Raw genomic sequence first — 59,819 nt, forward strand, 5'->3', positions numbered from 1 at the left:
TATTGTGAGTTAATTCAAAGAGTATATCACAATCTTAACACAGCCACATTTCACAATCACATATTATTATTATTATTATTATTATTTTTATTATTATTATTATTATTATTATTATTATTATTATCTTTTATCAGTCATTTAGCACGTCATGCTTTCTATCTTATCACAACCATTTATTCACATCATAGTTACATACATTTCTCTGAATTGTATCACATACTTTTATTTTAGGTCGCCTTGCACTATATATCACTTCCATTATACTTATTTTCGCTTATTACCTTTTTTTTATCAAACCAACAAAGTTCAAATATCAAGTCAGTATTCATCAACAACCATATTTATTTTCAAATCCCATCATATATCGAGCATAAGCATTTTTGCATTCTAATTTCATTTTCAAATATATAATTCATATGAATCTCTTTCTCTCAATCATATCAGATTTCACCTCATATGACTTAGTTTCGAACACATTCATCTATCTCATGCAGCACACAAATTTTCCATCATATCACATTATATGCCTATAGCTCACTTTCTAGCACCGTATAGTCCATTTAGAGCACGCAGTCACATATATCACTTCATCCAAAACATTATATAGTTCCACACATTCACATCTCAATATTCATCATCACAACATTAAATCTCGAACTCTTAGTACTAGTATCAGAACCCAATAAAAACTCATATAACAAGATCTGAATACATGGACCATATATCCAGGCATATCAGACCATATATCGTCACATTTCAATTCCCAAGTCACACATATATTAAGACACATCAAATCACATGTCACATATCACGGTTATCATATACGTTTCATATGTCCACATATTATAACACATTTTATCACATGTGCTAGTTCGCACATAATCATATATAGACATACCGATCACCTCAAATATTTGCACTCATTTGTCTCAAGTGCTTAGTGATAACACACAGGTATATGGGTTAAGCGAAGTACACCCGCATGGGCTGATCGAATACTCCCGTCGCACCATATACCACATTTCATTTTCAAATTTCATCATATATCGGTCATCAATACATTTCACATTCTTTCAACACACATGATTCATTTGATTCCATACTTTCAAGCAAAGTACCCTTTTTCCTCATATCGCTCAATTTTCAAGTTCATATATTTATTTCATTTAAAACTCACATTTTTTGACATATCATTTCATATATATTATAGCTCACTTAGAGCACCCATTTTCATTTTCCATTTCATTTCTAAATCCTCATTTAAATTTCCATATTTGCTTAGCTCGTCTTCGAGCGCACACATAGTTCTTACGGAGTTCACATTCTAATCTGATCACATTTTGTATATCATGTACAATTACTTAGCTTATATCTTCATCGCATCACATCATATTTCCTATTGCTCAATTCCGAGCACACATATAATCTATACAGAATTCATACTTCCATTCAAATCACATAGCTCGATCTCGAGCGCACATATAACCCATTCAAGGGCACATAGATTCAGATCCCATCATTTATTTCTCATTTTCCCTATAACCAACAAGTGCCCATAATCCAATAGTAGGCAATATCAATCACAGAACATGTCAACACCATCAATATTCACACAATCATCAAGTATTCCACATGACATCCACACATCACATCAATATCACATATCACATCCATTTCTTCATTACGTGCTCAGCTATTTAATTTCAGCATTTATAAAACATCCCAACATCATTTACAATTACAACAGAAACTACTTATCGTATCGTACAACAAACCAATCATATCATAAAGCTACCAAATTGCATCATATAATACCATACAGAACTCAAGCATAACATATATCATCTCAACCACATCATATAGCCCCACTTGAGGTCCGATCGAATCCTCCTATCACACCGTATATCATATGTCAGTTCCTCCCAGCACACCATATATCGCGTATCATATCTCCGATCACATCATATTTCATATATTAACACTCATTTCCTACAATTCTCAACATAACATGCCAACATCTTATTTTGACATATTATCGAATAATATAATTGAAGCAAATCTCATTTCTTTCATTAGGACACACTTTTCATCACTATTTTCAGACACACCCTCCTTGCACTTTTTAAGTCTTTTACACAAAATAACGTTACCGAGAGTCGAGCTATATGAGGTGGCCAGTCTCATATAACATCTTTCTCGGTCACACGGGAAACTATGTCCCGTACTTTGTTAACTTCTTTCCACTTTATAAATAGGCAGCTGCATCGAGTCACTGGTACTAATAGACATTTAGTCCTATGTGGCATGTTTCTACACACTTTACTGAATCACTTCTTTCCAAAACCGCCTAAACCTTTGCTTTGATACCAACTTGTAACACCCCTTACCCGGTAGGTAAACCCACCGAATACATGATGACACGTTTTAGTATCGACAACCCGTACTGAAAATTTCATATTTTCTCTTTAGCTTAAAAAGCACAATTAAAATCTATTACATTTAAAAACTTAACATTTATCCAGCGGAAGATCAAAGATTGAACTATTAAAGAACATGCCTCGACTACTAAACCAAGGTGACCACCAGTGACCCACCAAAAATAGCAAAGCTGCACAACCACACTGACATACTATCCACTCTAACCTACAGGGGGGGTAAAAGAAGATAGGAGTTGGCTTTCCACAGCTCAGTAGATATATCCAAACTATAAAAATCATTTTTTTTAATCTAAACTATATTGAGACTTTTACATTATTTATCTTTTACTTAACCATTCATTCTTAGCACTTCTCACTTTCATAATTTACTATATTAATCTTTTACTCGTCAACACATTAATTTCCATATCACCTTCCAGATGTTGTCATTTCTTAAGACATCATATATCATCATTCTTTTCTTGTATTACCACGTATCACTTTATTACAACATCTATATGTTCACCGTGTTTTCCAAATAATATCTCATATCGATACTATCACATTGCACCATAATTCTTCATATACTTACTTACAAAATACATGTTTCCATATAATTCCTCAATTTATTCAATTAGCTAATTATTATTTATTCACACTTATTCTTATCTTATAAGCATATTACTTCCCATAATCTGTCATACGTCCTATTTCCATATCCAAGTCACTCAGTCATTTAATACATTATGTCACATTCTTATCCACTCACCAACGCATACAAATCGCAAACGTTAACCCATTTCAAACACATATAACGATCACCAAGGTACTCATATACCGAAATACATATAATCAGAAATAATATACAACATATATCATAAACAATCTCATATCCATATACATATGCCTCTCTATTCCTTTTTATTATTCTGTGACGGATCAGGCCTGGTATCTGCCCGGGATTTCCAATATGATTGACCCGAAGGTCCCAATATGATTGACCCGTAGGGGGCAATATGATTGACCCGTAGGTCCCACTGTGATTTGACCCGAGGTCCCAGTATGATTTGACCCGAAGGTCTCACTGTGATTTGACCCGAAGGTCTCACTGTGATTTGACCAGAAGGTCCCATTGTGATTTCAGATCCAGGGCAACACTGTCATAGATCCTCTTTAGTCGAATGATTCATATAATTCCAATATCATATGCAGAACATATCAATTTCATCAATCACATATCCATATCTTATCCTACCAAATAATTCGAATATAACATATAAAACATATCTGTTGCATCAATCACATATCCATATCTTATCCTACCAAATAATTCGAATATAACATATAAAACATATCAGTTGCATCAATCACATATCCATATCGTATTCCACCATCAATATCAAATAACGCATAACCATATTTAGTTCACACCATATAACCTAAATATTCACCACAATCAACATATAGCAATCAACCACATAATATATGTAAAATTAAAAGTGTGATTCATACACACTTCAACACATATTATCACATTTCACACCATATTATTTCTATCATCGTCATTTAGTTATATTTATACCATTTCTTTGTAGAACTTTCATATCATGTTTATAAATATCATAATAATTCCATTTGTGTCTTCTAATGACATATATATAATTATCACATAGTATAACATATTATTATACATTTAGTTCACATAGTTCAAAACAATTCGGAATATGGGGCTGAATAACAGAGGAGTAAATCTGACTCATACTTTTGTATCAGATTCTATTTCCATTTATGTTTAATCATTCCATTAACCATAAATCAACAACCATTTACTCTATATAATATCAAAACTATTTAGTTGTAGCCAACTATGTTCGGTTATTTCACGATTTCTACCAGAATTGGATTTCATTCCGATTATCGAATCAAACGACGTTTATTCACGACGTTAAACACTTTTCCCAACCAAATTCAAATCCACAACAGGCCAAACACCTCAATTATATCCTAGGGTTTCGATCATGATGGAAATTTGGGTTAGGGTTTGACACATTTAAATCCAAGGGTGTAACCCAACGTTATCGACGTCTACAAACTCGTATCTATCGAAAGAATTAAACAAACACCACACCTCCACTCACACCTATGAAGCATGAAAATCACAGCCCACACACCCTCCAAATCATCACTCAAATAGCAACAAAAGTGGTATAGAAAAGAAGGTTTACCTCAAGTCATCGGGGAATACGCGTCTAGAATTCGATTTCACCGAACGATTTGCGAAATAGAGGGAGATGAAAGCTTGAGGTCTACTTCTACTATGGGGGCTGATATGTACGGTTTTTTTTTTTTTGAAGAAAATGAGTGGAAGATGAAGTCTAGATTAAGAGTATATAATTGATTAGAATCTTCTAGATTTAGTTTATTATGTAAAATATTTTAAATTATTCTTTTAATCTTCCAATATTTTATTTTCCTACCATATGATATCACATTTAGGATTTCTTTATGCCCTCATTTAGCATTTAGATTCTAGTTTAAGGTAAAATTAGTCTCGTCTATATCTTCAAAATTTTCGCCTATAGTTTTCGCTAAAAACTAAAATAATCTGCGATAGAATTTTTTTTAATTACCTTCAAATGGCCCAAAACAATTCCTCACATTATCTACAATTTTGCTAGGCCATAATTTATAATTTATAAAATTATTAGCCCTTAGCTTCGATTTACGATTTTACGTGGATAAAAGAAATTGCCGAAAATCGGATAATCGACATTTCGTATTAACTTTCTACCTTGTAGTTTAACTTAACTACTATTCCTCATCACATATCCAAATCTTTCGTCAAGCCCTATAATTCGGGATGTTACAAAAAGTATATATAGCAAAACATAGTATTATTCTTAATTAAAATATAAAATTTATGGTGGAGATAAATAGGCCAAAACATAAGCAATTAGACCTTATATAAGTACCTTTTTGCCAGTGCGCACTCTCACTCTATGTTGGACAACTTTTAAGACATTTGGAAATCAAATTCTTAAACACAAAAACCAAAACAAATATATAAATTTTTGTTTAAAAAAATATTATTAAAAATAAATAAACTATACCAAATAAGTTGTTACTATGTACAAGGTATTACATTTTTAAATATTAGTAGTATAAAGTATGATACTATAGACTCCTTCAAAGCAATGAATCTTTATTGTAGTGTAAACAAAAGTAATTTAAAACTACAACATTATATCAATCGAATTTCTATTTTTTAAATTGAATCTCCAATATATTTTTCGGATTCAAATTTTGTTAAAGGGTCGGTGAAATAAGAAGGCAAAATTACAATATGACATAATGTGAAAATTAATATTTTATAGTTCAATTGTACACAAAAATATAATGATCATTTAGTATAATAATTTATATTCATAGCATAAGTTGTGTTATATACGAGTCTCAGTTGAAATTGAAATTTGAAGTAAAAAATTGAGAAAAGGGTAATTAAGTAAAATTATCTTAACACTAACTATTACTATTAATTTATTGCATTGACTTTTATAATTATTTATAAAAATGTCATTGTGTGGCTGACCACATTATGGCTGCATAGCATTATTTTTTAAAAAAGTGAATATGTGCGGACAAGTCTGGGAGAAAAAATATCTTGTGATTAAGTGTTTCATTAAAAGATCACTAATACTACATGAAATACTTTCGTGATTTGATTGCCGAAAACGCCATTTTTTGTCCATTTAGTGGAGTCCTTGTTTTACATGGGGTTTATTGGATCGGTTATTATTCAAGTGGAACTTTAATTTTGTTTTACTATATGCTAAATTATTATTTTACTGAATTTTATTCTAGTTACTGTTTGTAGTTTTTGGACCACCATTCACGTTCTTAATGTTTCTGTAGGATTGATTTTCTTATAGTCGTGGTCCAGCAGTATATTTCATATTGTAAGATTAATTTTATGTCATTTTGATGTTTAAATTATAGCTTTTAACATTATAAAATAAAAAATATCCCAAAAGAAAAACAGTATAACGGAGAAAAGTATGTGCTGTGGCTTGACAGACATTTATTTATTTTAATTTTTTTATTCCTTTAATGGAATATCTTTTATTTTTCGTATAATATAAGACTCTAAAATTTAATTATGAAAATGAGTTAAAATCAATAGCAAAAAATTTACTTCAAAATAAAATACATATCACTGAAACTTATGATCATAAAGTCAATAATACAAAATAATTATGAAATATGAAACACAAACAAAAAGATTGAAATGATTAAAAAGATTGAATTCAAAGTATTTTTAAGTATAATGAAAAATAAAATGATATCATTGTATAAATTCAATATGAAATATAACTAAATATGGAAGAGTATATACGAATTAAAACAAAGAAATAAAAGGAAATGAAACAACTAAAAGTTATGGAATATGGACGTATATATAAATGATATTCATCCCAATCTAAAATCTAAAATAATAGTATAAAAAAGATGAATGTATAAATATTGAGATTTATATCTATCCAATATAGCTTTGGGTGTAAAAGCATTATGCCAGAGAGATTAAAGACATTATGTTAGAAAAATCATTTTCCAAAATAAATATATTTCATTAAATTAAATTTAAATAAAAAAGGAATGGAGCCAATTATCACCTCATAATATGGCTATCCCAACCTTAATTGATGGAAATCAATCATGCATTAAAGATAAGATAAACCGATGGAATAGGTATGTGGTATATCAATATGTCTATATAAATAGGATAATTTGCATACATAGTTTAATCATAACAATGGTTTCATTAACTCGATTCTTGTGTATTGTTTTTCTCCTCATTTCCGCCTTAGGTCAACGAGTAATGGAATATTATAATCTGAATATTTTCATGTTTTAAATTCTTTTAATTTGTAGCTGTTGGTGAAAATGACAACTGTTATACAAAGATACACTAACCGGGCGTAATACAACCCAATGAAGAATGAAATAAACTGAATTGAAATTACAAAGAAGATTTCGAAACAATAAACTATAAAGATGTAAGCCGAGTCGAGGAGTCCTCTTTCCGCAAGACGAGATACTCCCCGGTAATGCTCTCGGATTGGCGTGTCGTCCCCAAAGATAAAACGGCTTCGTCTTGTTCGTTGCAGCACCGCAAACAGAACAAGCTCCGGCGAACTAGATGGTGGCGAGGGCAGAGCTTCGACGGAAGACTGTGCAAAGAGAGGGAGAGAGCTATGCAAATAATATGCTTGGTTTGCAATGTTGTGTGTGGAATGCAAGTGATGCATGCCTATTTATAGGCCAAGTCCACTCATTGAGCATTGATGGAGTCAATAGTCATAATGTGTGCCATGATGGCTTGACTGTAACTGCCGGGGGTTACAAGCAGTTACGAGAGCTAAAGGAGACTGATGCATCTGGACACGCTACACGACGGGATTCATCGTGGACCTTTTGGCACACGATGCGTCGTGTCCATCGGGGACCTTTTGTCATCCGCTATGCGTCGGGGTCCATCGTGGACCGTTTGTGACCCGCTATACGTCGGGGGTCCGTCGTGGACCTTTTAGCACCCGTTGTGTGTCGGGTCCATTGTGAACCTTTTGACACGTGGCACCCAGCGGATGGGGCGCAGAGCACGGGTCACGAGACACGGTGCACTAAGCACGGGTCACAAGACACGATGCACGGAGCGCGGCTCGCGACTCGTGACGAGGTAGCGTGAGAGTGTGGGCTCTACTGCCCATCTTAGTCCACTATAATTATTACACGTAATAATTCATCTTATTAAATACATGTTTAATAAGGTTCTCTCCACAAGTGTGGGATAATTAACTATTTTAATTAATCCATTGGTTTTATCTCATAGCTCCTTTTTATAGCTCACAATTGTGACAAACTTTAATTCATAATTTCTCACTCACCGGGAATCAGTTTGGAGAAAATGAATCTACCACGGCCATCTACTCTGAAAATAGATCGTCGCTATTGCATTTAATTTTACAAAATTTAATGTCTCATCATATTTATTATTGGTCAAAATCCATTGGCCAAACACGATTCCAACAATCCCCCACATGAGTGAAAATTGTCAAATGCATATGTATGCAGACACAAGATCAACCCTCAAAAGGTATATAAGCATAAGGATAGGTAGTTTTTGGATTTGAACCATCCATAGTCAACATCATCGGATACACAGGCGGACTAGTAGCACTATGCTTTGAACTATTCCTCCACGGCGTGCACCGAGACAATGATGTTAACATTTAAACACCTCAACCTCATCTGTTCTCACGTTTTATGTCCTTTGCGGCTGGGCACCACTTTAGATTCATAAGTGTATTATTTGAAGCGGTCCTACTTCACACTTACATAGGTGATTCCTCGTCGAGTATCTTGCCATACTCGGTCTCCTTTGAGAACTCAATCTCCTTGAGATCCTTTAGAAATCATTAAAATTCATAGACTTAACCTCACCACTTGGCAAGTTTTTCAACACTCTATTGCTCTCTAGGGAATAGATACAGATGAATGTTTCACATGAACTCTCATAACTTAGTTTTCCCATTGAACCAAGTTCTTGGGATCTCCAGTCATCATGGTTGGGTTACCACTATGACAATTCTTTAGTTTGTGGATTTCAAACTCATCCCCTCTAGCAATTTATTCATTTCACCATGATTTAACCATATGGTTAGCGGATCCACTAGATTACCCAATGACTTCACATAGTCAAATGTAATCACCTCTGTTGTGATCAAATGTCTCATGGTATTATGTCGTCGACGAATATGTCGAAACTTACCATTGTCAAAGCCATTATTTGCCCTTCCTTCAAGGAAGTTCATAAGCTACTCGGCTTCCTCACTAGCTTTATCTAAAGCTATGAATTCCGATTACATGGTTGATCGGGCTATACATGTCTGTTTCGTGGATTTCCACTAGACATCACCACCCCCAATAGTAAAGACATATCCACTTATTCAAAGTGAGTCTTTGTTATCTGATATCCAGTTCGCATCACAGTACCCTTCAAGTACCGAGGGTAACTCGAGAATTGTAGCCCGTGATTTTGAATATACTTTAAGTACCTCAAAACTCTTAAAAGAGCTTTCCAATGCTCTTTGTTTGGATTGCTCGTGTAACAACTCAACTTGTTCACAATGCAAACAATGTCATGTCTAGTGCAATTAATCAAATACATAATGCACCCAACGACTCGTGCATAATCTTTTTTGTTCAACTGGCTCACCCTTGTTCTTGCTCAAGTGAACATTGAGCTCTATAGAAGTCTTAGCCAACATGTCATTATAGGCGCTGAATCTCTTTAGTACTTTCTCAACATAATGAGATTGTGTCAAAATGATTCCTTCAAATTTTCTTAGAATTTTCATTAAAAAAAAACCACATCGGCTAGACCCATATCTTTCATGTCAAAGTTTCTCTTTAACATGATTTTCGTTTAGTTAATCATTTGGGTGTTATTACCCATAATTAACATATCATCAACGTAGAGACACACTATAACGTATCCATTATCAGTTTTCTTAATGTAGACACATTTGTCACATTCGTTGATTTTAAATTCATCTGATAACATCACACTATCAAATTTCAAGCAACGACGCTCGTTTCAATCCATAGAGGGACTTAACCAGTTTGCAAACCTTTCTCTTTTGTCTAGGTACTACAAAACCTTTAGGTTTTTCCATATAGATTTCATCTTAAATCACCATTTAGAAACACAGTTTTAACATCCACTTGATGAATCTCAAGATTGTGCACAACAGCAATCACGAGAAGCATTCAAATTGATGTAATCCTCGTTACAGGTGAATAGGTATCGAACAAATCGTACCATTCTTTTTCTTTAAAGCCTTTGACTATCAGTCAGACTCTATACTTATCAATTATTCCATTGTTCTTAAACTTCCTTTTAAGGACTCATTTGTATCCTAAAAGTTTAGCACTTTTAGGTAGATCAACCAACACCCAAGTGTGGTTTAGCAAAATTGAATTAATTTCACTTTGAACAGTTTTTCTCCAATGCAACCCGTCAGGGCCAACAAAGGCTACTATTATTGATGTTGATTTTTCATCCAATATAAAAGCAATGTAGTCAGGACCAAAGATAATTGGTGCTCTGACCCTGCTACCACATCTTAGTAGTTTATCGTTTGGATCAGGCCTTGTTCGCTTGCGCGATTCTAGCTTCTCATCAACTTATTTAGAACTAGTGGCTTCATCCTCAATTCTTGTCTCAGAATTGGGTGCAACATTTTCCTTGTCCTTGCGAGGAAATATATTTTTTCAAGAAATACTACATTTCTTGATGCGATTGTTGTTCCTACAGTCGCAGTCGGTATTTCAGACTTGTAGACAACAAATCGATATGCACTACTATTAAGTGCATACCCAATAAAGATGCAATCAACCATTTTAGGACCGATTGTAACTTCTTTCGGCGGAGGAACCATCTCCTTTGCCAAACACCCACACACTTTGAAGTATTTGTAGGATGACTTCCTTCCCTTCTACAACTCATAAGAAGTGACAACATTACTTTTGAGTGGGATTTTGTTTAGAATGTAGTTGGCTGTCAAAACAGCTTCCCGCCCACATGTTCTGGGGCATCCCTAAACTAATCAGTAACGCATTCATCATCTCTTTAAGAGTTCATTTTTTTTGTGTTCTGTAACACGATTAGTTGTGGTGAATATGGAGCAGTCGTTTAATGAATTATACCACTTGCGTTGCATAATTTCTCAAACGGGGCTACGTATTCACCTCCTCTATCACTTTGAATCATTTTGATTTCCATCCAAGTTGATTCTCGACTTCGTTCTTATAATTTTTGTGCAATCTTCTATGAACGTGATAAAGTACTTTGTACCCCTTCTAATTTGCACAAATTTTAAATCACATATATCAATCTGGATTTTTAAGGGGTTCATGCTTCGTTCAATAGAATGAAACGATAGTCTAGTCATTTTCGTCTCAAGACAAATCTCACATTTGTTTTGGGTATTGACTTATTTTGTCTTTAGTAAATCCAAGTTTACTAAAAGTTTCATATCATTAGGATTTACATGTCCTAATTTATAATGCCACCAATTTGAACACTCAGTCAAATAGGAGAAAGTAGTACCATTTCCATTATTAGCCAATGGCTTTTCAATGCGGCGAATAGCCGATACAATTAGTTTAAAGAGAACCCTCGGTTACATAACATTTTCCGATGATTTTTTCAAACTTATACACAAAGAACTTATTGGACTCAAATACAAGTTTAAACCCTTATTTACACTTATTGATCCATAAACTATGTTCTTACGTATGTCCGGGACATGTAGCACTTTCTTAGAGTGATTGTTACGTCGGACGTCATCTTGAAGACCACATCTCCAAAGTCGACACATTTGGACGAGGCTTGGTTTCTCATGTTGAGCTTCCTTCCCTCAACAGTCTTGTAAGTGTAGAACTTATTTCTATCGGCACACACGTGGGCAGTGACGCTCGTGTCGATATACCAACTACATTTGTTCTCGACGTGGTTGACTTCTTCAGTTAACATGGCGGCTATGTTGCCTTTGGCATGTTTGATATAGTTGGCTCTACCAAGCTTTTTGTTTGGTGGTTTCATCTTTCTCCCGACATCTGGACGAGTGCCAAATGTCTCCCGACATCTCCCATGGAATGGGCGGGTGCCAAATGTCTCCCGACGGGTGTAAAATTTGCTCCCGACATCTCCTAAGGCACGGATGGGGGCAAAATTTCTCCCGACATCTCACATGGGATGTAAGGGTGGAAAACGTCGACTGACATTTCCTAAGTCACGGATGGGAGCCATGTCTCGCGACGAACGGGAGACCAACGGGTGTAAAATTTGCTCCCGATATTTCCCACGGCACGGATGTGTGTCATACGTCTCTCGACATTTCCTTAGGGACGGGCGTGTGCCAAATGTCTCCCGACATATTCTAAGCCACTAACGGGAGTGAAATGTCTGCCCATGTCTCCCGACGTTTTGAAGACACAGACAAGTGAGTAATGTCTCATGACATTTCCCATGCCACGAACGGGAGTCGAATGTCCCTCATGTCTCCCGACGAACAAGAGGCGTCCTTTGGGACCAACGTGTGCCAAATGTCTTCCAACATTTTCTAAGGCACGGACGGGAGTAAAATGTCTCTCATGTCTCCCGACGAACGGGAGAAGTCCCTTGAGACCAATGGGACACACCCAACGACCCTATCCATGGGGACGACGGGAGACGTCCCATAGGACTTCCCTGTCATTGACCATTCACGAGGTCTCTCCCCCACATTGGAGTCAGTCGTGTTGATCCCAAATGCATCAACTCTCGTGTTGGACCTGACGGTCCCAACACTCAATCCGTTAGAGGATTCTATGGAGCCACTTAACGTGGAACCACTAGTTCTTGTGTTGGCCCCTAAGGCCCCAACACACGTGTTGATCCTGAAGGCCTCAACACTTGATCCATTGGAGGATCTCACGAAACCACTAACAGTGGAAACGTCATTTAGCGTGTTGGTCCGAAGGCCCCAACACCCGTGTTAACCCCGAAGGGCCCAACACTTTATCTAATCAAGGATCCTTCGGAACCACTTAGTGTGGAACCATCGGTGCCACTCAAGGTGGATGCACCAGTCGACCCAAATGGGTTAGTAAGCGCTCAAGGCGCTTGGGTAATCAAGGGTAATGATGTGGACTTGACGGGAGTCGTGGTCACGGCGGGGACCCAGGGGGAATAGTGGGCACGCTGGTATTGGAGTCGGGGAAAGCGGCAACGGGGAACACAGCGACGAGATCCATCTCCACGCTAAGGTATTAGTTTCAAAAGTTTTAGATTCAATTTAAAGTCCAAACTCCTTCTTCAACGGCAAGTATATCTCATCTTGCGATTGTTGGTGAAAATGACTACTGTGATACAAAGATACACTAACCGGGCGTAATACAACCCAATGAAGAATGGAGAAATTAAACGGAAATAAACTGAATTGAAATTACAAAGAAGAATTCAAAACAATAAACTGTAAAGATGTAAGCCGAATCGAGGAGTCCTCTTTCCGCAAGACGAGATACGCCCCGGTAATGTTCTCGGATTGGCGTGTCGTCCCCAAAGATAAAATGGCTTCATGCAAACAGAACAAGTTCCGGCAAACTAGATGGTGGCGAGGGCAGAGCTTCGACGGAAGACTATGCAAAGAGAGGGAGGGAGCTATGAAAATGATATGCTTGGTTTGCAATGTTGTGTGTGGAATGCAAGGGATGCATGCATATTTATAGGCCAAGTCCACTCATTGGGCATTGATGGAGTCAATAGTCATTATGTGTGCCATGATAGCTTGACTGTAACTGCCGGGGGTTACAAGCCGTTACGAGAGCTAAAGGAGACTGATGCATCTGGACACGCTACACGACGGGATTCATCGTAGACCTTTTGGCACACGATGCGTCGAGTCCATCGGGGACCTTTTGTCACCCGTTATGTGTCGGTGTTCATCGTGGACCGTTTGGGACCTGCTATAAGTCGGGGTCCGTCGGTACCTTTTAGCACCCGTTGTGCGTCGGGTCCATTGTGAACCTTTTGACATGTGGCACCCGGCGGGCGGGGCGCAGAGCATGGGTCATGAGGCACGGTGCACTGAGCACGGGTCACAAGACACGATGCACGGAGAGCGGCTCGTGATGAGGCAGCGTGCACGCGTGGGCTCTACTGCCCATCTTAGTCCACTATAATTATTACACGTAATAATTCATCTTATTAAATACATGTTTAATAAGGCTCTCTCCACCAATATGAGATAATTAACTCTTTTAATTAATCCATTGGTTTTATCTCATAGCTCATTTATAGCTCACAATTGTGACAAACTTTAATTCATAATTTCTCATTCACCGGGAATCGGTTTGGAGAAAATGAATATACCACGGTCATCTACTCTGAAAGTAGATCGTCGCTATTATATTTAATTTTACAAAATTAAATGGCTCGTCACATTTATTATTGGTCAAAGTCCATTGACCAAACACGAGTCCAATAGTAGTTTTATCAAAAAAAATGTATTATTGTGTTTTCTCATTATATTTCTTGAGTTTGAGTTAGATCTAGATTTTTCCGTTCTTTCTATTTTCTTCTCGCGAGCTTCGAACTGAATTGACATTCTAACTCATATCTTAACACACTTACGGATATATAGAGAATAAAACGTGACTTTCGAGTTTATAAATTTAATATTTGCAGATTTATATTTGGTGTTTGGTAATTAATTAAATGTGTATTCTTGTGCTCTTTGTAGGTGTGGGGGAGACTCTTGGAGCTAAAGATGGATGTAGAATACAATATGGGGGATGTGGAAACTGCGACTTTAGATGCTGCCAACTCCATTGCCCGTTACAATTTCCAGTTCAAAATGCCGATGCATATTGTGCAAACGGTTGCTTTTGCACTTATGATTGCGGAGAGGGTGACGTTCCTATTCAAAATTAATCTGATTTGCGGTTGTAATTTTTAAATTCCTCAAATAATAATAAAGTAATTCAATTCCTCAAATTAAAGAAATTATGGTAAATTTCAGGATTCTTATTCCCTATCCCTTGTCCATATTACAAGAGTTCTTCAATTCCACAATTTTTTCGGCCTATGTACACTACTCACACATACAAAGAAAAAAACCATACAAAGAAAAAAAAAAGCGTAGATACATCATTTATATTTTAACTGTATTTGAGTATATCATTATCATTGATAAATTGTTACTCATCCTTTAATTATAACTACAACTAATTTAAGACTTTGAGATTTTAGAGATCTAAAAATCTATAACTAATTTAAGACTTTAAGATTTTAGAGATCTAAAAATCTATAAATTGCCATGTGTATTTTCATTTTTTATTTTTAATATTAAAATGATAATAACAATTAGAGTAGGGTTTTAGGAACTCAATGTCAATATAATGCATAAAATATATCAATACGAAGATATAATAATGTCAACACAATTTCACGACATTGTGCGATCATTATATTGACATACTATGTAAGTTGTATTGATATTACTTGCTTCTTGAAAAATATGAAAATTCATAGATTTTTTTTCTAATTTTGACATCGAAACATATGCATGTAGGATCCCGTTGGAATCCTTATAAAATTATCTTTAATTTGATATATATTATGTGGAAAAATAATTTAAATTGAGATAGTTATATACATTTAAAGTTTTGAGATATTTTTCAAAAATTAGTTATGACTAATTTGTTGTTAATTGACATTAATACCCTTATTGATGTTTTTTTATATTGTATTGATACTCGGAACTAAATGATCTTGGCCCTTGATTTGAAGATCTAAGAGCATCCACATTGGCGAGCAGGGTCGCGTCCGTCCGTCCGTCCGTGCCAGCGGCACGGAGACAGTGTCCGCCGCTGCGCTCGCGCCGCTGGCACGGCGTTGCTCGATGCATCGAGCACGTCCGTGCCAGCGAGCAGGCGACGTGACACGTTCTGATTGGCCAACGACATATCCGTTGGAATTTTTTTTTTTTTTTTTTTTTAAAAATCGAAAATAATACAAAAAAATATTTTCACAATCCCTAAAAAATGGTCGTTTTTTTGCCCTTTTTCTGTAATTTTTTTATTTTTTAATATTTTTCCCCCCAAAATCATTTATAAATACACACATTCATCATCCATTTTTCACATCAAATCATCTCTCATTCATATTTTTCATACAACTTATCTACACCTTCATCTCTCACTCAAAACCTCAAATGGATTTCACCCATCTCATTGCGGAAGCGGAGCGCGAAGAACATGAATACTACGAACAACATCGTGCAGCTTATGAAGCATATGTCGCAGCGAATACCCCCGCCCCTCCTCCTCAACCAACTAGATCAACTCAACGCTACATTCATCGTGACAGGGAGGGAGCCCACGAAAGGCTCGTTGCCGACTATTTTTCCGACCAGCCGCGGTTTCCGGAAGATTACTTTAGGCGCCGTTTTCGCATGTCAAAGCGCTTGTTTATGCGTATTGTCAACACATTGTCCGCCCGTGTTGAATACTTCCAAGCAGGTCCAGATGCAGCCAGTCGACAAAGTCTCTCGGCGTTGCAGAAGTATACGTGTGCCATCCGACAACTCGCTACTGGGCAAACGACCGACCTCTTCGACGAGTATTTGCATGTCGGTGAGTCCACTGGAATCCTTTGTCTTAAAAAGTTTTGCGAGGACGTTCGTTCAACTTTCGGTGATGAATTCCTTCGGGCACCCACCACCGATGATTGCCAACGGTTGCTTCGTCTTCACGAAACAGTCCATGGCTTTCCCGGTATGCTTGGCAGCATTGACTGCATGCATTGGAGGTGGAAGAATTTTCCGACTGCTTGGAGGGGGTAACACTTAAGCGGCCACAAAGGCGGCGGCCCAACACTTATCCTTGAAGCGGTCGCCGACTACCGCCTATGGATTTGGCATGCATATTTCGGTGTTGCCGGATCCAACAACGACTTGAACGTGCTCTATTTTTCACCCCTCTTCAATGATGTGTTGAACGGTGTAGCACCGGCGATCGACTTCACCGTCAACGGAAATATATACCACATGGGTTACTATCTCGCCGATGGTATCTATCCAAGGTGGTCGACTTTCGTGAAGACGCTCAGCAACCCGCAAGACCCGAGACGGGTTCTTTTTGCGCAGCGTCAAGAGTCCGTGCGGAAAGACGTCGAAAGAGCCTTTGGGGTCCTTCAAGCCCGATTCAACATTGTGAAGGCCCCGTCTCGGCTATGGTACGTGAAAAATATCGCCGACATCATGTACACGTGTATTATCTTACACAGCATGGTTATAGCCGACGAAGGACCGAGGGCGGCTAGCTTTTACGACGAGGATGAAGCCGGAAGCTCAAGCGCGAGGTTTCCCCCATGCCGAGGTGTGCATACGACGGTGGTGAGAGGATTGAAACAAGGCACACAATGCGCGATACCCGAACCCACGTTGAGCTACAAGAAGACCTAATCAAACACATTTGGGCGAAATTCGGCCACGAGTAGTGGTTTTTTTATTTTAGGAGTTGAATTATGTATTTTTTATTAATTAGGAGTTTAATTATGTAATTTTTATTTTTTATGATTTTAATTATGTAATTTTTATTTTTTAGGATTTTAATTATGTAATTTTTAATTTTTAATGTATTTTGTAATATTATTCCGAGTATTTTTAATGTATTTTAATTTTGTGGAAATGTTTTTATCTAAATTGAATAATGGAATGGTGAGACCCTTGTGCTCGTCCTTGAAGAAGAGCACAGATGTGGGTGTTGTGCTCTTGCCTAAGAGCAGGCAGAAAAAGTGGGTCCGGGCACTCATCCGTGCTCTTGTTGTGTTTTAATTATAAAATTATTTAATGCTATGTTTTAGTTGTTTGAAAAATATATTATATACTATCTATTTTTTACTCCCTACGTCCATGAAAGATATAACACATTGTTAACGACACGGGTTTTAATATGGAATTGATAAAGTAAGAGAAAAGAAAAAAAAAAGTAAGAGAGAAGTAGTGTTAGTGGAATGTGGAATCCATATTATTAGTAAGAGAGAAGGAAAAAAGTAAGAGAGAAGTTGTGTCAGTGGAATGTGGAGTCCATATTATTAGTAAGAGAGAGGAGAAAAAATAAGAGAAAAGTTGTTGAAAATTTTTCTTTTTTATATGTGATCTATTTTTCGTGGACAATAAAAAATGATAAATATGCTGTATTTTCATGGACGGAGAAAGTATTTAAAATACGTTATAATATCATTTTTTATATTAATTTACTAGTAATTGATTGAGCCGTGCTATCGCATGGGGATGGATACTTGTTCAACTAAATAATAGTCCGTAGGTAAAAAAATGAAAAATGAAAAATGAAAAATGAAAAATGAAAAATGAAAAATGAAAAATGAAAAATGAAAAACGAAAATGTAGGAGAAGAAAAGTGAACCAGTGGACCCATCAGTTTCAACCTCAGTGCACTGCACGTCTTACCAATTGAGACGCATGTAAACGATCTGTATGTGATTATAGGACTTATAAGTTGCAACAAAACCCAATTATATATTAAGGTGGCACATCTTAGATCAAATCCCAAATGAAGTTCCACCAACGAAAAAAGAGCAGCAACAGTATTTATGTTTATCATGGCTAATCACATCGCAGCAGAATACACGGACTCTTAGAACAACTAGAAGGGTGTGAGTCTGCAAACCTTCATTTGCAAGTCAAATGTACAATAACAGAGGATAGCATGATATTTTCAATAACGATATTTGGTGGAATAATCCTTAGGGGCGATGACCAGACCACGCCCCTTCCTGGCGCCACGGTAGACAGTCTCAACGATGTCAATGAACTCTTGCTTATCCTTCATGGCCCAGTTGATCTTGTTGTTGTTTCCAGTGCCAAGATCAATCATAATGTGCTTGTTCCTGAAGAAGAACATGATGGTGGAGGGGTCATACAGCTCGTACATTGTGTTGAAATCAGGGACCTCTGTGATATCCACCAGGTATATGACAGCAAAATTCTTTAGTGTTTCGGCAACTGACGCCAGCACCTCATCCATCTGAAGATTAGGGACAACATAAACAACCCTCCATTATCACATTGCTGGCAAATGGAAAAAAGCGATTTACAATTACAAGGCAAGTTATCACGGGAGAAAGAAATTGACAATAACGGATTCTTGATACCTACACAGCAAGACCTAAGAAAAGGATGAGCCAAATTATAAAGATGCAGGACACTGTGAATAAGGGATGGGAAGCTGTTAAACACAGAAATAGCTAATGCAAACCTTCATTCAGCAGTCAAATAAAGCCAATTAGCTCATGTCTCTGTGCGTATGTGTGAGACGATGGGACTTCATATAAGATACTAGGAATATCTGGGTCATATAAGTTACAGTAATATTCCCTCCGTCCCACAAGAATATGCATTCTTTCCTTTTTAGTCCGTCCCACAAGAATATGCACTTTCTAATTTTGGAAACTCTTTTCTCTCTATTGAGGTGAGACTCATTCTCCACTAACAATACTTTAATTACTTTTTCTCTCTAACTCTCTCTTACTTATCAATTTTGCATTAAAACCCATGCCGGACCCAAAGTGCATATTCTTTGGGGACGGAGGGAGTATTTTGTAAGAGGGGAGAATACTAGCTCATAAACAAGACTAGAAAATGGCAATATCCAAATGCTAGGCCAATGGCAAGCATAAACGGATGGTAGGCCATCGAGAACTTGGATAAAGAAGGTTTAAGAATACATTCTAGATCTTTGGTGATAGTATGTAGAAGATCAAGTAACTTGGAGCAAATATATCATGTAGCTGATCTCCCAAGTAGGATTAATGGTTGATAATGATAATGATTAAAAAGTGATCCACAATTCCATAGTAACTCTAATCCTCATACGCAGAATATTTTGGAAATTAAAGCTATGTAATATATTCAAGTAATTCAAAAACAACACATACCATGGATAACAGACCAAGTGCTAATTTAAATTACCTACCCAACTTCACTTGTAAGATAAAGGTCTATGGTTATCGGTCAGACAAACGAAGATCATACTAGGGAATTTAAACGATAGGCCATTCATCTGGTCAATAGCTACAAACCTCCATAAATTATAAATATAAGAGCATCTGCAACGGTGAGCACAAGCTCTCCGTCTGTCCTTGGAGCTGGCAAGGACACGCTTGTCCGCCGCTGCGCTCTTGCTGCTGGCACGGACGTGCTCTTAGTGCCAGCGAGCAGGGCGACGTGGCGTGTTTCTATTGGCCGTAAGCATTTTCTTTTTTTCTTTTTTTAAAAAAAATAAAAAATAATACCAAAAAATTTATAAAATATATTTTCGGATTCTCAAAAATATAGCTGTTTTATTACCATTTTTTTTGAAATTTTTTTTTAAAAATTTTATCCCAAAACCATCTTTAAATACACACATTCATCATCCATTTGGAAGAAATTCGGTCACTAATGAATTTAATTATGTAATTTTTAATTTTTTGAATTTTAATTACGTACTTTTTAAATTTTAGGATTTTAATTATGTAATTTTTATTTTTTAGGATTTTAATTATGTAATTTTTATCTTATTTATAATATTATTCCGGATATTTTTAATGCATTTTAATTTTGTGGAAATGTTTTTATTCAAATTGAATAATAGAATGGTGGGCTCTTGTGCTCGTCCTTGCGGAAGAGCACGGCGGTGGGTGTTGTGCTCTTGCCTAAGAGCAGGCAGAAAAAGTGGGGTCGGGTCCACAACCGTGCTAGTTGGCAAGAGCACGGTTGTGGATGCTCTAATCCACATGGTACCCGTATTGATTATTGAGGGTGTGTAGGAGTACTTAATAATCAAATCCAACACCCCATATTTACAACAAATCAATCCGTGCAGCCAATAACATACCCTTAGGCCAGTGTTGTTAGGGTCGCGGGTCGGTCCGGGGCGCTGAGGCTGGACCTCGGGTCGCGGGGCGATGGGGCGCTGGGGCGAGGGACCCACGAATCGGGGCGCAAAATTATTTATTATTTATATATTAGTAATAATAATGATTAAATATAATTCACTAATATATAAATAATTATACTTACATAATAGGAAGAAAAAAATTAAATTTCAATGTTTATATTGGCTAAAAAATAATTATTAAAGGAATTATAGTCTATTTAGTTGTTTTGATAATTAAAATGAATTTTATAATTAATTTATTTTGAGGAAAGTTGAAAAGTTGGTAGTAATAATAAATTAATATTATAGAATAGTGGAAAAGTAAAAGCTGAACGAGTGGTGGTAAAAAGAGGCGATGGCGTGTGACTAGGTTTTATCAAATGAAGTTTCATTGTATTAAAATATTAATAAAAAGAAAGGATCAACTTCCTCTCTCTTCCTCTCTCTTTACACAGAAATTTCGTCGCTCCACCGTCGCTCCACCGTCGCCTCAGCCGCCCCAACCGCCCCGGCTCGCCCCAGCCCGCCCCAGTCGCGCCCCAGCCCGCCCCATGAATATCGTTCGGCCCAGGGTGGCTGGGGCGACTACAGCCGCGCCCTGACCGCCCCACGCCCCAAGCGTGCCCCAAGCGCGATTTTCACAACACTGCCTTAGGCTCCATTCGGTACCACGGAATTGAGGCTATGGAATTGGATTTGGAGCATTCAATTCCAAATCCGATGTTTGGTACCGCAAAATATCTGGATTTGGAAATGAATTTCAATTACAATTACAGTTCCAATTCCTTTCAATTCCACAATTTGTATTCCATATCAAAAAGTAGAAAATTGAAATTCAAATAGTTAAAAAATGACACTTGCACACACACTACTTAAACAGAGCACACACAACGCACATAGTTACACACAAACACACACAGTCACACACATACATATATTCACACACATTCACATATACAAACACACACACACACATTCACATATTCAGTAACACAGACACACACTTAAACACACACATAGACACACAATCACACACACACTACACATACTACACACTCGTGTGAGTGTGTGTGCATCACTTCTATAAATTCAATTTCCTATCATTTTTACCAAACAAAGGGTTTGGAATTGAATTATAATTCAATTCTTTTAAATTCACCTCCGTATAATTCCAATTCCAATTCCTATTCCTATTCCTATTCCTATTCCTATTCCTATTCCTATTCCTATTCTGTGTGCCGAGCGGACCCTTAATCAATTGAAACAGAAATTCTACAATGTTAAAAATCAATCAAGCTGAATGAACTATAACACGCGCTCTAAGCTCCTCTCCTCCCTGTATCAGTTTTTGAGGGTGTACCAATAACCGAAGCCACCGCCGCCAGCCCGCCACAATCACATGTTCACAGAAAATTAAGACGTGCAAACAGTGTAAAAACTCGTCAACTTGAAAATCGAAATCCTACAATTTGACCAAAGCAATCAACCTGAACGAACCCTAGGTGACACAAATTTGCAGCTAAAACATGCTGAAATACACATTGATCACAAATTAAACCTTCCAATGGCTCCAATTAAAAAGAACAATCCTTAATAAAACTAAAAAAAAATCGCAAAATCACTAAATTTAGGGGCAAGGGATTACCTGCATGCAGGTCTCGTCCCAATCGTGGCCGAAGCGGATGAGAACGAGGCGCTCCTCCTCCGCCAGGATAGCCTGATCGACGGCCCAGCCGGAGTGAAGGTGAGGCAGCAAATACGACATCGTATAAAGCTATCGATTTTCTAGCGAAATCGGTTAGATTGTAGGCTGAGCTGAAGCTTTGCAATTGGGGATATTGTCTGTGTATAATTGTAGCAGTAATAGAATTTTGAAAAGGCAAATCCTTTTTATTAGTATATTGGGCTTGAAGTACTATTCAATAGAGGTTGTGTTTATAGTAAAGGGCAGTTAACTGCGAAAATAAAATTAGGTAAGGATATATCACCTCAGCCTACTTAAGTTATAATGCCGAAAGCCCAATTCAGAGTAATATAACTATTTTGATACTAATTGTTTCAAGTTGATTAGATCATCATACAACAACGGTTAAACACTGCCCTATTTAAGCTTCTCTATAAACATGATATATATAGGATCAAACTTGACTGTTTTATTTTTCCAAATGAACACTAATCAGTTATATGATGGTTTAATCTAAGACCTAAACTACTATAGTAGTATATCACATCAACGAGTAGCTAGTATGGTACATGCACGATTAATTAGTACTCCCTCCGTCCCAAGAAAGATGACCCCTTCCTTGGGCGGCACGGGATTTTATGCACTTTTATTTTGTGTGTTAAGTAGAGAGAGTAAAGTAAGAGGGAGGGAATAAAGTAAAGATAAAAGTGTTTCCATTTTAAGTAATGAATCATCTTGATTGGGGCAAATTAAAAAGGAAAGTGAGTCATCTTTAATGGAACGGATGGAGTAAGTAATTAATAAAGTAATTAGTCTCAATAAACGGGTGCCTTTCTGTTTTTGCTGGATTACAAAATGAGTAATCGCTTTCATATATGGACCATGATGTTCGTTTCAACACAAGCCAGAAAAGAAAAGGCATCAATCCAAAAACGCCACAACAAAAACGGATTTATTTTTGGGCTACCCCAAAACACCTTGAACTAATTAGAGTTGGAAAACACTTAATATACTACTTCCAACTTTTCTCACTCATCCGATGTGGAATGAGTTTGTACCCAACACTATGAATGTTGAACTTTTCCTTAGTCTTGTGTGACTGTGAATTATGCATGCATTTAGGAGGTGTGTGAATCTGCAACTTTAGAGTTTTGCTTCGTTTGTCTGTTTGTGATATTTATACTGTGTAGGCGTCACTGCGACGATAGATTAAGAGAATTTTGCATAAATGGAGATAGATAGGTTCTTTGTATTTTCCCTGAAAATGGAAATTATCCATTAAACTAAGTGGACTGTAGTTTTTTTGGATGCATGTGCCTTGTTTACTTTTCATTACTTAGCTTTCTAAATTGCTGCAGATTAATATATTAATTAAAGATTTTAAAACCAGAAAATGTAAATAATTCTGTGAGTCAGAGATAGAGATGGAACACAGAAATATGAAAAACTTTTCTGAGTAGCAACATAATACCTTGTCAAATAAAAAAGGTGCTGCATTTCCAAGTGATGAGAAGATTCCCTGAAAAAGGAAAAAAAACAATCACTTTTTTTCCTTTGAGGAAAAGGTGATCTCTGGGTAACTCGCAGAAACAACCACCTCCACTTAAAGGTTATCCCAGGGTTTTATATTTTCACTTTTTGTTACAATATCTTATAGGAGATGTAACATATGCCTAATTTTTGAAAGACATGGAATTGGATTTGCGGAATTGGAATTGCACCTTTCAATTCCAAATCTAAGGCTCCGTTTGGTATACGGAATTGGAATTGGAATTGAATTGGAATTGAAATTGTAATTCTATGGAATTGAATTGGAAGAAATTGAATTCTAATTCAATTCAAAATCCTATGTTTGGTAAAATGAAGTAATTGATATGAAATTAAATTTGAATAATTTGCACACACATTGTACACACACTATACATAAAATACACACTCACACACACTTCACACACACTTCACACAAAATGCACATACTATACACACATACACACACTTCACACAAAATACACATACTATACACACATACACACACTTCACACACACCGCACACACTACACACACTATACACATTTCACACACTACACACACTGCATAAAGTTCACACAATACACAAATTTCACACATTTCACACACTACACACAATTCACACACTACACAAATTTCACACACTACACACATTGAACACACTACACACACTACACAAATTTCGCACATTTCACACACTACACAAATTTCACACATTTCACACACTACACACATTTCACACAGTACACAATTTCACACACTACACACACTACACAAATTTCACACACTTAACACTTTACACACATTTTACACATTTCAAGCATCCGATTTTTGGATTTTTTTTTCACTTTTAGATTTTTTTTGGATCTGAATCAAAAAACTAAAATTTTCCAAAAGTTTAAACTGAACCAAATTAAAATTTTAGTTTGTGAATAGTGTATGTATTTTGGGTATAGTATGTAGTGTGTGTATTTTATGTAAAATTTGTGTCGTGTGTGTATTTTGTGTATAGTGTATGTAGCGTGTGTATTTTGTGTAGTGTGTGAATAGTGTGAAATGTGTGAAATTTATGTAGCGTGTGAAATGTGTGTAGTGTGTGTAGTGTGTTAAATTTGTATAATGTGTGTAGTGTGTGAAGTGTGTGAAATTTGTGTAGTGCGGAAAATGTGTGAAATTTGTGTAGTGTGTGTGTGAGGTGTGTGTAGTGTGTGAAATTTGTGTAGTGTGTGAAGTGCATGTAGTGTGTGAAACGTGTGAAGTGTGTGTGTGTAGTGTGTGTGTAGTGTGTGTGAAATGTGTATAGTGGTTAGTGAACCTAATGACTATTTGGAATTCCAATTTTCTACTTTTGATATGGAATTGAAAATTTTGGAATTATAATTCAATTCCAATTCTATACATTTTTGTGATACCAAACAATAGAATTGGAATTGGAGCCTCCAATTCTAATTCCATAGCTCCAATTCCATGTTCCAAACACACCCTAAGGGTCCGTTCGGTACCCGGAATTGGAATTGAAATTCTATGGAATTGAATTAGAATTCAATTCCAAATCCTTTGTTTGGTATAACTATGGAATTGATATGGAATTGTATCATAATTCCAAATCATTTGTTTGGTAACTCAAAATTTGAAAGATTTGAAATTGAATTAGAATGCAAATGACAATTCTAAAATTTTAAAATAACTATTTTTAATATTTTAGTTGGCTGATTTTAATATTTTTATAATTTATTTGTTGGATTGAAAGAGTACAGAACGCCAAAAAAATAATTTTGAGGCTGAGGACTTTTAATCAAAGATAAAGGGTGGATTAAGATGATTCAAACCCTTTGGCAATTCACATACATAATCGTAAAGAATGTTGAACTCTTTTCATTCAAATAAACTCTCTTCACTACAAAATACAAAAACAGCAAATAAATCTGAAATAAAGCGAGAATTGCAAGATGAGCAAAGGAAAACTGACAGCGGTGACACAACAGATCCAACTGATAGTCAAATGTTTGGATCATACTTGATTATCCATCAATTAATCGTAGAGATGAAGCGCACGACAGATTTTGAGAGAGAGAGCTATGCATCTGCAGAGATGACGTACTTGAATTTTACATGGTTTTAGAGAATGGTTTTATATGAATTTGATCATATTCCGTCTATTATTAGACGTGTTTATATCTACTTCTCTATTATATTGGTATGTTGACCATTTTGTTAAGAATGTGTAGAAAAAAGGTACAAAATATGTGGATGTGCAACAGCCTTGGTTTGAGACAATTTCAGTGGAGATTTTGAAGTACAATCAGCCTATAATGCATATCAATCTCTTCGTCTTTGAAAGAGCTTCACGTGGGTATCTCACACGCCTCAATCAGAGTTCGGTAGAAGAAGTTATGCTCGTTATAAGAACATTGCGTTGTCCAGAAAATTACACGCTGCCGAGTGAATTATTACCCCGTAAATCCACCCGGCCGGGTGTCGCAGATTCAGCTTTTGAGGATCAGAATGGGGTCGAAAATGACCAGCCGGCCGGGTATGTTGTTTTGGCGGATTCTTTTGCCAAAAACGTGATTTTTGATGGGATTAAAAAGAAAAAGGCTAGGGTTCAATGTATTCTCTACCTACCGCTCACCACACTCTCAAACATTCCCAAGAACACTTTGAAGAGAGATTTGAAGATTGAAGACTACAAATCGAGAGATTGAAGTTTCCATTCCATAGAATCGAGAGATTGAAGTTTTCATTCCATTGAATCCTTTGTTTTGGTTTTCATGAAGAACATGAGTAGCTAAATTTATTGTGGAGCTTTGGTGAAAACTACAATGGATGTTTGTGTTAATTCAAGGACTTCTTTAGATTGCTTAGCTCTTGTGATTTCTTTGTTCACTCTTGTGCTTTTTCAATTTGTAATAGCCGAGACTTAGATTTCTCGGGAGTTACGATCACCTCAGATCGAGATTCAAAATTTACTTCTACATTTTGGATAAGCCTACAGCGAGAGTTAGGCACTCAGCTGAATTTCAGCACAGCATTCCATCCACAGACAGACGGACAGTCCGAAAGGACGATTCAGACATTAGAAGATATGTTAAGAGCCGTAGTGCTCGACCGTGGAGTAAGCTGGGAGTCAGTACTTCCACTTATAGAGTTCGCCTACAACAACAGTCACCAGGCAACTATTGATATGGCCCCATATGAGGCACTATATGGGAGAAAGTGTAGATCACCACTTTACTGGGATAAAGTTGGTGAGAGAAGGATTCTCGGACCAGACTCGGTAGAGGAGATGATAGAAATTGTCCGACAAATCCGAGGGAGAATCAAAGAAGCTCAAGATAGACAGAAATCCTATGCAGATGCTCGCAGAACGGATTTACAGTTCAAAGCAGGAGACAAGGTCTTTCTGAAAGTATCCCCATCGAAAGGGATAACCAGATTCGGCGTCAAGGGCGAGCTGAAACCGCGTTTTATCGGACCTTACGAGATCCAAGAAATAGTCGGCCCTGTGGCGTACAGATTAGCGCTCCCGCCAAGCTTCGGGAATGTTCACAATGTGTTTCATGTATCACAGTTGAGAAAGTATGTGTTTGACCCCAAACACATAGTGCACCAAGAAGAAATGGTGTTAGAACCAGATTTGAGCTATGAAGAAAAGCCAGAAGTAATTCTGGACAGAAAAGTTAAAGAGTTGAGAAATAAAAATATTGTAACAGTGAAAGTCCTATGGAAGCATCACGGCCGCGAGGAGGCGACGTGGGAGCTCGAGGACCAGATGAAAGAGAAGTACCCACAGCTTTTTACCTAACCGAGACGAAATTTCGGGACGAAATTTTTGTTAAGGGGGGTAGAATGTAATAGCCGAGACTTAGATTTCTCGGGAGTTACGAAATAAAATACTAGAACTTTTATTAAAGTATGAATGAGTATTTTTATTTCTTGAAAAAGGGTACAGTTACAATATTTTTTTTCAGAATCTCAAACTAAATTACAATCTTTGACGACGAAAATAAAAGTCGAGCTAGACTATAACATTTAGAAATCCCTAAGGGCTACTTTGGCCTTCGTCACCGGGCCATCTCGGCCCCAGATTTTCGAACGAGCCGGGAGGGCGAGACCACGAGGGAAGACAGCCTCGTTGGCCAGCCGCAACACCTGCCAAAGCGTACAAGAACGAGTATTAGTTGCATGATATAGAGACAACTAAAAGAAGTATGAAAAGGGAAGGATAATACTACCTTTCCAGAAATGAGGAAGTGCTTAGGCTAAAGGGAGCAAGCCCAGCCGGCACCCTCCTCCAGCAGCTGCAGGGGCTCAGAAAGGCTGTGTTAAACCAGCTTGTACCCTCCTTTTTCAACCAGCCATTGTCAAGAATATCCATAGCAAATCTCAGCCTTTTTAGTGCACCTGCACAAGGAGACAAAATTCATGAATGAATCAGAGTACTCTCCACAAACAACCAAAATGCAGTTAAAGGGGCTATAGAGTGCAGTAGCCACAGCAAGTCCACGAGTACGCCCCATAAGCCACTAAAATCGGTTATGAAAAGAACTGGAGGGCCAGAGTACTTGCACTGCAATGCCACAAATAGATCAGCTGCTTTGTGCAGCCTAAAGGCCAGTAACTGCACACACCACAGCCTTGCAGGCTTTCAGTTACACCTCCCCTCTATATAAGAGATAAGCACTCAGCCTCCTCCACCCTCACCAACACCACAAACAATCAATGCAGTGAGCCAAGAGAGGGAGTGGCCGACGCAACGGGTGGAAGTAAGGGAGACCAAGAGCCGAGTTACAGATAGCAGCCAAAATCAACACACAGCAGGTAATCTCCCAACAACTCAGTTGCATCATGTAGCACACAAATAGCTAAAGCATGAGAACCTAAGAGCACAGAAGCTCAAGAACATAGGAGCATGCTTTAGAATCCCACACCTTATCAGACCAGTAAGTGAAACTGAGGATTTAGAACCTAGGACAACAAAACAGTTGCTCCGCAATCAAGTTTCGCAAAGAAATCAAGTAATAGGTGAGTAGGGGACTTAGCTTCGGGTGGGCTTGAGGGACGACGAGAACTGAGCTGCGATAAGGCAGCTGGAGCGAGCCGCTGGTCCGGAAGAAGACGGTGTGGTCAGACGCCGTGACGAGAAGCACGACGATCGCAGCACGGTCAACCGCGGCCAGGCTCGACGGTGACATTCCTCTTGCCTACTCCGATGGCGTTGAGAGGCAGCGACCCGACGAGAAGCAACGACGAACGGCGTGACCAGCGTCTCCACCACGAACAAGCAGCGACAGTCACTCTCAGGCCTTGGACAACAACGGCGCTGGTCGTCGAAAGGGGAGGCGGCGACGCCGAGCTTGTCAAACAAGCAGCGACTCAGCGGCGACTGCGGAAGCCTCGTGAGGCACCGCTACTGCCGGAGCCGCACCTCGAATCACGCCAAACAGCGGCCGAGTTCCAGCTCGATGACGGAGCTCCAGCCGAGAGGAGACGTCGACGGGGGAGAGCGCGACGGGACGATAGAATGCCGGTGGTTGACCCCGCGACGGAGGCAGATCGGCGTGAAGAGGAGGGGAGCGTCGCTGATTCTTCGAGTTGGGAGGTTAGGGATTTGAGATGTTTTGAAATTTGGGGGAGAAAGAGAGAGGCCAGCGATGGGGTGAAGGAAGTAATTGGGCCTTTTCCACTATTCATCACTTGGGCCAATTAGTTAAGCTGGACCGAATTTCTTAACGAATAAACATCTTGGGCCAGATTCAACAGAAATTAAAATGGGCCACTGCCCCTCTTTAATTAGTTTGGACCACAAAGCTTAATTTGGTTAGAACCATTATCTTAGATTATTTCCAAGAGTTAATGGAATTAATTCCTTAAGCCACGGAAGAAAAGAACTTATAAGCCGTGAGTGAAATAAAAGCCAATAAATAATTAAGCGGACTTTAATAGTCACAGAAAGTATTTTAAAAATACTTAAGATAATCCGGGAATATATATATTATACCCGAACAGATCGGCCAGTTTCAGAATAAATTAAATCGCAGATTTAATTAAAGATTTAAGACTTCTAAATTTTTAGAAGGCATAAATTAAAAATAAAAGAGCACGCTTAGGCATGCATTCATGCAAGATCAATAATTACTTAAAGCCTAATTTAAGTACTTTATTTTTTGAAAAGGGACGTCGTCGCTCGACGAGTAAATCTCAAAGTCAGACAGTACCCGTTTGAAAGAGTTAAGCAAACGAGGTGGGCTTTTCTATCCTACATTATTTGTGGGCTCTTTATATGAAAAAGCACGAATATTTTCAGTGAGTTGTCATGCCATGTTTTATTTTGTGATTGCCTATCTGTTAAATCGAATTCGGGTCCAGTAGGTCAGTAAATCCTACTCGGACTAGTGTACACGTACGGACCGTGAGCTAGCGCCAGGTTGGCCGGTCTAGGGGTCGTGAGCTAGCGCCAGGTTGGCCGGCCCAGTGGTCGTGGAATGTGGCCACATTCCCGATTCACACAGCTGATATGGCATATCATCAGAAGTTTAAAAGACTGCAGTCTATTTCAGAAAGAAATAACAGATTTTAGTGACCGGGACTTGTTTTCAGAAAAACCCCGCGTTCACTCAGCTTGGCTGACAATTAAAAGAAAACAATTTTCGGCATAAGCCACTGAGTATATCAAGTACTCAGCCCTGCATATTGTTTTCCTTAATGTGCAGGTTGATCGATCGAGGCAGAGGAGGTGTTGGGACAGAAGGCTAAATAAGTAGAAGGATAGCTGGTGTAGTATGTCTTCATACATATTATACTTGTCTTGGAACTCTTCCGTTGCGCAGACTTAGACTTGTTTTAGTATAGACAATGTCCCAGAATTCACTCTGATTCAGTATTTTGTTATCTTTATAACATTCAGACAATGTTTTTCTTGAATTAAGTAACTTTTATGATGAGTTAAGACAGTTCAGTATGTTTAGTCGCGAAATAACTACACTTTCTTTGACTAGGGAGATGTGGTCGTGACACAATTCAATTGTTTAGCTATCAATTGGGTTTGTTGACCTAGATAATAGTAATCGAGTGATACCTAACTAGGGATGATAAAAGAGTGAATATCACATTGATAATCTACACTCGAGAGAGAGGATCCTTTGTGAGGGCTTGAGTCTTTTGTCCTTGGAGTTAATCTAAACATATTAGAAGGAGACTTCAATATTAAGGGTTAATCAATGGGGTGAGCACACTCGAGAGGGGGCTCAACCTAGACTAGTGACTTTCCTAGTAATCCTAGAGACATAAAATGGGTAATCGAAGTTGTTGAAGTAATTGCACAACATCTCCATTGTAGTTGGATCCAAAGCTCTACTTTTCTCCTTGTGATACTTTTCCTTTTGTTTAATTCTTTTTTGTACTTTTGTTTACTTTTACTTGTTATATGGTTTTAGTAGTGTTAGAACAAAACCAATTCCTATTCGATTGTCTAGATAGTAGTCAACGTTTGTTTGTGGTACTTGAGCTGATACAATCTTGTCTCTGTGGGATACGATACTCTTGCTTGCTAATTGCTACACTAGCCCCGTATACTTGCGGGTATTTCTTGTGTTAAAATAAGTTGAGTCAAGAGAGAAAGCTAGGGTACGCGAAGAGGGAGAAGGAGAAAAGGAAACGCATAAAATATTTTACCTTTTATATGACCCATTTAGTTTTGACCCGGAAAGGATCCGTGCCTTTTTCAATTCTGAACCGCTTTCATAAGGAATTGATTTCGAATTCTTTTTTTAAAACATGGAATTAGAATTGTGGAATTGGAATTGGAGGAATTGAAATTCAATTCCAAATTCACATATTTTTGTATTACCGAACAATGAAATTGGAATTGGAGGCTCCAATTCCAATTCCGAGGGTTGAATTCCATGGTACTGAACGCACCCTAATAGATTTTGTATCATTATATTTGGAATTGAAAGGTCAAATTCCAATTTCTCCCAAGTACACAATTTAAATTTCATAACAAAAGTAGACTATTAGAATTTCAAATAGTTATAAAATTGGACGTTTTTACACACTACATACACTATACACCAACTGTACACACACTAGTCACTACACACAAACACCTTCACGCACACTACACACTGCACGCACGCACGCGTCACACATGCGCGCGCACACACTTTAAATTATAACTCAATTCCTTTGTTTAATGAACAAAGAATTTGGAATCCTTCAAATTCAATTCCATAGAAATCTAATTCCAAATTAATTCTACTTATGTATAGAACACCGTATAGAACAGACCTTTATTGTTCTCGGTTTAACAGGTGTTCTCATCTCAAAGAATATTCGCCTCTCTAGCATCATTCCTCCATTCTAACTTCAAATTGTTGTAGAGGCGCATCATTTTTTGAATTTCTGGATTTTAATCTATCAAATTGGGGTCGAAGCATTTTATGTGCAATGTAGGATGCCTTCTAGGCGCATCTCATTGTACCTATTGACGGTTTTCTCGCATAAAGTCTCTGTTTTTTGTTTGTTACTGAGGATCTTTACTTGTATTCCCATCAAATTCAAAAATCTGCCTAGTTTTCTCTGCGATGAATGTGAAAATCACCATTTTATCGGAAAATTAGGTGTTGCACACGACAAGTCGATGAAGGATTGAGGAGATGCGTAGGCATACTCTAGAGTAGCCCAGTGGGCATTCTAAATGATTCATTGTTTTTAGTGTGGTATATCGTTTGGGTTGTAAATGCTTGCAGTAACTATATCAATTTAGAGAAAAGTAGAAATACAGTACATTGAAAATAACATGACAGTTGGAAACAAAAGTGAGAAGCAACCTTGAAAAAGGAAACTTTTTTAGGAGTAAACAAAAACCTGGTAATAGTACTCCTATTACGTTTTGAAATGGTCCAAAAAATGTAGAAAAAAGTTGAAGAAAATTTAATATTTTGATTTTCAAAAAAAGAAAAATAAATTATAACTACCAAAATACGACCAACGCGCCATGCGATTAACTGAGACGATTGCATGTGTTGCACATGGGCTTGGTGGAACGGACGAGAAATGGTTTGCCTTGGCACGCCATTTCATTGTCCCGTCCCGACATGATGGGACTGTGCCTCCTGTTGCTGTTGCTGAAGCTCAAATTGGCTGGGTGGGTAACAATAAATTGAAAATTGGATGGTAGTTTATTAAGAAATTTTATTAATATAACCATAAGAGCATCCACAACGGTTGAAATCCGTCGTCTGTCCGTCCGTGCCAGCGGTGCGGCAACCGCTGCTCGCTGATGCGCTCTTGCCGCTGGCACGGCGCTGCTCGATGCATCGAGCACGTCCGTGCCAGCGAGCAGCCTACGTGTCAGCCTGTGATTGGCCAACAGCAATGCCGTTGGCAATTTGTTGTTTTTTTTAAATTCGGATTTTAATTAAAAAATCTGATTAAAAATAAAAAAATATTTTCCCGCTTTCCAAAAAATTATATCCGTTTTCTACCCAATTTTAATTTATTTTTCAATTTTTTTCCCCAAAAATACACATTTTCATCTATAAATACTCTCACTTCCACACTAAAAAATTCACAGCACACTACACAATTCTCATCTAAATTCTCTCATTTCTATTCTTACAATTCTCAATCTTTCTTTCACTCACAACAAAAAAATGTCCGGCTCCGCCGATTACCCCTCCGGCTCCCACGATTGGAACCCCGATTGGTTCTGTTCACAACCATTTCCTAGCCCGGAATCGGAATATTCGGCCCCTCCTCAAACCCAAGGTTCGCAAGTTCCGGGTGGCTACCGACCTTACCCGATCGACGACCAAGAATCCCCCGAAGGGCAATACGGGTCATTGTGCTCTTGCCTAAAAGCAGGGAGTAAAAGTGGGACCGAGCCCACATCCATGCTCGTTGGCAAGAGCGCGGAGGTGGATGCTCTAATAATCACACAAAATATAGTAGTAGAAGGTATGTACAGTAAAATTCAAAAATCGTGGTCTAAACTACTCCCTCCGTCCCCGAATAAGAGTCGCTAATTTCCATTTTGGCCGTCCCCCATTAAGAGTCACTCTTCATTTTTACCATAAATGGTAGTAGGCCCCACATTCCACTAACTCACTCCACTCACATTTTATTATAAAATCAATATAAAAATGTGGGTCTCACATTCCACTAATTTTTTCAACCAATTTTTCTCTACATTTCTTAAAACTCGTGCCCGGTCAAAGAGCGACTCCTATTAGGAGGGGACGGAGGGAGTATTTCATAGAGCATATATATATATATAGATATATAATCTGGAAATTGCAATTGCAAGAGTTAAGAAATCTGTTGAGATTTCTTGCAATAAGCTATGGCGGCTTCAATGGAAGCCTCGGTGTCGGTGGCGCTGCTGCTCCTCTGCAGCTGGTCGTGCAAGCCGTTGGAGTTGAGCGAGAAAGATGAGGCGGCTGATGATGAATTCGAGGAAGACGACGACAGGCACTTTGTCGGTGAATGCCGCTTGATTGCGCTCGAAAACGACCTCCTCTGCTGCGCCGTATCGTCGTCGATTGCAGTGGGGTTTCTCTTGGCATTGATTTCTTGGGATTTGGCGTATTTGATGAAGAGTGATTTGAGGTAGGCTTTGAGGGAGTGCTTGAGCTTCTTGGGCCACGGGATTTTGGTGGGGTGGTGGCGGTGGCTGATGAGGTCGCTTGACCATTCGAAGAAGAAGTCGTCGGAGCTGAGGTCGCAGCTCGCTCGGCGCGATTCTGATGGGGAGATGTCGGCGGCGGCGTTGGCGGTGGTGGAGGGGAGGAGGTAGAGGGGGAGGAGTCTGCCTTTGTGGAAGAGGTGGTCGGCTGTTTGAGTGAGGGTGGCGGCGCCGGACATTTGGAACTCGAATTCTCTGCTGTCTGAGGATGAGCTCAGCTCCATGTCTATGTAGTCATCTTCTTCTTCTTCTTCATATTCATTCTCTTCTGTCTTCATCTCTCTCTTTCTAAAAGATACTCCTAGGAAGAGAGAAGACACAGCATCCTTTAAAGGAAGGAGGGATGATGCCAACGACTCTCTCTTGATAACTTACTATCTCAGATATTCTTTTTCCTTTTTTTTTTTGTTATGTTTTGTTTGGATTCTCTAGTGCTTTATCCGTTCCATGGGGAGACGTTTCTTTTTGGCACACGATTTAACAAGAATTGTGTTAAGTAAGTTAAGTAAAAGAAGAATAAAATAAGAAATGAAAAAGTTTTAAAAATGATGAAAGAACAAAGTAAGAAAGAATAAATATGTTGGTTTTTGCTAGAAAATGATGATATGGAATGGAGGAAGTAGTATTCAAGTGGCAAATTTCAAATGAAGATACTTCCAAAAATGGATAAAACACAATGCCAGATAAATAATTACACGTATTAAAGACTTCTCCCAAGCACAGCAAATTGAGCACCCAAAAATTGAACAGGTTTTGGGATTATGAAGTAATTTGAATAGCAGTGTCGTCTTCTGCGGCATCACACAACTTGTCTGCTACAAAAATACTTACTACTATTATCATTAAGCTGCCCATTCCCATTCCTCGAAACTATTTTTTGTGTATAAGTTATAGATCTGAGAGCTGACTTTGGTCAAAACATGGGCATCTTCCCTTACTTTAATTGATCGATCAAATTCAAAACTTCATTTTAATATGATTGTATCCATTTTCCAATATAACTACCCTTGGGTTCAGTGTATTTCTCGTCTTAACATAGTTCACATTAAATAATCTATATGCATTGCTTTTTTGTTTTGTATCTTTGGGAGTTTTGTGATAATCATGTACGTATGACTCAATGACTAAGACTTCCCTACACTGAAAAGTCTTTGTAATGATCTATGAGAAGAAGGTTTTCTTTGTTTTCTTGCACTAATGAAAAACCTCATTGTATTTTTAAGTGAAAAGGAAGAAAATAGGTGACTGACTGTAGTACATCAGATTATTCACATGTCATCTGACATATTTAAAAAGGGAATACTCTGAGCTCCTTTCTAATGTGGCCCATTTCTATTGGCCTTCAAATGTAACAAGAAATATACTATGTCCGAGTATTAACATATGATAATGACGCATAATTGCTGTAAATTCCACACAAGAATAATTCGCTGAAAATCGAGTGTTTTTGGCAAATTTCTTAGTTTACCATGCTTATATGCATCTCTAATTCCTATTTATACCTTATTTTAATTTTTTGCGAATGTTTCACCATTCCCATTGGATCCTTCTTTTATACATTAATCAAATCCCTTCTTACTATAGTATACTACTATTATATAGCAAGTAGTTTTCAATGATTCTATTGTCAAGGAAGTGTTGGCCTCGACATAGTTTTGATGTTTCGATACTTCTATTTTATTATATGGAATTCAAATTTCAAAAAGTACGTGATTTTTATCAATATTGATATCCACAGTGTTATTCTCCAAGACGAAATAGCATCAAATTTCTCAAAGTCTAATATGGAGTATCCAACTTTAGTGGGAGATACTAAGATACATAGGAATAGGATTCAAATAATCTATGATTCTCGAGACAGACATGAGAGTTAATAAAATAAGATGGTGGGTTGAAAACCAAAGTTGCATACTTATGAGGTTTGAACACCTTTCCTTTTTCCGTTTCAACAGATACAAAAATATATTGGTACAGATGTCCAAATAAATTATACCTCCTGCCACCATACATAATTAAATTCAAGAAACAAATGTGATTGGCACAACTCCCCTCAATATTTACCAATATGGAGTAATTCTTAAAAGCCAAAACTAAAATTATAGTAAAAGAAAAGATGAAATATCACCTCATGAAAAATGTGGCACTCTAAATTTCAACCTCGTTTTTTATATGGTGAAATTTCATATTGAAGTGTAATTATCCAACCTTTAAGCTTGGGAGAGATTAAGCTTATTGGACTGCATGATTGTTATATACTCTTTCTTGGTTCTTTGTCAAAGTTTTCATCAAACTCCCACCCAATAACCCCCTCCATATTGCTAGGATCCTCAAGCTCCAACTCCCACTTCAACTTAGAAAGTTATGCCTCTGCATCCGAAGAAGTACTGCGGTGAACTACAAAAGACTCTAGATGCTCTACCTGTCTCATCTTCGGGACTCTGGTTGACAGACTACGAACCAAAGGAATAGAAACAATTGGTTTGAAAGGAAATGGCAGCAACCCTCTTTGCGCCTCATACTCTGATTTAAGGCTGTATTCAACTTTCGACAACTGTCTTGACAGGAAACGAAGTCCTGGAATCCGCGCCCTTAGAGGCGTCTCTGGTAGTAAAGTTGGCCTCTCGATGGATTCAAATTCGCGTTTCATCTTGGCAAGTGCATCCAACACTTGTTTCAGTTTTCCATCATTTATTCTGGTAAGAATGAGTCATGTCATGCCCTTGGTGATCACCCTTGCACATATAAATGATAAGACATTGATTCACCTTGAATCCTTGGTTTGATTAATGGAATACTGTGTCCTAATGCGTTCCACTACGCTGAATGTAAGTTTCGTCTACATGGTGAGCAAGAACCAAAACAGATTTAAATTCAGCAAATGAAAGATGAAGCGCGTTATTGCACCATAGATGCAACTCTGCATATCTTACTTCTTCAATACATCCTACCTTGGTTTCCAAAGTCTGGTATTTTGTCTGCAGCATTTTCCTTGAACTGATTGCATCATTTTTACCCTCACTGCTTGTTACCTCATCTAACCTGTGGCAGAACCAGATATTAGTCATGTGCTTTACTTGAGATCGTATTCCAAATTAATTAAGGGAATACACTTACATTTCGTCCACAAGCTCGTAGAATGAAGAAAGACACGGTTCCATCTCGTCCTGATTAACCAAGATTGTTCAGATATCCGGGAATCTGATCATCCAAATTTGCCTAAAAACAAACTGTTGAATACCTTGATTGCCTCTAAAATGCCTGTAGCCCAATCTATAAAGTACTCCTCATGCCTCACCAGCTCATCACTAACACAAAAGGTTGAGAATATTTAGTTTCAGACTGGCACGCGATAGCAATTACAACTAGTGATATATTTCAGGAAAAAGGACGAGTGAAGAAGCAGAACCTACTTGACACGCTTTTTCTTTTTCACAAGACTTGAAAGCCGAGGTGCTTTCTAGAAAATTGATGAAGGTGTTGCAAACTTTTGCTTCTGCTCTGTATGTAGCAATACATATTGCAAGCTCGTCATCCTGAGCAGTATCATCACTTTAGAAGTTATGCAATACACAGAATCTCACAATGAAACAATTGTTTCAGCCTGTGAATTATCCCAGCATGCAGAAGAGCTCTCACCCTGACGTTGTAATGCTCCATAACCTGATTACTAGCACCATCAAATTGATCTCTTTCTTCCTTGACATTGTGAAGGTGGGAATGGGCTGAAGACAAAGCAGCCGTAACCTACATATAAACTTATTAGGAGCAAAACTATTGCTCAAGATGGAAAGACATGTTCACTGTTAGTCTTCATTATCCGGACAGAAAGTAATGATTCAAATGCTCTTATTTGATAAATGTTTCTAAAGAAGGAACACAGTCTGAATGATCAAAAAAGTGGTTCAGTCAGAACATTTAAGCTCTCAGTCTGCTTCAACATTAACAATTTTCTTTATTTCTTATCACTTTTTCACTTCAGAGTTTTTTCACATCTATATGCAACGTTACCAGCTTACAGATGCATCTCTGATTATCTAATTGGTTGACTAAATTTAAACTGAAACACTAAATATATCGAGGTTGTGTTGTTCGTTTTATAGAATTCTCTAGTTATTAAGGTTTTTTAACACACTACCTCCGCTGAATATCTGGAATCATCACGTTCTAGAATAAGAATCCGATATCCAAGAGGAAATATGGAATTTAAAACATCTACGATGGAATTGGGAAAGCATATTAAATACTACCTGTTTCAGTTCTTCTTCAAGATCATCTTTTCTCTTCTGGAGAGCTTTGATTTCACTATGCAAATCCTGGGAAATAACCTTTGAGTTAACCATGTCACACGTTCACAGTATAAACTTTTTAAAATCATAATACTTTAAGCGCAACTGTCCTAATTGTAAGCAGATGACAATCACAAATGCACAATCAACACTTACTTCACAAAACATAAAAACCTGGAGAAAATGGGAAACAATTCCATCTCTCTGTGTTGTGTTTCATCTTCACAATATAAAATATTGTAAAATGCTTGACAAACGAATGAGTGAGAAAGAGGAAAATCTATTGAATAGAGAAAATCACAGGCTTAGGAATCATTCAATTACAGAAATTAATGCATGCAAATAAAAGTTAGCAAAATCAAGTCCATGACAGAAGACCACAATATCATAAGGGATATTTACGACTAAACAAAAGCAATGAATGTTTATAAGGATTATGCACAGGACAAGAAAACATCTAGGCATCAATAACATACAAGAAGCTTCACATCCATTTACAAAGGAAATTGATGATCATAATATTGCGAGCCACCCAACAGTTGTTGCTAAACACTTTACCTTCTCCATTTGGAGTACTTCATCAGCTTTAGTGAGACGGAATTTAAGAGCTTCTTCTTTTTGTAATCTGTTAATGAACATATAAATGCATAAGAGAACAATTTTTTCTGCAGAGATTTTACCATGTGGAGGCAAGCTACAGTGCACTGCTAGCTGACAAATCAATATTTCAATCACTATATTATAACACGGCCACAAATTTCTAAAGGTTTTGTGCAGAATAAAAAGATGAAGACTCTGACAACTCTCAACTCGATACATCTTTTAGCTGTGCAAATCTTTCTCACTGATATCCTGGAGAATTATATTGTCTATGTGTTTGTACTCGAATGATAAAAACATCCAAGTAATATAGACAGTAAAAAACACGAACCTATTATCTAAAATGTGTGCTTCATCTTGTGATGCAGAGCTTGCCAGAGATTCTGACAATACCTTTAGCTTGTCAACCTGCACATCAAATGCATGCATAAGATGAAAAGTAAGGCTGGGAAATAAAGATTAAAATGATTATACATATATTGACATAATTTAAACAACTCTTCGTTTTTTAAAAAAACTCTTAAAACTAGAGCTATGTTCATCTGACATATAATTATATTGACTGATATCGTAATTTCATTAGATCTTGAATCATGAGTACCACCTTTTGTTTGTGTGCTGCGAGACAATCCCCAGTTTGCATTATTAATTTCTTACGCGATAGAAGCTCCACCAATCGGGAACACAATCTCAAATGTGCGAGCGCTTCATTCAGATGCTGAAAGAACATAAAAATATTACTGAACTTCAGAAATTTCATCAATTAAAAAACAAATTTCTCAAGCAACCATCTGAAGAAAAAAAAATGCTCAGGGTATCCATTTTCTTTTGCGTAAGCATTGTTAGGTCCAATGAGGGGGGAATGAATTTCTAGGTACAGATTGGGATAGTAAATGTCTCAAGTTTTGTAATATAAGCATAGATCCCCCAAAAAACCTGAGTTTGCACTGTGTGCGCATCACCAGTTTAAATTGAAAGTTTTTTTAAAAAGATACGTCACATTTATAGCTGCCGTTATGCTATGATCCATTAGGATAATCTTCTTAAACTATAGCTCAATCACCAGACCAAATGTGCAATATTGATATTCTTTTTAAAATTACTGTATTCCTTTTTTAATGATGATAAAGGAAAATCACCATACCTCCTTTGACATGTTAGATGATATCCCTCCCTCTCGTTTAGGCTCGTTTTTCATATCTTGTAGTCTTTTATTTATACTTGAGAGTTCAGAATCTATTCTGATAGCAAAGAAGACATACAAAGAAATAATTAAAACAGTAACTTCATATTATAGCTGCTGTTATGCTATGATCCATTAGGATAATCTTCTTAAACTATAGCTCAATCACCAGACCAAATGTGCAATATTGATATTCTTTTTAAAATTACTGTATTCCTTTATTAATGATGATAAAGGAAAATCACCATACCTCCTTTGACATGTTAGATGATATCCCGCCCTCTCGTTTAGGCTCGTTTTTCATATCTTGTAGTCTTTTATTTATACTTGAGAGTTCAGAATCTATTCTGATAGCAAAGAAGACATACAAAGAAATAATTAAAACAGTAACTTCATATTATAGCTGCTGTTATGCTATGATCCATTAGGATAATCTTCTTAAACTATAGCTCAATCACCAGACCAAATGTGCAATATTGATATTCTTTTTAAAATTACTGTATTCCTTTATTAATGATGATAAAGGAAAATCACCATACCTCCTTTGACATGTTAGATGATATCCTGCCCTCTCGTTTAGGCTCGTTTTTCATATCTTGTAGTCTTTTATTTATACTTGAGAGTTCAGAATCTATTCTGATAGCAAAGAAGACATACAAAGAAATAATTAAAACAGTAACTTCATATTATAGCTGCTGTTATGCTATGATCCATTAGGATAATCTTCTTAAACTATAGCTCAATCACCAGACCAAATGTGCAATATTGATATTCTTTTTAAAATTATTGTATTCCTTTTTTAATGATGATAAAGGAAAATCACCATACCTCCTTTGACATGTTAGATGATATCCCTCCCTCTCGTTTAGGCTCGTTTTTCATATCTTGTAGTCTTTTATTTATACTTGAGAGTTCAGAATCTATTCTGATAGCAAAGAAGACATACAAAGAAATAATTAAAACAGTAACTTCATATTATAGCTGCTGTTATGCTATGATCCATTAGGATAATCTTCTTAAACTATAGCTCAATCACCAGACCAAATGTGCAATATTGATATTCTTTTTAAAATTACTGTATTCCTTTATTAATGATGATAAAGGAAAATCACCATACCTCCTTTGACATGTTAGATGATATCCCGCCCTCTCGTTTAGGCTCGTTTTTCATATCTTGTAGTCTTTTATTTATACTTGAGAGTTCAGAATCTATTCTGATAGCAAAGAAGACATACAAAGAAATAATTAAAACAGTAACTTCATATTATAGCTGCTGTTATGCTATGATCCATTAGGATAATCTTCTTAAACTATAGCTCAATCACCAGACCAAATGTGCAATATTGATATTCTTTTTAAAATTACTGTATTCCTTTATTAATGATGATAAAGGAAAATCACCATACCTCCTTTGACATGTTAGATGATATCCTGCCCTCTCGTTTAGGCTCGTTTTTCATATCTTGTAGTCTTTTATTTATACTTGAGAGTTCAGAATCTATTCTGATAGCAAAGAAGACATACAAAGAAATAATTAAAACAGTAACTTCATATTATAGCTGCTGTTATGCTATGATCCATTAGGATAATCTTCTTAAACTATAGCTCAATCACCAGACCAAATGTGCAATATTGATATTCTTTTTAAAATTATTGTATTCCTTTTTTAATGATGATAAAGGAAAATCACCATACCTCCTTTGACATGTTAGATGATATCCCTCCCTCTCGTTTAGGCTCGTTTTTCATATCTTGTAGTCTTTTATTTATACTTGAGAGTTCAGAATCTATTCTGATAGCAAAGAAGACATACAAAGAAATAATTAAAACAGTAACTTCATATTATAGCTGCTGTTATGCTATGATCCATTAGGATAATCTTCTTAAACTATAGCTCAATCACCAGACCAAATGTGCAATATTGATATTCTTTTTAAAATTACTGTATTCCTTTATTAATGATGATAAAGGAAAATCACCATACCTCCTTTGACATGTTAGATGATATCCCGCCCTCTCGTTTAGGCTCGTTTTTCATATCTTGTAGTCTTTTATTTATACTTGAGAGTTCAGAATCTATTCTGATAGCAAAGAAGACATACAAAGAAATAATTAAAACAGTAACTTCATATTATAGCTGCTGTTATGCTATGATCCATTAGGATAATCTTCTTAAACTATAGCTCAATCACCAGACCAAATGTGCAATATTGATATTCTTTTTAAAATTACTGTATTCCTTTATTAATGATGATAAAGGAAAATCACCATACCTCCTTTGACATGTTAGATGATATCCCGCCCTCTCGTTTAGGCTCGTTTTTCATATCTTGTAGTCTTTTATTTATACTTGAGAGTTCAGAATCTATTCTGATAGCAAAGAAGACATACAAAGAAATAATTAAAACAGTAACTTCATATTATAAGTCAAAGTTCTAAAGAGAGATCTTAAGCAGATAGAAGTTATTCTACTCAAGAAGACGGAAAGCGGCATTCGCAGCTCCGAGAGTACATTAACTTTTCACGAAGTAGCATCCAGATGATAGCCCCGAGAATAATTAAAAAAAGAAGTAAAAGTCAAGTAAATGAGACCCTCGTCTCTCAACAAACTGATTTCTCTTAATTATGATAGCCAGTAGTTTTATAGATTCATCTCTTATCATGGTACAAAACAAATTGTTGTGGTTGAAAGCGCTCAAGAAATAGAGTTAAAGTAGCCTTAAGATGAATTGTAGTTGCTTAACTTCTTAAGGTGACTAATTTGCTATGGTGGGAGTCTTCAAAATTCACTTAACCTTTTAAAAGTAAAATGAGATCTATAATTAGAATACTTGTTTCACATTTGTGCGGAGTGAACAGTCCGGGGTTCCATGCCTAATATTCGCCCTACCTGTACAATATACTGCTATAGCTAAAAAGCTAATCAATGAAACTGTGGGAGGTATACCCCCGACCACCTTACTATCTCAGCATTTACTTTCAGTCCAGCCATAGCATCTTGTACAAATTGAAGCAGCTCTGCCCTCTTTGCCTGGAATTAGAAAGAAAAAGATAAAAATAAAGTCCAAGAGAGCACCACCTTTATCAATATTCCACCATTACAAGGATGACTTAACAATGATAATGCGACTTATACCAGCACTTCTTCATTGTAGGTCGAGAAGGCTTTAGCTAAATCTTGTACACTGGTCACTGTCACATCAAGAGCTTCTTTTCCACCCATTAGACTGAGCCTGGAAACAGAAGGGGATAGGAGGTTCTCATGCTTCTTTTTTAATCTTCTTCTATAACACGGGAAACAAAGTATGCAAAGTAATCTCATGATTTTCTTAAGTGATTGGTTGATCTTTTATCCAACATGTGAGACACTCTCAATTTACCTGAATATCCCCTGAAGCAAAGAAAGTTCCTCCGGATTGGGTTCCTCGAGAATCTGTGTCAGAGAAGCAAGAAGCAAAAGAAACAGCTTGATTGGCGTCCAGCTATTACAGTGAAAACATCATTACCCATACAGCATAACACACTTGCAGATGAAAAACACAAGGAAATAAAAATTAATCTAATATTAAATAATCGGAAAGTATTTCGTGCTATCTCATCGACAGATAACCATATACAGGAGAAACGGGAAAAGGAAAATAAGAACAACAATATGTTTTCATGATTATGGAAATGGAATTTCAGCACTTACAAAAGATAGCGTAATGCCCTCAAGTGCTTGACTCTGAAGGAACACATCACGGAAATCCATTGGTTCTCCCCCGCGATCAGGATCATAATACATAACTTGTGAAAACTACATTCAAGTGATCACATAGACCATGTTAAATGGATTTTCTTATGACATATACAGGTCAGACCATGTATAGCAAGGCTGTGTGAAAACAGAAAATGGCTGAGATAAGCCCTATATCAACAGACTTTAAGGATCTTCAAACTTTACATGAAACAAGATTTCTAAGGCTCTCAGAAGTGAAAATTCAGAAGGAGCCCTTTCCTTAAAAAATGAAAATTCTCATAAAAAGAGCAAAAGGTAAAAGTTATACCAGAAACATACCAAAGTTGGCTTTGGACCATGGCCGGAGTGGATAGCTTCATTAAGTATCTCTATCTGTTTCAAGGAAACTAACCATCTTCTTAATAACTGAACTCTTTCTGCTCCCTTACAAGAAACAGAAACTTCTTCCAGTCGTATTACTGCAAGCTTATAGTTTTGGAAATTCCAAGGGCACTAAAGCACCAACAAGTTGAAGAGAATGATGTAAAACTATGCCTTTGATCCAGAAGAAAGTGGGTGCATAGAAAATATTAGCAAATTAACGGAACAAACATATGCACATTGATTTAATTATGATTACTTATAGAATACTAAGCTATCACCAAGCTGTAATTCGAGGGATTTTGGCAAAATAAAGTCAGATACGATAATAAAAGAAATCTAATTTGCCCACCAATCTAAAATGATAATACTATTTTCTGTACTGCACAAATTAGGACCCTAATATGCAGAAAATTCTTCTAAGCCCTGGTTTTCTTCAATATTGTTAATCAACTTCTAAATTCTATCTCACATCGACTTGGTGAAGATCCCATCTAATCTATATAAGTGTGGATAACCCTCCCCTTATGAGGCCTTTTAAGGGGTGAGTGGCCCATTTCTAATATGGTATCAGAGCGGGCCCAAGTCGATGATGGTTTTCTCTTTATCTCTTATCTACCTCACGAGTGGAAGACCGATGTCCTTTCCGACCCCTTTTAAGGGGTGAGTGACCCATTTCTAATACAACTGAAAGGGAACAGGATTAGCAAATTTAAGACAATTAATTAGAAATCCACAGGTCGAATTAGCAAAAACAATTGACGTCGAAAGATTGGGGAATCATACAGCGGCATCTAGGAAGAGCTTTGAACCACCAACAGCGGTATTGACGACGGTGTCAGCATAGCTTCGCACGGCGCGGCTGCCTTATTCACCGCTGATCGCAGCCACGACATCTTACGAAATGCGGTATATTTGGTGTGTTTTATTCGTGTCAATTAATCGCGGCGAAGGAAAAATAAAAAGAGAGAGAGAATTGAATCGGAAAAGGAGATGAGAAAGAGGAGTAAGCATTATGGAAAGTTGGAGTCGGAGCCATTGGTTTCGCGCCTTCCTTCTGTGTGTATTCCCATAAATATCCTTCGGCAGTTGATCTCACGTGACTGTCACGTGCAACGCAAAATACGTCGACCACCTACTGTGACACAATGGGAGTACTATGTTTTATTGTAACACTTTATATGTCAAAATAGACATTTATCTATTGTCACATTTTTAGTAGGTTATATTATCTATTGTGACATTGGAAAGTGTTACAATAAGCGCATACATGAGAGACTTCCTTGAAATAATGTATAGGCATTGGGTGATGTTCATGCATAATTGGGTTCTATTTTCTCAATATTTGATGAATTTTATTAGCATGGATAGATCTTGGACATAAATGGCAATCATATTTTAGATCCTATAGCTATATTTTTTGGATATTTTTGTCATTTTCTGCTCTTTCTTACTTGAGGGACACAATTATTTGTTGACCCACTATTCCCTTTATTGTCCGGCACACATCAAAAGATGTGTGGCATATTGCAGTAGACAACTTTAAGTGACACAACAATATGTTCTGTCATCTCAATGCATGTTTATTAAAGTTTATTCTCTGATCTTCTTTATTGTTTGTTGTTAAGTTTATTTTTTTGATATATTTATGTTGATCCATGCGGTAAATTCTTCAATTGATAGTGAAAATTGTCGTATGTGGTTGAGATTTCAATATGAAAGGTGTTGGAGATGCCTTAATTTAATCAACATTAAAATTCACGAAGAGTGAACGATAAAATAAAATAAGATTTTCAATTCATCACAATTCACAACTTCTGTAGTTTTTAAATGGATGATATGTAACATAGAAATGAAAGAATAACTTCTTGCAACCTTATCTCAAACAACTATTTAAGATACACTGAATGAATTTCTAGCTACGAACATTTTCAAACTAGAACAAACCAAAAATGAAACCTTTTAATATGAATTTTTAATTCCTCACTCCGAATGGAGGCTTACAAATTTCCTAGGTCGGAGTTTCATTTCTATGGTACACAAATGAGTTTCCTACAATTATTTGCTATTCACAACTCCTCACTAATCCAAAAACAGTGAACAGACATTTTGACAGGCGCAAACCAACGACACAAACATAAATACAACCTACATATTGTCAAGGTCGAACAATGGCATCTTCCAGTAATTCCACGAGTTATAGTCTTCCTGCACAAACAACTAGCATGTCACGATCATGAAACAAAATTACAACGGAATTCGGTATAAATACCTGCTCGACCATGGAGGTCGAGGGAAACATATCGTTCACGAGTGTGTGCAATGAAGTGTATGATTTCAGATCGATGCAATGATTGATGGCAACCTCCCCCTGTGAGAAGGTAGAAAACATGATCTGACAATTTCATAAACTTGATTTTATGGAATTTGTGGATAGATGAGTACCTTAGGGTTGATGATGAAGATCTTTCCCTTTGGAATCCCAATCTTACGGTAACTGAGTTCATCTGTGTCTCGGTTTCCAAATCCAGCATAAAACGGATTGTATTCCGGAGGAAACAGTGCCTTTATATCCTACAAGAGAGGCAATTATGATGCATCATACAAAAAAGGTCAGCCAAATTGTTCACCTACTAAGACTCGATTTTGATCAGTACCTCTAAACATGCGATTTTGAATTCATGGGGAGCTCTTCTTATCACTGCAATCCATAAAATACTTTTGTCAAGCAAAAAGAAGATGCCTTAGATTTTCTTGCTCCATAGCTTGAGAATAATTAAGTAATTTTAAAATAATATAGGAAAAAAAATATAAAGTCATGATGAGATCATGAAGCAAAGCCACTTCTGCTTATATGGTATATCAACTCTTGTAACGGGTGGCAGTAATGTGTATTTCTACACTTCAGATATCCAAGTTGTAATCAAAAGAGACGGTAAAAGAAAATATTGGAATAGATTGGTCTTGGAACACTCTACATAAACATCAAAAGTTCTATGTGGGAATCACGAAATTAAGATATTTAGTACAAACAAAGGAAAATACAATAATCCACCATTTTGTGGTGACTTGCAAGGTACAGGTTCATTTCTCATATTATTGTTAAATAACGATTATTTTCTAAGGAAAAGAACCTCACCCTCCCGATATAATGAAGGAAATAAACCATCAGGGGAAATAACAACAGGTCCGGTTGGTAAGCTCTTGCCATCCTGCAAATGATGTGGAAAATTTTAAATTTGAAGTCTTGCTTCAAGTCTGCTCAACTAAAGATTAATCAAAACAAAAGGATTTTCTATCTAAAATTGCATGATAGTAATACGTCATAGGGTGTACCATGTATTGTAAAACATTTTCTCAAAGAAATAACATAAGTGAAAATATGAAATATGAGGTGAAACAAAGATAATATTCACCAATTATTATAGTGAGCAACTCTATTCTCATTACTTCTACTAACCCATGGACCCATGTAGTAGTAAAACTGTGATTCTTTAGAAGAAAACTAGCTTATGTTTAGCAGTGAAACCTGTTTGAGATTGAATAGAAAACTTTTTGTCAAGTACGATTGAACAATTGCCCGTGCGCTTAGAAATAGGAGTTGGTATCCATTCTCCTGTTGAAGAAGAAACAATTAATCAAACAATATTAGACAATTGATTACATGGGTAGAATAGGTAACCAGACTGTCTCTCATGCCACCGCTGAAAATTGATCAAAGTAATATAACATGGAATCTCTGAAGGGATCTCCTAAACAAAAGGAATAATTATCAACATAAACTATAGAATCACCTTATATGATGTGCTCTCTCCGTCCACCATTTAAAGAGCTTTTTTACCATTTTAGTTTGTCCACGATTTATAGAACCATTTACTTTATTCCATTTTTAATATGCAAACCTCACATTCCACCAACTTTTTACACTCACAATCCAATATACAACTAATACTTTAAATGGGTCACACATTCCACTCACATTCTCCTTTTACTTTTCTTCACAAGTTAAATAATTTCTTAAAACTCGTGCCGAGTCAAAAGAGCTCTTTAAATCGTGGACGGAGGGAGTAATAGATTATATTTTGGGATACATTCTGTAACATTTTGTACGAGTAAATTTCTTGGACATAGACTTTTGATATTTAAAGATTTTGGTATTTTGGTCGAGACATCACTAAAGACATCACAAAACTTAACTACTATAAAGGATAAAAAAAATCATGTAAGTGTCCTCATAACTAATGAATGCACTAGCCTTTAGTTATAGTATGATAGTTCAAGTCTTCAAGAACTCCAGTAGAAGATTACTACATTTCTCTCTTACCTTTATAGCAGAAAAAAGATGAGCTATCCCAGAATGCGTCCAGTCTTTTCCTACTAAAGGCATAAACTGGCCAAGAACATCAGACCTACAAATAGGTATGCACTTTTAGTGAGCCAACAAGCAAAATAGATAACATTAATTCTACTTCTTACAAATCATTTGTTACGGAAAGCTAATCATTATCTAACAATTTCATTCCATTAATTGGAATTGGACATAATATTTGTGATAAACTCGCCAAAAACACTAATCTAGCAATATTTTTCAATGGAAATCTAGAATTGATTGATAAATATTAATTAAACTCACTTGGTAATTGTCCCGTCAACATCTGAAATTACAATGCGTGTATTCCACTTCCATAAGTATATATGAGCTTCAACCTGCGCTTTGTAAAGTGCGTTTATCACAATCAAAGGGTTCGACGAAATAAGTGAGTATTTTTCATCAACATATATATATATATATATATGTCTAAGAGATAATAAATTCCTAACCTTTTGGGGTCCCAGGACTAGAGTCGAGAAAACAAAATTCACCATATTTTGTCCCTCTTTAAGATTTAAAGATTCGATTTGATCAGTGTTAGGGACATTGGTTCTTATAATTTGCTTGCGAGGAGAATCGGTTGCTGGATATCCGGATGTTGTTGATGTAGAATGGCTGGGTGAGACAGCCTCGGAATCCAGATAAGCTTCTTCAGATGACATACTACTAGTATGCTCAAGTGTCTTAACCTTCCTAAATGGGATTGGCCAAAGCCTCCATCTGCGCGATGGAGTCAAAGGCATTCCCGAATCATCGTCTTCTACATCTGTCATCCCTATGTCCACATGTATTACATCATTGGGGTTGACCAGTAACTCAAAATCAAAAGCTGCTATACCAAGAACAACATGTGCAGCTTTGCGCCAGGGCAAGTACTTCCCTTGTATTCTAACAATTAAGTTTTGATTCTTTATGATAAATTCTCCTGAAGCTTTAAATTCCTCGGGTGATATGAGGTTTGCATTAAAAACGGTGTCTGCTGCACGCGATCCCATTCCAGCATGAAGCAAGTTTCCACAAAGAGATATCTCCAACGCTGTTTGCAAACACAAAATGCAATAAAAATAGTTGGTGCATAATTATAACTAAATAAACATTAGCGGTTATAAGCTCAACATACAGCACTAAACCATGTCTCACCTGTAATGCCATCTGATCTTGGGAATTCCACTGGAGCTTCTGTACTTATTCTTACAAGTTTGCCTTTACAAGATTCAGGAGCAGCAGGATCTTCCATGTCACTTTGATTTTTTTTCACATCCACTTGCTCATGTGATCCCTGATCGTTGCTAGGAATTTGAACACGCAACCGATCAGAACAACCATCGTAATCCATTCCACAACCATATTTTCCTTGAGTTGTTGCTTCAACATGCAAATCTGGAGAAGAGTCGTTGATTGGACATCCAGTAGTCTCATCAATCTTAATTGACGAGCACGGATTTTCTTGATTGGAGTGTATGGCCAATTGTGAGAGCTCCAAGCAACTCTGAAAGGTATCCTTCCTCTCCATACCAATTGAGTTGTTATCAGGACTACTTTCAATGCATAACTTGTCACTATTAGTTTTGTCCTGAGTTCCTCCCGTATGCTGTGCATCTCGAGCTTGATGGTGTTCGGAAGACAAACTATTTGTCTCACATGTGTCTCCAACTCTATGGATATCAGACAAGCTATCAGAAGCCAAATTACCTTCACCTGAATTATACTCTTCAGTCCCGCCTCCAGGACCAAGGTGGAATTGGGGAGTGCTTAGTTGCACATTTTCAGCCGTCTTCTCAGATGATGATATGGGCGCAGTCAGTATATGGCCATCCACGCTCACCAAAACTACCTCGGAATTTGACTCTTGTGATTCTAGTGCATGCTCCACACTATCTAAAGTGTCATATCTACTTGGACTATATTCAGAGATTTTAGGTGAACCTTCCACAGATGTGTGTTCATCTGAAAACTCATAGAACACGTACGCAGCAGCATCAGACTCAACTCTCCTTAGCTTTTCTGCTCGAATATTTAGGTGTGCATCTTCCTTGTCATTATCTTGGCCACTAAATTCACCTACACCGTCATGAAAACTATTGCAATGGTTGCTGCATACACCACCTTCAAGATTGTCCAAGCCATTCGAACCTTCATCAACTTCCCTAATAAAGTATGCTTCGCCTGAGTTATCAAGATACATATGAAAATCAGCTTCAACACCATTAACCTCAACTTGCACTATCTTCTCCGCGCCCTTGAGAACACCCTGAAATTTCCCAAATCGTACATACCAAGGCGTACTCCTAAACGTCCCATCTTGTTGCTTAACCACAATTATGTCGACGGCCCCACCAAACGGGTGAAATGGCGTGGCTACAGAGTACATGCCTTGAGTAAGGATGCTGCTAACTTTACCAACCACATCCATATCTAATACAGTATATAACAATAAGGCCCCCCAATTTTTTTTAAAGTGAAAATAAACAAAATGTATCTATTACACAACTACATCAATATCTCTTAAGCACAATCCACACCACTCTAAATCCAGGCCGTGCACCATCACTGGTATTCATGCATGACAAGAAAATAGATAATTAAATCATCATGCAAATAATTGAAAGGCAAACCCATAAGAATATGAGTTTGCGCATCCATCAACCAGCATAAGAATCAAATATCTAAAAAAATCATGAAATATGTGTGGTAGAAACTTACGCATGCAAGAATTTTGCAGAAACTTGCACATGCATGGAATTTTTTCTGAACAAACAAAACTACCAACATTAGATTCAAATATTCTTTAAGAAAACAAGAAAAATATAAATGTATGATTGGAAATTACATGTTCGTGAAAATTGTAAAGCTTCGCCACAAATCCATAGATCTATCAAATATATTTGACAGCTCCAAAAAGTTGATGTAAAACCGTCTCAAGATTTAGAAAATAAGCTTCATTCTCGGTCGCAGTTTTCTTGAATTATCTTCCATTTTATAATTTGGTTGTATAAAATCACCCAATTCATTGCGAATAATATCAAATTCATCTTCTTTCAAGAATAGTATCAAAATTTGGACTAAGGATTTTATTAGATGTTTATGAAAAATTAACAAGACAAAAACATGATTTTCCAATTTACCCTTCGTGGTCACTTTCCCAATATTATAGAGTATATGGCCATATTTATCATCGTCGCCATGTGGCTGGCAAAGCGTGATGCCAATTTTAATGAGAGTCGACGGTTCAGCTCAGAATTGATTATTCATATGGGTTGGTTTCAGAGTTGAGACAGATGACCATAGTTTGCTCGAATCATAATAGTAACCGAAAGTTAGGTTCACAAAATTTGCAAAAACCACCGTTAATATTGTAACGTCTGATTTTAAGCTCAAAATTATATTTTTACTTTTAATATTGGTTTTATAATGAAATAAGAGTGGAATGAGTTAATTGAATATAAGGTCTACTTATCAAATATAATAAAAGTGAAATGAGACATTTATTGACAGATGGACAAAAAAGGAAAAATATTACATTTAATGGCGGACGACGGAGGGAGTATGAGCACTCATGTTGATTAGCACAAGCACAATGTTGCATTTTTATAACAAATAAAGTAGTCATACACAAACAACCTATACATTTACATATTTACTCTACATATTTTAGGAATCATATCTTTTCCAAATAGACTAGAATGCACTGGTGGATCCAGCTTACGTACCCCCAAATAATTGTGTAGATAAAGTAATATTTTTAGATATCTCATTGCAAAATACACTAGTGGCGCAGCGGTTGGGGACGTGTTTTCTCTAGGCTGAGGTCGATTCCGCCATTCCCTGTCGATTTTATTACCTCTGTTCCTCCTAGTCCCAGCTGATTTTAATTTGTATTATATTTTTCCTACACTTATTTCTTTTACTTTTATACTAGTTACTTATAATATTTTATAGATTATTATTATGTTCTCTATTTTGTATACTTATTTCTTTTCCTTTTATTGTTACTTATAGTATTTGAAGATTTTAGGAAGTTGTTTTTAGAGCATCCGCAGCTGTGAGCAGGACGCTGTCCGTTCGGCCGTGACAGCGGCACGGCACCGCTGTCCGCCGCTGCGCTCTTGCCGCTGGCGCGGCGCTGCTCGATGCATCGAGCACGTCCGTGCCAGCAAGAAGCTGACGTGGCGCGTTCTGATTGGCCAACTGCATTTCCGTTGGAAATTCAATTTTTTTAAATCGAAAATAATACCAAAAATTTAAAAATATATATTTTCAGAATCCAAAAATCTGGCCGTTTTTTTACCGTTTTTCTGGATTTTTGGGGTCCTTCAAGCCCGCTCGTAAAGACGTCGAAAGAGCTTTTGGGGTCCTTCAAGCCCGATTCAACATTGTGAAGGCTCCGTCTCGGCTGTGGTACGTGAAAAATATCGCCGACATCATGTACACGTGTATTATCTTGCACAACATGATTATAGCCGACGAAGGACCGAGGGCGGCTAGCTTTTACGACGAGGATGAAGCCGGAAGCATAACCGCGAGGTCTCCCCCACGCCGAGGTGTGCATACGACGGTGGGTGATAAGACTCGTTTCATGCATCTATTTTACGTGTAAATTTTGTGATTTCAACGGTGCTAACATGCATATATAAGTCCAGGTGTGTGAAAAATCTGCCAGACCCAGGAATGAAGGACAATTACCAGGGCAGAGGAAATAAAGAAGAAAAGTGAAGAAAAGAAGTGAATTCCGCGAGGGTACAATCGTCAAATCAAGATGACCGTTGCGCCCTAGGGATTGGAGCCACGCCTATAAATACCAGGAAGCTTACGAGAAAAAGGGACACTTAGTTAGAAAATTTCCTTGGGTATTTCCGGTTCACTCTTCACATTTTCACTCACGCACTTGGTTTCATGGAGAATTTGGGGTATTTAGTGGTGGTTTGTTTTGTTCAGCTGAAGGTGTAACACCACTCCGAGAGGAAGTGAAGAAACAATTTACTTTCTGCACATACTGTTATCTCGCCGATTTCCTTGCCGGAAATTCGGCGATTACTTTGTGACTCATTTCAGCTTACGTTTAATCTAGTTTAAATTTCTGTTTTCGGCTGATCTTAATGTTTACTGCTCTGATTACTGCTTTGGATGCGTTTCGCAATTGTTTTGGTTGATCGGTGTTGATCGGAGTCGATCTTTTGAATTGAGGTTGAATCGGAGTGGGAACGATGTTGAACACTGTGGATCTAGTTTATTTGGTGTTGATTCTGGTACATCTAGCTTAGATTTGTGTTAATCGTTCGAATCTGGAATACGTGTGTTCGGATCTGCATGGAAAACTTTGTTACCGCTTGTTTACTTAGTCCAGTAGTTTAGATCTGATAGCTTTCAGTTTAATTGAAGTGTTCGACGTTCGATCTGATGTATGCTATGTTTTTCATGTCTGCTCTGTTCATTTCGTGTTCGTTTGTTGGAAAAGATTAAGTCGATCAGTAGTTGTAATCGTACTGCTTTAATTTGTTAATCGCTTCTTTCTGTCAGTAGCTAATTCGAGTAATCTGTTTTTCCTGTTTACTTTTGTTTGCTTTGTGTTTGGTTAATTTAGGAAACTGATCTACTTGACCCAAGAATTTTGCGAATAATCTTGATTTACTGTTGGATACAAAGCATGCATGCATATATGTTTTACATACTTTCAGTTCTCCAGATCTGGTAGTTAGAATAGACTAGATTTTAATTCCCAGACCTAGAAGTTCAAACTCAACCCTCAAGTTGTGTGGCAGTAGCCAACCCCTCCCAAAAGTTCTCTCTATGCATTCCGACCCTTCCGTCCTCATGGATTCGATCCCGACTTCCCTATACTAACCAATAGTGTAGTGGGTTGAGGTTTTGAGGCGAGATTGTTACAACAACGACGGGATTCTGAAATTTCACGATCTCCTTGAGCCTGTGCTCTAGCGAATCCTCTGGACCTAAGAATTAGGCACAAACACGGTGTAACAGTAATAGAGAACGATCCTCCCTTCAAATGGCGTCGTTGCCGGGGATGGATGGCGTTGTTTATGTTTGCATCTAGAGATTTTTGGCATACATAGTTTTCATTTGTGTTTTTCGTTTTCTTTTCAATTTTTGAGCATAGGCTCAAGGTCAGGACACTGGAGTAACTCCTTTGGTTGGAGAGACGCTGAAGCTAGTTGGCAGATCAAGAGAACGGTCTCTCCTGTTACTACCCGATCTGGGTTGACAATAGGAGATCCAGTCCAGCTGAGTTCAGAAAGTGAAGACGACCTAGTCCCACCCATCAAGGAGGAAGTTGAGTCAACTGCAGACTCAGAAGAAGGAACCGTCAGAATGGCGGCTGAACCAGACAATGATCCAGAGATCGGCTTGCTTAATGCTCATTTGAACGGCGAGCCGGCACAAGCAATAGTAATCACCCAAGCTAAGAGATTAATAGACATCAAGACCAATGTACTGGCTGTCATGCCACACTTCTATGGCCGCAAAATAGAATGTCCCTACGAGTTTCTACATGAGTTTTGCAAGCTCTGCAGCATTCAGAAGAGGCCACCTAACTCGACCAAGGAAGATTATAGACTACGTGCTCTACATTTTGCACTGAAGGGAGAGGCGAATACATGGCTACTGAGGTTACCGGCAAATTCTATAAGCTCGTGGGCAGATTTCAGGTTACTATTCTTGGATTACTTCTTTCCATCGAACAAGACGAATGCAATCAAGAAGGAGATTCTTGCATGCCGACAAGATTATGATGAGGCGTTGAGTCAGTATTGGTCGCGATTCAAGGGTTTGCTCGATTCATGCCCTAATAACCGAATGTGCGAAGGAGAGGTTTACAACATCTTTTATGAAGGGGCGAATCCGGAGTCCAAGGATTTATTAAACTCCTCGAGCGGGGAAAATTTTACCAAGAAGCGAGTAAGTGAGGCCCGAGAAATTTTGGGCAGACTAATTGATGCCAAGAAGGCGTACGATTCTCCTCGCACTATCATGAAGAGGGGAAGTGTAGATGCCGTGAACGTGCAAAGTAAAGACCGGATAGATGCGAGAATAGATAAGCTGGAGAAAACAATTCTGATTGCCTTAGGGAAGAACAATTCCCCAGACCCAGGAGAGAAGACCAAGCAACTGTCAGGTCCAGAGGAAGTGTACCAATGCTATGGTCAGCAGAACGGGGGCGAGGGCCAAGCTCAAGCAAATGCAATGGGAAGCTGGAATCCAAACGGAAGTTGGAACCCAGGCAGGCAAAGGGATGCTCCCTGGAGGGATCACCCAAATTTCAGATGGTCTGACAATGATCCGAATCTGCTGCCGCCGTAACAAAGCAACAACTATTCAAACCTGCAGGAGGGACAACCGAATTGGGTTAACAGAAATTCGGAGGGGAACAATTGGGGCAATCGGCAGCAGAATGACCAACCCAACTGGGCAAACAGGAATCAGAACAATCCAGCCAGTTCATATGTGTCACCTCACCAGAGGAATTATCAAGGCAACCATCAGAACTCTCAGCCCAACCATCAAAATCAGCAAGGGCAGAATCAGCAGTATCACAACACAGGAGGCCCATGGAATTTCAGGCTAAACCAGGGGCATGGTCCAAATTACCCTCAAGGACAGAATACCAGCCAGCCGAAGAACATTGATGAGTTGGTAGGTGATCTGGTAAACTCGCAGCAGCACATCCAGAACAACATGCAGTCCAACAATGATGTAGTGCATAAGCTTCAAGATGCGCAGAATGAGCAGAAGGCAGCCATGGACATGTTAGCTAAACAACTCTCCCATATCACAAATTCTTTGAGCGAGATGCGCGGGAACGAAGGAAGAATTCCTGCCTCGGTTAAACCACCAGATAGGGAAAATATCAGCCAGATAACCCTGAGATCAGGGCGATGATATGATGGGCCAAGTGTGAAGAAAGATGGAGAGTCCATTCTTACTCCATTGGAAAAGGAAACCGGAACAGGGGAAGCTGAAACAGGGGAGGTCGGAACAGGGAATGCCAACCAGAATACAGACAGTGAGAAAGCAGTACCCAGGACAACTGATCAACATCCCCCAGGTCCAGGAGTTGAACCAGAGATAGAAGAAATCAACATAGAAACTGGAGAATCTTCCAAGGGAAACGTTAGCAATAGTAAGAGGCAAGTGAAACCCTTTCCCCACCGAGGTGAACCTAAGAAGAAGAAGGAAGAGCCAGCGGACTTTATGGAAATTTTTGGGAAGTTGGAAATTAACCTACCGTTTCTTCAGGCTCTTAAGCTGCCCATCTTCAGTAAGTTTATCAAGGAGTTCATAGCTGGGAAGACCAAAACCAGCGGTAAGATCGTGATTGGGGAGACTGTGTCGACCATGATCCAGAAGAGAAGAATTCCTTCTAAGCGTATAGACCAGGTATGTTCACTCTCCCTATCTCGATTGGGAACACTAATGTTGAGCATGCCATGTGTGACTTAGGTGCTTCGATAAATGTTTTACCGATTTCGCTTTATAAGAAATTGGAGGGAGTAAGGATGGTGGATACGAAGGTGGTAATTCAGTTAGCTGATAGGTCATGCATCAGTCCTGAGGGCGTCTTAGAGAATGTGATCGTTAAGGTGCATGATTTTCTGTATCCTGATTATTTCCATGTAATTAAGATGAGTGATTATCAGTCTGCTGAGTCTAGCGGAGTGCTTTTAGGAAGACCATTTCTACGCACCGCCAAGACAATCATTGATGTGTTTGATGGAATCATTTGTCTAGATTATCATGGAGAGAAGTTACTTTTAACATTGATGAGGCTATGAAAAAACCATTGGATATAGAGAATATGCATGTTGTAGATGTAATTAATCCCCTGGTCCAAGAATTTCTTGAGACAGAGTTTATGCAGGAACAGGTGGAAAATTCAGAGTTGAGTCACTCCATTGACAAGGAAGTGGCGAGTTGGTGTGAAGCAGTCAACACACTAGGAATGACTGATGAAGAATTAACAGAAGCAATTCTGGAGTTTTGTGAAAGTCCAGATTTTGACGGGTCTAAGGAATTAGTTTGTGTCGCTAGTGGGGAACATTTACCAACACCTGAAGGATTAATTACCAAGGAGACAAAGAAGAATACACTACCCCAGGAGATAAGTGCGGCAAAGAAAGAACTGAAGACATTACCCCCAGGCCTCAAATATGCTTATTTGGAAGAGAACGAGATTTTCCCGGTAATCGTCAACAGCAACCTGACACGGAAGCATGAAGAAGAGTTACTGGAAGTACTTAGGAGGAATAAGACAGCCATAGGCTGGACTCTATCAGACCTGGTGGGGATCAGCCCTAATCTCTGCATGCACCTTATTCGCCTGGAAGATGGAGCCAGACCTCACAGAGACCCACAGAGGAAGCTGAATCCCAATATATGAGAGGAAGTTTTAAAAGAAGTACTCAAGCTACTTTCGCCGGGTATCATATATTCTATTACAGACAGCAAGTGGGTAAACCTGGTCCATATGGTACCTAAGAAGTCAAGCATCCAAGTGGTTACAAATGAGAAGAACGAGTTGGTGCCCACTAGATTAGTGACCGGGCGGCAGATGTGTATAGACTACCGGAAACTAAATGAGGCTACGCAGAAGGACCATTTTTCGTTGCCATTTATAGATCAAATGCTGGAAAGATTGGCCAGCATAAAGCTTTTCTATTTTCTGGAAGGATACAGCGGATACTTCCAAATTTACGTTGATCCGGAAGACCAGGAGAAAACAACCTTCACATGCCCGTTTGGGACATATGCATATAGGAGGATGCCCTTTGGATTGTGCAGTGCGCTAGACACTTTTCAGAGGTGCATGATGAGTATTTTCTCAGACCTGTTGGAAAAGTGCATAGAAATTTTTATGGATGACTTCACAGTCTACGGGAATTCTTTCGAAGCTTGCTTAGCCAATTTGGATCTAGTGTTACAGAGATGCAGAGAGAAGAACCTGGTACTAAATTTTGAAAAGTGCCACTTCATGGCACAAGAGGGAATTGTTCTGGGGCACGTGGTCTCGGAAAAAGGTATTCAGGTGGATAAGGCGAAGGTAGACGTGATCTCAAAGCTTCCATAACCTACGAACCAGAAAGAGATAAGGGGATTTTTGGGTCATGCTGGATTCTACCGGAGGTTCATTAAGGACTTTGCAAAAATCGCACAGCCACTTACCCGCCTCCTGCAGAATGACGTAGACTTCAACTTTGATGAGGCATGTCAAGGGGCCTTCCAACTTCTGAAAGAAAGACTTGTATCAGCCCCTATCATTAGAGCTCCAGATTGAAATTATCCTTTTGAAGTAATGTGTGACGCCAGCGATTACGCAGTCGGAGCAGTCTTAGGTCAAAGAATTGAAGGTAAAAGCTACGTGATTGTCTATGCGTCCAAGACCTTGAACCAGACCCAGAAGAATT

General features: G+C 37.7%; 4 protein-coding genes across 5 annotated transcripts; all 4 read right to left on the reverse strand.

The window, feature by feature from the left end:
* Positions 1-18,542: 18,542 nt before the first annotated feature.
* On the reverse strand, positions 18,543-22,841 carry LOC121800381 (thioredoxin-like protein YLS8). The gene is made up of 2 exons (XM_042199952.1): positions 22,609-22,841; positions 18,543-19,070 (listed from the first exon to the last, which is right to left on the reverse strand). The coding sequence occupies exons 1-2, from the start codon at positions 22,726-22,728 to the stop codon at positions 18,762-18,764; spliced, it is 429 nt and encodes a 142-aa protein (XP_042055886.1). The 5' UTR covers positions 22,729-22,841; the 3' UTR covers positions 18,543-18,761.
* An 11,546-nt stretch (positions 22,842-34,387) lies between these two features.
* LOC121800208 (probable membrane-associated kinase regulator 3) lies at positions 34,388-35,302 on the reverse strand. The gene has a single exon (XM_042199794.1). It carries the CDS (start codon positions 35,137-35,139, stop codon positions 34,486-34,488), a length of 654 nt encoding a protein of 217 aa, XP_042055728.1. The 5' UTR covers positions 35,140-35,302; the 3' UTR covers positions 34,388-34,485.
* A 1,450-nt stretch (positions 35,303-36,752) lies between these two features.
* On the reverse strand, positions 36,753-46,082 carry LOC121798981. 2 transcript variants are annotated; one of them, XM_042198272.1, is made up of 18 exons: positions 45,816-46,082; positions 44,977-45,161; positions 44,622-44,726; positions 44,311-44,363; positions 44,067-44,163; positions 43,888-43,961; positions 43,204-43,300; positions 40,352-40,465; positions 40,079-40,155; positions 39,706-39,772; positions 39,109-39,174; positions 38,498-38,605; positions 38,272-38,394; positions 38,100-38,166; positions 37,976-38,025; positions 37,810-37,900; positions 37,627-37,697; positions 36,753-37,554 (listed from the first exon to the last, which is right to left on the reverse strand). In XM_042198272.1, exons 2-14 carry the CDS (start codon positions 44,983-44,985, stop codon positions 38,164-38,166), a joined length of 993 nt encoding a protein of 330 aa, XP_042054206.1. In that variant the 5' UTR covers positions 44,986-45,161; positions 45,816-46,082; the 3' UTR covers positions 36,753-37,554; positions 37,627-37,697; positions 37,810-37,900; positions 37,976-38,025; positions 38,100-38,163. The 2 variants fall into 2 exon arrangements, with proteins under 2 accessions (XP_042054206.1, XP_042054207.1); XM_042198273.1 differs by having other exon boundaries at positions 44,988-46,081.
* Positions 46,083-47,017: 935 nt separating this feature from the next.
* On the reverse strand, positions 47,018-51,814 carry LOC121800769 (phosphatidate phosphatase PAH1-like). Its single transcript, XM_042200274.1, has 10 exons — positions 50,542-51,814; positions 49,851-50,437; positions 49,663-49,736; positions 49,354-49,438; positions 48,559-48,645; positions 48,169-48,241; positions 47,687-47,730; positions 47,475-47,603; positions 47,302-47,400; positions 47,018-47,237 (listed from the first exon to the last, which is right to left on the reverse strand). The coding sequence occupies exons 1-10, from the start codon at positions 51,812-51,814 to the stop codon at positions 47,178-47,180; spliced, it is 2,511 nt and encodes an 836-aa protein (XP_042056208.1). The 3' UTR covers positions 47,018-47,177.
* Positions 51,815-59,819: the final 8,005 nt, after the last annotated feature.

The sequence above is a fragment of the Salvia splendens genome, chromosome 4 (assembly GCF_004379255.2).
Source record: "Salvia splendens isolate huo1 chromosome 4, SspV2, whole genome shotgun sequence".
In the NCBI taxonomy this organism is placed as follows: Eukaryota; Viridiplantae; Streptophyta; class Magnoliopsida; order Lamiales; family Lamiaceae; genus Salvia; species Salvia splendens.

Bases quoted from the DNA above. Each gene is read 5' to 3' on its own strand.
- LOC121800381 (XM_042199952.1), bottom strand. From the start codon at position 22,728: ATGTCGTATTTGCTGCCTCACCTTCACTCCGGCTGGGCCGTCGATCAG. The intron at 19,071-22,608 runs GTAATCCCTTGC...CCTAATCTTCAG, and splicing joins GGGACGAGACCTGCATGCAG to ATGGATGAGGTGCTGGCGTC.
- LOC121800208 (XM_042199794.1), bottom strand. From the start codon at position 35,139: ATGAAGACAGAAGAGAATGAATATGAAGAAGAAGAAGAAGATGACTAC.
- LOC121798981 (XM_042198272.1), bottom strand. The intron at 44,164-44,310 runs GTAAATTGAGAG...TTCTGTTTCCAG, and splicing joins TTGCTTCAGGGGATATTCAG to GCTCAGTCTAATGGGTGGAA. The intron at 40,466-43,203 runs GTATGGTGATTT...ATGTTCTTTCAG, and splicing joins CATCTAACATGTCAAAGGAG to CATCTGAATGAAGCGCTCGC.
- LOC121800769 (XM_042200274.1), bottom strand. From the start codon at position 51,814: ATGGATGTGGTTGGTAAAGTTAGCAGCATCCTTACTCAAGGCATGTAC. The intron at 48,242-48,558 runs GTTTCACTGCTA...CATCATTTGCAG, and splicing joins TTCTATTCAATCTCAAACAG to GATGGCAAGAGCTTACCAAC. The intron at 47,238-47,301 runs GTATTTATACCG...TTGTTTGTGCAG, and splicing joins CGACCTCCATGGTCGAGCAG to GAAGACTATAACTCGTGGAA.